This window comes from Somniosus microcephalus, chromosome 6 (assembly GCF_052327205.1).
Source record: "Somniosus microcephalus isolate GS21.2 chromosome 6, FLI_Smic_1.0, whole genome shotgun sequence".
NCBI lineage: Eukaryota > Metazoa > Chordata > Chondrichthyes > Squaliformes > Somniosidae > Somniosus > Somniosus microcephalus.
The window spans coordinates 38183376-38255464 of record NC_140992.1 but is presented as its reverse complement, the minus strand read 5'-3'; the positions used below and the strand labels follow the sequence as shown (position 1 = coordinate 38255464).

The 72089-nt window shown below is 45.6% G+C and overlaps 1 protein-coding gene across 1 annotated transcript; it reads right to left on the bottom strand.

Annotated features, from left to right (window-relative positions):
* Positions 1-26260: 26260 nt before the first annotated feature.
* On the bottom strand, positions 26261-57653 carry LOC147115623 (uncharacterized). Its single transcript, XM_085990049.1, has 5 exons — positions 57427-57653; positions 48657-49007; positions 40408-40593; positions 35519-35559; positions 26261-28840 (listed from the first exon to the last, which is right to left on the bottom strand). Exons 1-5 carry the CDS (start codon positions 57488-57490, stop codon positions 28658-28660), a joined length of 825 nt encoding a protein of 274 aa, XP_085846175.1. The 5' UTR covers positions 57491-57653; the 3' UTR covers positions 26261-28657.
* Between the last annotated feature and the right edge of the window lie 14436 nt (positions 57654-72089).

Genomic DNA, 72089 nt, shown 5'->3' with positions numbered 1-72089 from the left:
ACGGGCCGCCCCGCCTGGTTGAGGGTGGCCGCCAAGGCGAAGTCAGACGCATCACTTTCCACTTGAAATGGAGTGTTCTCGTCCACTGCCTGTAGCGTGGCCCGCTCAATATCCTGCTTAATGCTTTTGAAGGCGGCGTGGGCCTCAGCAGAGAGCGGGAAAGAGGATGCTTTCAAGAGGGGCGGGCTTTGTCGGAGTAGTTGGGGACCCATTGGGAATAATAAGAAAATAACCCCAGGCACCTTTTCAGGGCTTTGGGAGTGTTGGGCAGGGGCAGCTCCCGTAGGGGGCGCAATCGGTCGGGGTCTGGCCCGATTTCCCCATTCTCCACCACGCTGCCTAGTATGCAGAGGCGCGTGGTGTTGTAAACGCACTTGTCCTCGTTGTAGGTGAGGTTGAGTTTTTGTGCGGTTTTCAGGAACCTCTCGAGGTTCGAGTCGTGATCCTGCTGGTTGTGACCGCAGATGGTGACGTTGTCGAGGTAGGGGAAGGTTGCCTGCAAGTGGTGGTCATCGACCATGCGGTCCATCTCCCTCTGGAAGACCGAGACCCCATTCGTCACCCCAAAGGGGACTCTGAGGGATTGGTAGAGGTGTCCGTTCGCCTCGAAGGCGGTGTACGGGCGGTCCTCTGGTCTGATAGGGAGCTGGTGGTACGCTGACTTGAGGTCGATGGTGGAGAACACCCGGTATTGGGCGATTTGGTTCACCAGTTCTGATATGCGGGGTAGCGGGTAGGCGTCTAGTAGGGTGTACCTGTTGATCGTTTGACTACAGTCGATCACCATCCGTTTCTTCTCGCTACCCCTTACCACTACCACTTGGGCGCGCCACGGGCTGTTGCTGCGTTCAATAATGCGCTCTTTCAGGAGCCTGTCTACCTCGGTCGCGATAAACCGCCTGTCCTCCCAGCTGTACCTCCTGCTTTTGGTCGCTATTGGCCGGCAGTTAGGGGTAAGGTTCGCGAATAGCGAAGGCGGCTTTACCTTCAGGGTAGCCAGACCGCACACTGTGAGGGGCGGCTGGGACCCACCGTACTTGAGCGTGATGCTTTGGTGGTTGCACTGGAAATCCAGGCCCAAGATCACGCTCGCACATAGGTTCTTCATGATTAATACTTTAAAATTATCATATACAGTTCCGTTAATGCACAATTGTACCGTGCAGTAACCCAGAATGGTCGATGTCTGGGTTTTATCAGCCATAGAGATGGTACCCTGAGTAGGGACCACCTTTAGGGAGAGTTGTTGTGCCAGTTCTGGGTGGATAAAGCTCTCCGTGCTTCCACTGTCAATTAAGCATTTAACCCGGCACCCGTTTACCTCGATGTCCACCATTGATCTGGATAGCGGGTGCGGCCTGGTCTGGTCCACTGTGACCGATGCCACTGTAGGGCCCTGATCGATACAAGATGGCGTCCACGCTGTCTGCTCACAAGATGGCGGACCCCACGAGGTCCGGCAAGATGGCGTCCAAGATGGCCGCTCCCACGGCGCACACGCGGCGGTGGCGGGTTTTCCGGCGGTTGGTTTTCCGGCGGGGTTCCCTCTGCACACCTTCCCGAAGTGCCCCTTCTTACCGCACTTAAAGCAGGTGGTGCCTTTTGCCGGGCACAGGTTTCTGGTGTGCTTTGGCTGCCCGCAGAAGTAGCAGTTGGGTCCCTGACGCGTCGCGGCTGTCGTACGGCTTCTGGGGGGAGAGCGAGGCCCAGCCGGTGTCGGGCTGTCGGGCGGGGAAGATGCCTTCCAAGATGGCGGCGCCCTCGGTGCACACATGGCGGCGTGGACGGCGCGGGCTGAAGAGTAGGCGTCCGAGTTTCTCTGGGCCACATCCAGGGATCGCGCGGTGTCCGCAGCCTGTTTCAGGTCCAACCCCGTTTTTTCCAGCAGTCTTTGCCGGATGTAAGTGGAGCTGAGGCCTGTGATGAAGGCATCACGAACAAGCTCGTCAGTGTACACTGCGGCTTTTACATCTCGGCACTTGCAGTCTTTGCCAAGCATTTTCAGGGTGCTTAGGAACTCCTCCACCGATTCCCCAGGTCGCTGTGCGCGGGTAGCGAGCAGGTGCCTAGCATACACCTCATTCGTAGGCTGCTGGTAATGCGCCTTTAAGATGTCGCAGGCGGCCAGGTACGTCTCGGCGTCTTGGATGAGGGGGTAAACCCGGTGGCTTACCCAATTCCGCAGAATTCCGAGTCTCATCCTCGCAGCGTCCGTAGCGTCTTTGACGGCTGCGGAATTGTCCAGGAAGAATTCCATGCACTCAAACCAGTGTCCGAAGCGTGCTGATGCGTCCGGAGCATGTTGATCCAAATCCAAACGTTCGGGTTTCAGGAGTTGATCCATAGTGTTGAAAAATAAGTTAATAAAATTGATGTGCCTCAATAATTCCGAGACTCGAAGTTAGCAGAACAAAAACAAGGCTTTTATTAACTTAGAAAGTAACATGTAAGAGAGAGAGATGTCTTCCTTCTGGAGACTGAGGCCAGACTGAAGCTAGCTTACAAACGGGGCCAGGTATGGGCGGAGCCCTACACACAGCACATTCCAGCACATTCCAGTATACAATACAGCACATTCCAGTACACAATACAATGAGGTCCGGGGGAAGGGAAATGACACTGAAACCGATCTCAGTCACAGGCAGTGGTGAATGGAATATTTCATCACAGGCTGCAGATCTGGCTGCAGCAGGTGGCAGAGCTCAGTGACCACCTCCTTGCTGAAGCGCAGCCTGTGCAAACACTGCTCCTCAGACAAATGAATGTAGGAGAATTGTTCCTGGAATACCCTGGGAGGGTAAGGTCTCCTGTGCAGAGGCCTGTTGGCCCTCCTCCCTCTGGCCATGTTTGCCACTCTCTCTCTGCATCTCTGATGCCTCCGGTTCTGCAGACGCAGGACAACGCCCCAAATCAGTGCAGCCCCCCATAGTCTATTGACAATCGAAGCAATGAAAGTCAAATCCAAAAGAACCTGAAAAGTGCTGCTCAGTAGCCAAAACTACTTCACACAGCGTTGAATCTCTCCAGAAGTCTCTCACTCTCTCTCAGAATCTCTCTCTCTCTCTCTCAGAATGCGTGGTGCAAAAATGTCTCCCACAAAAAAAGGCAGGAAGAGGGCGCCTTTAAATAGCGCTCCCCCACCCCCTTACCGACTGGAAAATGTTCCAGTCTCCCTGTCGTTGCTAGCGGCAGGCGGAAAGGAAGGGGGTGCCACTCAATATCCAGTTCGGGGCGCCACCGGGGCTTTGCACGCTTGACTGATGTCACGATCTGCGGGCACAGGAGATCGTGGCGGTAGAGTTTAGCGCCACTGCAAAAACTCTGGTCAATTTCGCGAGTGTCGCAAACATCGCCGCGCCCGGGTACTAGTTGCTTGGCGCCCCATTAGCGCCCTATTAGGGCGTTAACAGGAGGCGCAAAGCAACCAATTTTTTTCCCCAAATTGTCTTAACAAAATTAGGTAATTATATGGCTCTGAACTTCCCTGGAATATCAGCCACCATGCCGTCTGATGGAAGTGTGGAATAAACCCCGTTTACGGACACAAAAAGGGTATTCGACGCAATTTGGGCGAAGTTACGGCAGTGGGGCAGCAGAAAGTCCGAGGAAATTCCTGTTTGGGGCCCCCATTATAAAATTAGGCTGCCCTGAATGCTGGGCCCACTGCATTCAGGAGAACCTGGTCTACATGCAGCCTCTCCTGGTGTCCTTAAAGGGGCAGCTGGAGGTACGTTTAAAAAAATACTTACCTGACTGTGGAGCCGGGCGGTTCAGGAGTGCTCCTCACAGGTTCACTGCTGTGCTGAAGGCCATTGCCGGACCCTGCTTGTAATCCTCCTGATTGCTCCCCTCCTCTTCCAATCGTCCCCTCCCTCCTGATCACTCCTCATTGCCCCCTCTCCTCATTGCCCCCTCTCCCGATCGCCCCCTCCCTCCTGATCACTCCCCCCTCTCCTCATTGCCCCCTCCCTCCCGCTCGCTTCCTGCCTTCACCCAATCTCCCCCTCTCCTGATTATTTCTTCCCCTCTTCATTGCCCCCTTCCTCCCGATTGCCTTCCTTCTCACCCGATCGCCCTCCTTTCCTGATTGCCCCCTCCCTCCTGATTTCTTCTTCCCTCACCCAATTGTCCCCCTCTCCTCCCAATCACTTCCCTCAGTAAAACAGTTAATCACTCCTATTCCAGTTGTTCTCCCTGGTATGGCCCCAACTTTTCTCCCTCAAGTCCAAGGGTGTAAGCTGGTATACCTGGTTCACAACTGATGTAGCCGTCGATCAACAAATCTGGTTGGGCCACATCAAGTGCTATTGGGCCTCCCAAATCCATGCTCCTCCTTCCCGCAGTCCCCGTTTGATTGTCTCCATTCAAATTGTCCTTACCAATGTCATGAATGACATCCGCAGAAGACTCTGATTGTGGTGCATTACCCTCCTCATCATCCTTGGCCTCTCTGCAGCCTTTGACAAAGTTGAACACACTGTCCTCCTCCAATGCCTCTCCTCCATTGTCCAGCTCAGTGGGACTGCCTTTGATTGGTTCCATTCTTAACTATCAGATCGTATCCAGTGTATCTCCAGCAAAGGCTACTCTTCCCACCACTGCACCATTACCTCCAGAGTCCCCAAAGAGTCTATCCCTGGCACCCTCTTCTTCCTCATCTACATCTGCTCCTTGATGATATCATCTTCTGACATGGGGTCAGCTTCCACATGTATGTTGACAGCATCCAGCTCTATGTTCCCACCATCTTTCTTAACCTCTCCACTGCCTGTGCTATTACACTGCTAGTGACATTCAATCTTGGATGAGCCACAATTTCATCTAGCTAAACACCAGAAATTCTAAAGCCATCGTCTTCATGTCTGTCACAAACTCTGTACCCTCGCCATCACAAGAACACAAGAAATAGGAGCAGGAGTAGGCCATACGGCCCCTCAAGCCTGCTCCGCCATTCAATAAGATCTTGACTGATCTTCGACCTCTACTCCACTTTCCCGCCCGATTCCCATATTCCTTGATTCCCTTAGAGTCCAAAAATCTATCTGGCTCAGCCTTGAATATGCTCAATGACTGGGGTAGAGAATTCCAAAGATTCACAACCCGCCGAGTGAAGAAATTCCTCCTCATCTCAGTCCTAAATGGCCGACCCCTTATTCTGAGACTATGACCCCCTAGTCTAGACTCTCCAGCCAGGAGAAATAACCTCTCAGCATCTACCCTGTCAACCCCTCTCTGAATTTTACACGTGCAAATGGAGGACAATAAAAATATTCCAAATCACATTGGCAGCAGAATGCTCCATAGTATTAAATAGAATGAGAGCGAGACCTTTTCTAACAGGATCTTTTAATTTCCTAAAAGTAGGTCTTTCTCCATTGTTAGATTTTTGGACTGCCTATCCAAGTTAGTGATGACATCAATGGCCTGTCTTTTAGTTGATTCCTTCTCCATCTCCCGCCTCGGCCTCTGTCGTAGGCTGGATTAGATTGTTCGCAACCTTGGCATCCTATGTGACCCTAAGCTGAGCTTCTAATACCATATCTTCTCCATCACAAAAACTGCAACTTCTGCTTCTGTAGCATCGCCCACGTGGCTCCGACCATAGTTCTGCTAAAACCCTCTCCCATGCCCTTGTCACCTCAGGACTCAACTATCTTAATGCTTTCCTGCCTTGTCCCCTGTTAAATCCGTGAATCTTGATGTATGGTGTCCTTCAATAAATAGACAGAGACTGCAGAGGAACAATCAACGGTGTTTACTGGATGAGGGTTACTCTAAAACTAACAGTACAGATCCCTACTCAGGGTTTATATACAGGTGTGGTCACTGCCGGTACTACAGTATACAGGAGCTGTAAAAAGTAGTTCTCCCCTTAAAGGTACATACACTACATTCCCCCATCCTCCACCCTCCATAAACATCAGTTGATCCACAGCTCTTGCCTGCACCAAGTCCCGTTCACCCCTGTCCTCACTGACCTACATTGGCTTCCTCAAATGTTAAAATCCCATCCCTGTGTTTAATCGCTTTATGCCTTGCCCTCCCTTATCTCTGTAACCTCCTCCAGTCCTACAACCCCCTCCCTCAAACTCTCCCTTCCTCTGATTTTAGCTTCTTGTACATCACTCCTTCCTTTGCCCCACCATTGGCGGCCGTGCCTTCAGCTGCCTGGGCCCACGCTCTGAAATTCCCTCCCTAAACCTCTCCGCCTCGCCAGCTCCCTCTTCTCCTTTAAGACCCTCCTTAAAACCCATCTCTTTGACCAAGCTTTTGGTCAGCCCTGCTAATATCTCCGTCTTTGGCTCAGTGTTCATTTCTTTTGATTGCATCTCTGTGAACCGCCCTGGGATGTTTTTCTACGTGAAAGCTAGCTATATAAATGCAAGATGTTGTTGTGTTGGCAAGGTTGTACATTTGCTTTTTATATGAGGCTATTTTACATATTGGTCTATATTCGTACATATGTTTGGTGAAGCTATTATACATGTGGGGGCAAATCCATCCTTATATTTTTTAAGCTATCGTACATATAGATGTGTGTTCACATATTTTATGAGGCCGATGCAGAATTAATGGCACATTCATAGGGAAATTTAATGAAGTCATTATATATTTAGGTATGAAATCACACACATTTTATGAGCGTGTACATTCCCATACATATTTTAGGAAGTCACTGTGCATCCTGACTGCACTGTGCCTGTGGGAGGAATAGGAATGTAGGAATTGCTAGATGACAAAAGACTGAGGTCAATCTAGATCACTTTCTGCCCTCCTGGTAGTTGCATGATACAACGATAATGGAGTTGTTAACTAATCATGGCAATTAATCTCTATTAATTAACAGAACTAGACATCAGGCGAGGAAAACTCCCCAGTGGTGGAAAGCTTTGGGAACCATAGGTCCAAAGTCGCCTGTTCCTCTCAAGCATACCAGGAATGTATCAGCACATGAGGCTGCTTGCACTGGGAGCAGTACCGGTTGGGGGCTGAGACAACTTCCTCATCCCTAGATTCTGAGCTTAGTTAGGGACAGGGACAGTGAGTGGGAAGGGGGTGGGGTGGGGTGGTTGGGAGGCGAGGTGGTGGTGACTTATCATGCTGTTAAAAAGTCACTTACACCTGCCATGGTTAGTGGGTAAGTAATGGGTAAGTACAGCAAATTCACGCCCTTACATTGATTTCATTGCTGAGTCTCTCAGCGAGGTACTGTTATAGTGCAGCCTGTGGAGGAGCAAGGTAACTCAGATAGCAACTTCCAGATTTCCTTGTTAACTGTGAATGTGCGGACTCTGGAAGTTGCTGTCCGATTTACTCCATAATAACAGTAAGCGCTGTTAGCCTCACCATTATTCTCAACACCAGCTCCGAGCCTTTGTTAATTTTTAATGTATGAAATAGCAACTGTCCATGGGCACAAACCCTTGGCCTCAGATCTTCAGAGCATTAGTGCTGCTCCTCACTCACGGTGCAAATAGACAAATCCATGTTTCTCACCTCCAAGTGCCCCTTCAAGTCACTCACCACCCTGACTTGGACATATATCACCATTCCTTCATTGTCGCTGGGTCAAAATCCTGGAACTCCCTAACTTTCAGCGCTGTGGGAGTACCTTCACCACACGACTGCAGCAGTTCAAGACGAAGGCCCACCACCACCTTCTCAAGGGCACCTGGGGATGGGCAATAAATGCTGGCCTTGCCAAAGACGCCCACATCCCAAGAATGAATTTAAAAAAAAATCCTACATTTTTATTTCATAATAAACATTTGCTTCTGTTTCCTTTTTTTCTGCTGCATGTTTTTATTGATTTGGATACGAACTTTGTTGGGGGAAAAAAACAATGAACAATTAGAAGTTTAGTGGAACAGAAAATCACAGAAACCCCACAGTGCAGATAGAGGCCATTTCGGCCCATCGAGCCTGCACCGACACATATCCCACCCGATCCCCGTAACCCCTACACCAACACATATCCCACCCTACCCCCGTAACCCCACGTATTTAATCCCCCTAACACTAAGGGTCAATTTATCATAGCCAATCAACCTAACCCGCACATCTTTGGACTGTGGGAGGAAACCGGAGCACCCGGAGGAAACCCACGCAAACTCGGGGAAAATGTGCAAACTCCACACAGACAGTCAGTCACCCGAGGCCGGATTCGAACCCGGGTCCCTGGCGCTGTGAGGCAACAGTACTAACCACTATGCCACCGTGCTTTAATGAATTAGGGAATTATGTACACTTGCTGCTACTTGACTTGGAACCTCTTTACACATCTTCTTTAGTTTTAGCAGTAACTTGTTTGGTGTGGTTTAGATTTCTCGTTGCTGGTAATTTTTTGCTGACAAGTAAAGCTGCTCACATCGCCACTGGTATCGTATGATGTCACAAAACGAACACACAGGAAGGAAGACAAAACAAGCGAAAGACATTTGCTCTGTTGGTTAAGATGACAAACAGAGGAAACTGAAGAAGCAGCTTCGGCGTGTCCTAGATTAAAGTCTAGCTTGTTAACCACAGAAGAGTGATAAATAATCACATTCAAGTTGATGGTGTTGTTTGTTGGTAATTATGTGGGTACATGGAAAAACAGCACTGAGTCAGCATGCTCCTATTTACAGGAATGTGAAATTGAAAGTACCCGCTGCTGAGATGATTATTCCATCAGTTCATTAGTTTCTGCATTATATAATGAATGATGACTTTCATTTATCAGATCCTGTGGTTTATGACTTCAATACACATGAAATTCGGGTTTCTAGACTATCGCATGATGTGCTTATTCTTATGGCTTACTCTCCTGTCGCATAAAGAAACCACAATGTGTCCCGCCAATGTGAGTCTACACACGGGCTTCAGCACATCCCCACAGTTACAAACAACAGAAGCTCGGATTTGTAATCTCTGTCCAAGTCTGTTTACTCAAGGCCACTGCCACATCCTTGATGGAGCCGCCACTACTTTGGCTTTTGGTCAGGCAGGTTGTGTCTCAGCATGTGTGGTCTAGCCTGTAAGTAGAAACCAGTAAGTCTATCCCAAGAGCATCCGTTAACTGGCCATCTGTAGCCATGGAAAACCTGGAAAGGTACCAAATCCTAGATGAAAATTATGGCGAGGACGGCCTTTAAATCAGAGCCCTGCAACCTCTGTGTCAGGCCCCCAAAACAGAGCTATTGTAACGAGGTTAGGAAGATACGTCCGTGATCCAACCTCAGCCCCCAGGAGCCTTGTTTGAAGTAGACCCATTCCCTTCTGAAAATGAGGGAGCCTGTTTATGAGACTTAAATGAGCTGTGCTGTAGAGGGCTTTTCTCTTATACCTGGTCATTAGGAATGAAGCATCTGAAGTCAATCAGCTGTCCCTAAGAAACAAAAGTGCAGTTATACAGACTAGAACCTGGGGGAGGGTGGGACAGGCCAGGCAATGATGTAAACCACAACAAAAGGAAGGCTTCAGTCTCAGATGAAGTAAAGGAAAGAAAGCTGTTAGGGGTCACTCCCTACTTTGGCTCTGTTCCTCGCTCACCTACCATCCCCTCTCCACCGGACTATGTTGGAATATAAAGCACTGCATAACACTGAAGCTGACACGTGGACTTACGGATATAATTGTTGAATAGTTTTCTGTGAGGTATGGGGAATATTACAGGATTAACGGGAGACAGTGGTTTTGGAAATTGCAGGCAGTGGAATTTCTGTGTGGGTTTTCCTGATTTCCTGCCATAACCTCAGCGAAAGATTGTTGGAAACCCTGTGGAAACCACATACACAGCTGTTCACGCCCTTTCTCCGGGGTTTTTGCCGGTCCTCGGACAGTGAGAGATCCCCCATGGAAATTCTACCCCCAGATTTGTAGTGTAAAAAGACAAAGGCCTAGAAATTGAGTTGGCGCCGCGCCAGGGCTTTAGCGCCGGAAATTTAGCGCCGGCGCTAAGTCCCCCTGCGCGCGCCAAAAATTAAGTAGCGCCGCGCCCAGACGGCTGCCGGCGCTACTGGCGGGCGTGAGCGCCTCCCAATGGGTGCTGACTGCCACATTGCGGCGCTAATCCGGCGCTGCGGGACCCGATGCGGTGCGGCAGGCTGGGGAAGTGCAGGCCTCCTCCTTCAGTTAAGGAGGAGCTGCCTGCACCCGCCCGCTGTCCGTTCAAATATTGAAAAAAATGAGCCCAGCACCTCGGACAAGTGCCGGGCTTGCAGGCCAGACGCATCTGTTCCGCGGGGGGGGGGGGGTGGAGGAGTCCGGGGAGGGAGGTGCGGGCAGGCGGCCGGCGGGAAAGCGGCCGGCCGCCGCGCGACCTTAATGCGCCAGCGCTAACTCGGGGAAGACTCGGTTGAAAAAATCTTAGTTGCGGCTGCCACGGGCGAGGCGGCCGCAACTCAATTTCGGCGCTGGGGCCCGTCACCACGGCAACCGGGACGTTGCGCACACCGATGACATCATCGGTGCCGGCGCAGCGCAACCGGTCTACCGCCGATTCTAGGGCCCCAGGGAATTTCTAAACTGGCCATAACTCCAGCGCTAGGCCCTCTAGCGCCTCAAATGCGGCGCTAAGGCTACTCAATTTCTAGGCCAAAGGTCCTGAAATTTGGTCAATTGCACTGGATTTGCACCAATGAGTTGAGACTTGTGCCTGTCGCTGCCCTGCAGAGCTGAAACCACTATCATTTGCAGGATCAGCTCCTTCCATTCAGGGTTCCATAGCGCAAATCCTGTGTAAAAATGTAGTACTGTGCTAGGAATACTTGGAAATTAGAGAGCAGACTTTAAAAAGCCAAGTCTGGCTGAAGATTGCAGCAACAGACTGGGGAAGCAGTAGGCAAGAATGAAAGTGCTTGACTAACTGGGTGGGTCATGTGTGATTTGATCCATTTTTCAAGAATGCCTTTGACTGGCATGGGCAGCCAGAAAGGGACAAAGGGATTACACAGAGGAACAAAAGAAGAGTGTACAATTTCAGTGAGATGGACCTTCAAATTCTCTTGAGGAGATTCAGCAAAGGGGGGTGGGGGGGGGGGGGCGGGGAGAGAGAGAGAAAGAGGGTGTGTGAGAGAGAGAGACTCCATGAGAGGAAGCTGCATGGAAATGTATCTTGTGCCATATGGACAGAGGTGGCACTGGCATTGTGTGCCAAAGTCTCACCCCCAAAACTGCAGTGCCGCAGGAAGTTTAATGACCTGACCAGAGCAGGCAAGGTAACACACAGGCCACTATCCCATTTCTTCCTTGGATGCCCTGAGCATCAGCACACTCGTCAACCTCTAAAATTAAGAGTTGCACAACTTCACTCTGGTTAATGTGGGTCATTAATTCAGGATCTTACATTATGTGTCACCATCTCCCCTAAAAGTAATTACTTCCATGCGGAACCTTAAACTTTCTTGATACTGTTAGAGCTCTTAGTGGGTATTGCTTTTCATTGGCGGCCTCTGGCGGTCCCTTTAAGCTTGCTGGCGCGGACACTCAGAGTCTGTGTCTCCTTAATTCAATTTGTTCGAGGAGGGCTTGGAAGTCTGAATCAGAAACATTCAGTGTTCTTCTGTGCCTGGGAGCCACGCCCCGCGATCTTGTTTGGCTGCTTGCTGTGGAGGTTTCTGCTGCAGACAGTCTTGTGGAGTATCATAAACAGATTGATGAGACATGCAGTGAAGTTATCTGGGAGCCAAGTGAGTGAGCCAAGCACTGTACCTTCCTTATCTGATTACCCCACCCACTCAGTCTGCTGCTGAAGTATGAAGATTGAACTGTCATTTTAAAGGCAGCACCCCAGTTTCAATGCACTCCAGCAGCTTAATCCCATTTTACACAGGATGTATGACAATCACGATCATAATTGGCAGTAAGTTTTAAAGTATTTAAATAAAGGCCTTTTTGCCTCACTGGAAAATAAATATAGACTTGCACTTATACAGCACCTTATCATATCTCTCAAAAATCTCAAAGTATTTTACATACATAATGAAATACTTCGAAAAGCAGTGGCTGTTGTTGTTAGGTAAATATAGCAGGCACATTGTGCAGGGTAAGGTCTCACAATATCTAGGGCAGAGAAGACTTATTTCGGTGGTCCTTATGTCCACCCATCTGAAATCAGCTCCCCAAAGAGAACAATATCTGCCAATTTGCTACTGAGCCACAATATTGGCACATCAAATGGAAAAATATGACAAGCTCAATGTTGTAGTTTGCATTCACTGTCCATTTCTGTAATTCTGCTTTGAAATATTAAGTGTTAGAAATGTCTGTTTGCAGATTTTAACAAAAGAATTAAAAGGGCCAGACAAACTCATGCCAATTCCATTGTCCGAAGCGCTGAAAAGAATGCAGGTTCATTATACTCCTTAGATGAAATAAGAATGGGAAACTGGCAGAGCAGAACTCTTGTAACATTGTAATTTAGGTACCAAGAAATGGATTGTTTTCTTTCATATTTTCCATTGCTAAAACAAATAATTCAGTGTCAATGAAGTGTGGCCGCCATTCTCCCTTCTCTTAAGGCCACAATACTGTAAACCAGGTGCATATGAATAGGTTAAATGCCTCAATTCCATTTGTTAGAATGATAGATTTGAATTACTTCAACTAATTTCTCACAGGATGCTTTGACTTACCACTGGCACTAAGCTATTTATGTACTTACGGCCACTCTGTAGTGCCATGAAATGTTGATAAAATGGCGGCTGCCGCTCTTTCGCCAGCTGGTGGCGGGTCTCGTGGTGGTTGCCATATTCCTCTCCCCCTTTGTGCTGCTGGCAACTGGCAGCGCCCTGGAATAAAAATGGTGGCGTGGTGACATCAATCGGCGAGCAATGCCGACTTAATGTCACCAACACGACCTTCGCTGGGTCCTAAGCATGCCAGGTTAACCTGGCCTGCAAGCAGGCTGACAGTGGTGATGTTTGCAGCTCTTAAAGGGACACACACATCATTCAGGTAAGTTTGAACTTAAGTGTTGGGACTGGTTTTTTTTCATTTTATTGAAATGGTGGCTTGCTGCAATAGATGTGAAATTTTTTTCAAGTGTGTAGGGAGTGCTGCTGGATGCTTGCAAGGGCTCGGATGGTAAATGAAGGCCTTTGAGAAGACAGAACATGCTGCAAATACTCAGCAGGTCACACAACATCCGTGGAGAGAAAAACAGAGTTCACATCTCAGGTCGACATGCTGCCTGACCAACTGAGTATTTCCAGCATTTTATGCTGTCATTTCACATTTACAGCATCCACTTGCAAGGGGAAGAGGAAGACACAGAAGAGGAGGAAGCCGAAGAGGAGGAATCAGATGGAAGGATGCATCCCAGACAACCCCTTTGTGGCCAGGATATCCAGGATCGAATCATCCGCCTGCGGTCCCACTAGCTGGGCAGGCTGCCTCTTCTTGTTGACCCATTGGCTGGGCAGGCTGCATTTCTTGGGTGTGTGAAATGAGGAAGGCACAAGGGTGGAGTTGTGCTGACGGGAGGGTGGGAAAACAAGAGGTGCATACTAGAAGGAGGATAACGTACGAGGATACCCGCATCCGCATCTTGTATCCTTTCAGTTCCGCCGCTGGCCAAGGGCTCAACCATGCCCCTGCCAAGAATGGCCTGCACCATCTTCTCCAAGGGGGTGAGATGAGGCTAGGAATGGGAAATGTGCCTCATCAATGGTGCAAATTGTTGGTAGGTTGGGGGTTGTGCATTGAGCTGTGTGTGAGGCTAGTGGTTCAGTTGGTAGGTGACGTCTTTTGAAGATGCATTCACTGACCTTGACCAGTGGTCTGAGGTCATGAAGCTTCTTTGGGCACTGGAGCCCGGTGGTGGGGGCAACACTGCTGGCAGTGATGGCCTAAGTGATGTACTCTCACATTGTTTTCTCTGGAGGGCCTCCTGGCCCCTGTGGGTAGAGGGCCGCTCTTGCAGTGTTGACCCCCCTGTACAAAGCTGGAGTGCTGCGTGTGAGACCCTGGGTGCCCCTTCCCTGGCTTGCTATTGTGTTAGTGCTGAGGCAGATTTCCCATTTGTTGAGGTTGGGAAGGTAATTCAGCTTTAACAGCTGAATATTCACATTTGGAACTTCTTTTAAATATTTAAATATTTCTTAAAAGGCAGAAAGGGCTGAAAAATCTATTGATTCACTGCATTTTATTTTGTATTGCTTCAGTATGCATGGCCCCTTTAAATCTCAGACCTTTTTATTGCCCACAATTCCCTGCGAGCTCTACAGCTTCACTCACAGAGGCTCCAACGCTGGACCTGGACAGAAACTTCATCCCGGATCCCTCCAGCAACGTCACCAGGGTGGCGTTGCACGGAAGGTGAGCGCTGCGCCACCGATCTCCATGCCCCCAAGACCAATTTCACTCGGTTAGTGTTGTGGCCATTTCCAGTGGCACTTTGCTGGTGAACACGAATTTTTTCCCCCATAGGTGTTGGTGGTTTTGCAGTAACAAAATGTCAAAGGGGGAGAAATTTGGCTGCTTTGCGCCTCCAGTTGGCACCTGGGAGGTGGTGGGGGGGGGGTAACGGGGCGCTAAGGGGTTAGTGACCGGGCGTGGTGAATTCAGCGATGCCCGCAAACTTCCTTGCCGGTTTAGCGCTGGCGCTAACACTTACCGTCTCGTCCTCTAGCGCCTCACAGATCGTGATGTCATAAAGTGCACAGCGCCCCGTTACCGCCCCGGATGTGAAATTGCCCTGCTGTGTTGCCGGGCGCCAGCAACGGCAGGAAGAGGAGGAGGTGTTGTCACCTGGGGTGGTGGCTTGGGGAGTACTAATTAAAGGCAGTGGTTTACAGGTCGGTCAAACTTTATTCTTTGCACCAGTCTGGTGCCTGCTGAAAGTTTTCAATGCTTTATTGCTGCGAGATGTCCGAGCCCTCCACTCTCTGAGTGTTTGAGGCTGTAATGGCAGTCGCGCTGGTCGCCTGGCAACACAGAACTGAGCAGGAGTATGTTGTGCACCATCATTGACCCTTCCCTTTAGGCGAGGAAAGCAGCCTCCGATGCCGGTATCTTTGAACGCCACATTGTTCGGCGCTCTGCCGCTTCCGCCCCGCTCTCGCACTTTAGCGCCCTAAGAGAAGTGGTTAGCACTAACTTCGTGCCCCACTTTCCTCTTGGAGCACTAAAGCTCAATTTCCCGGGACCGGAAAATGGTTATCGATACTTTTCCGAGATTTCAAAAGTTATCGCCCCAAATGGGGCGCTATGGAATTTCTAGCCCAAAATGTCTTAAGTGCAAGTTTGAATGTAGGAACCATTAAGTGAATTCATTTCAATTGTATCTCAGTCAACCGTGCTTCAATGTAGGAGGAAAATTACTTTATTCATGAACAAATTGATCAAAAATGAGCACAGGCTATTGGAATAACTGTGATACCTAGGAGAAATTGTCTTTGTTAGAACAGTTCATTTTTACTTTGAGGACTTTCTATAAATGGGCATTTATAAGTTCTCTCCCAATCCCGAAAGACAGTAATTATTTGTTGAAATGAGATGATGAGCAGTTGGGGGAAGTGAGTCATTATAGGTTCCCTATGCTACAATAGGTGGCCAAAAGTAACACATATAGTCATCCAGTTTTGGGTAATTTTTTATTTGTCTAATGATCAAGGGGAAAAAAAAGCAGTTTATTGAAATATTGCTATCACCTTGCAAGAACACGAAAGGCATGAGACCAAGACTCAAACACTCATGGACAGAACGGAGAGATTTTGGTCAACAAGAATCTCTTGGTGTGGAGATGCCGGAGTTGGACTGGGGTGGACAAATGTAGGAAGTTACACAACACCAGGTTATAGTCCAACAGCTTTATTTGAAATCACAAGCTTTCGGAGCGCTGCTCCTTCTTCAGGTGAAGTGGAGAAATGCATAAAGACACAGCTTATATAGTCAGAGAATCATGTCAGATGTTTACAGGTAACCTTTCCAACTGCTGTTTACAGGTAACCTTTTTTGTTTTTCATACAGACCCCAGCATCTGTAATATTTGACCCCTTGTGACCCCACCTCATTGTTCTTTGATGTAATGTTTCCCTGACTGACCTGTTTGGACACCATTCACACCTTTGACTGCTGTGATTATCTCTCTGCCGAGGTGTGATAAATGGCAGTTGGAAAGGTTACCTGTAAACATCTGACATGATTCTCTGACTATATAAGCTGTGTCTTTATGCATTTCTCCACTTCACCTGAAGAAGGAGCAGCGCTCCGAAAGCTTGTGATTTCAAATAAAGCTGTTGGACTATAACCTGGTGTTGTGTAACTTCCTACAAGAATCTCTTGGCCATCTTTTGTGCTGAGATCATTATGCCTTATCAATGATGATCAATGCCACATAATAATCTTTGGTGCACTACATTTTGGTTCACGTTAGCTGCTGTGGTAAAAACCAATGGTTAAATAGTATTTTGTCAGCCAGAATGTTGCATGCTATTTATCAGATTTACAGTTCCTCCAATGAGTCAGCTGTGGTCACTTCTGCAAAATGTAATAGTCAGCAAATTTTATATGCACACTTTTAAACACAACGACACTAATAAAGAACTCATTCTTTTTTTTCAAATGTCTTTAACGTTTAGCCCAATTTCTGCATTATTCCTGATTGCTGCTTGGCTTTTTTTTCAACGAGAGGGGATGGACATTTGGAAAATAAATTTCAACGGTCTCAGCCGTGATAGAATTCGGGGATTTTTAACTGTCCTTACTGCCCCTCATCCAGTATTGGATGAGCAGTAATTTCCTGCAGCTAAATATTGGGAAGACCAAAGCCATTGGGGGGAATTTTAACCTAAAAGAAACGTGGGTTTGGAGTGTGGGGGTAGTTAAATTGTTAAAATTAGGAATCCTGACCTGAACCCGCCTCCAACTAGCCCACTTCCGGTTTTAATGGAGGCGGGACGGGGGGTAGGACAGGGGTGGGCAGCCAACCTGCTGCCGGGAGGTGGGATGTCAATTTAAATATTACAATGAGGCTGGAAGCCTCTTCTTTAAACTACATCTTGTTTTTAACTCTAGTTGGTCAGGTTTTACACACCTCATAAAACCCAACAGTTACAGCAAGGCGAGGACTGCTGCATCCAGGAGGTAAGTGCCTTTACACCTACCTGCTGGATCCAGGGTCCCTGCCTAGCCCACCCACACGAATGGAGAGCCCCCCACGAGGCCTTCCCGGACTCCCCCACTCCCGCACCGATGATCCTGAGGTCGGCCATGATCCCCCGGTGGCCGGCCCCGATATTCTCTTCCCTCCACCCCCCTCCGATTCCTCGACAGCCCCGGTCTTCCTTCTCCCTCCCCCGCCCCCGATCCTCCGGAGGCCTGCACTGGCCCCCACCCGACCCCTCCCTCTCTCCTCTGTGCGGCCTAGTGCCGTAGGCCTATCCACCGTCAACCAGACAGCCTCTCCACCTGGCTGGTTGACGGTGGGAAACAGGGGCTTCAGATGCAAATCAGGCCCTGCCATTAAAGTTGGCAGTGCCTTTGGGAAACCCGTTTCCTGGATTTCCCACCCGCATTGGAGGCCCCCCGTCCCCAACCCGCCTTCCCCATGAAAATCCAGCCCATTGTCTTCGGTCCCTGCAACAAACTCCGTTCTTTAGCCATTGGCTCCATCCCTCTGGCAACTATCTGATGCTGAACCGGACCGTTTGCAAACTTGTGAGTTTCTGACCACACCATTACCAAGACCGCCTACTTCCACCTCTGTAATATCACCCGACTCAGCCCCTGCCTCAGCTCATCTGTTGCTGAAACACTCATCCATTGCCTCACCCCTCCCTATCTCTTTAACCTCCTCCAGCCCTTCAATCCTCCAAGAACTCTGCGCTCCTCCAATTCTGGCCTCTTGTGCATCCCCAATTTTAATTGCTCCACCATTGGCAGCTGCCTATGCCCTAAGCTCTGAAATTCTCCCCCCAAACCTCACTACACCTCTCTCCTCCTTTAAGGTGCTCATTAAAACCTACCTCTTTCTGACCAAGCTTTTGGTCATCTGTCCTAATATCTCCTTATGTGGCTTGGAGTCAAATTTTGTTTGAGAACACTCCTGTGAAGTGCCTTGGGACGTTTTATTACAATAAAGGCGCTATATAAATGCAAGTTGTTGTTGAATAGGAAGAGGAAAAATCATCCCCGGATCCCACTTTTGATTATTCTCTGGTGACTGCTGCTGGAACGTGCCTTGTTGGTATTAGGTGAGAACATGTCGAGCTTTTTGTGATTCTGCTCCCAATGGTCGACTAGGTAGCTGTCATTCATCTTCTACACTTATACGTGAAGAATGATCAGCTGTGTGAAAAAGAACCGCTGCAAGTGCCTGTGAAACTGTCTTCTCTTAGGCAGCCCCTCGGAACCGAGGATGGCTTGCTTCCACACTAGGAATGAGTTCTCAGGTGACTGATGAGTCCAATGCGGGACCTACAGTCTCTGTCACAGGTGGGGCAGACGGTGGTTGAAGGGGTGGGTGGGTGGGGTGCTTGGGTTGGCGTGTGCTCCTTGCGCTGCCTGCGCTTGGCTTCCGCTTGCTCCTGGCGAAGAGACTCGAGGTGTTCGGTGCCTTCCCGAACGCTTCTCCTCCACTTTGTGCGGTCTTGGGCCAGGGGTTCCCAGGTGTCGGTGGGGATGTTACACTTTTTCAAGGAGGCTTTGAGGGTGTCTTTGAAGTGTTTCCTCTGCCCATCTGGGGCTCTCTTCCCGTGTCGGAGCTCCGAGTAGAGTGCTTGTTTTGGGAGTCTCGTATCGGGCATGCGGACGATGTGACCCGTCCATCGGAGCTGATCGAGCGTGGTCAAAGCTTCGATGCTGGGGATGTTGGCCTGAGCGAGAACACTGCCGTTGGTGCGCCTATCCTGCCAATGGATTTGCAGGATCTTGCGGAGGCAGCGTTGGTGGAACCTCTCCAGTGCTTTGAGATGCCTGCTGTACATGGTCCATGTCTCTGAGGCATACAGAAGGGCGGGTATCACTGCTGCTCTGTAGACCATAAGCTTAGTGCCGGGTTTGAGGTCCTGGTCTTCAAACACTCTCTTCCTCAAGCGACCGAAGGCTGCACTGGCACACTGAAGGCGGTGTTGGACTTCGTCATCGACATTTGCCTTTGTTGACAGTAGGCTCCCTAGGTATGGAAAGTGGTCCACGTTGTCCAAGGCCTTGTCATGGATTTTGATAATCGAGGTCAGTACTGTGTGGTGGGGGCAGGTTGGTAGAGGACCTTTGTCTTACGGATGTTTAGTGTAAGGCCCATGCTCTCATATGCTTCGGTGAAAGTGTTGATGATATTTTGGAGTTCGACCTCTGATTGTGCACAGACGCAAGCGTCGTCTGCAGACTGTAATTCGACGACAGAGGATGGAATGACCTTGGGTCTGGACTGGAGGCGATGGAGGTTGAACAGTTTCCCGTTTGTTCTGTAAATCATCTCCACTCCAGCGGGGAGCTTACTGAGGGTGAGATGGAGCATTGCAGCAAGGAAGATCAAGAAGAGCATTGGTGTGATGACACAGCCTTGCTTGACTCCTGTCCGTACTGTGAAACTGTACCCTGCAAGAGTCAATGGGGCAGAGCTTGATTTTGTGCGATAGTGTGAAACAGGTGATCGTGAATCCGCAGTCTGTTTTCCAACTCTCCTGATTTTTATTTCCATTGAAGTCAAAATCTACCCCAGTGCCTGTATGATAAGAGGGGAGGAAATTGGGAGAATAATGTTCTAAACCTGATTATTTTGAAGATTAAGTTTTATACAGTCTTCGAGGCTGGAATCTTTACCTGAGCATTGGGCGGGCGCGTGCAGGCCACCTAGCGGGTCACCATCCCAAATTTTTTAACAGCGCGTTTAACTCAATGACATCAATTGCAACAGTCATGCGGGTTTCCCGGCCCAATTAAATCAAGCAGGTCTGCTGACATCACCGCTGACTTGTTTTCAGCACAGATATTTAAAGCAGCCTTGCACACATCCCAGTTGAAGAGCGTTGGACGAGAGATAAAGGTGTTTATAGAGGTGGGAACTGCTGGAGATCACTGAGATTTGTGTGGGTCGTGGCGTCACACCGACAGAAGGCTGTGCCCAGGTTCCCTGATGCCTTCCAGGAAGTGCTGGTCCAAGGAGTCAGAGCACGCAGGGAGGTCCTGTTTCCTGCGGATGGGTGCAAAAGACCAGCCAGAGACACCAAAAGGGCATGGCTGGAGATAGCAGAGGAGGTCAGCAGCAGCAGTCGTAAGGTGGTCCTGGATCTAGTGCTGGAAAAGATTTAATGATCTCATGAGGTCAGGAAAGGTGAGTGCAATGCCACACTCACCTACATCCAGATGTGTCACCCCGACCCCATCACTCTACCTTCCCAATCCTACTCCTGCACATCAATCCTCACACCAACCTACCTTGCAAGGTGCACCCATCCCTCACTCTCTATGCACCTACTCATATCTCCATCTGACTAACCACCACCGACACTCACCCTCATCCAAATGCAATCATAGGAAGTAACACTACAGAAGGAAGTCATTTGGCAATGTCACGCCACTCCCTCATAGTCACCCTCTACAGATGCAGCCCATCCATTCCTTACACTCATTCCATCACTCTCACTCAAAGTTCTCTTTCCCTCCTTGCAGGAGAGTCCAGAACAACAGGGAGAGGCAGCGAACTGGAGGTGGCCCGCCAATATTCACCAACTTGACTCCAGCAGAGGAGGAGACGCTTGAAATCTCTGGAGTTGCAGAGCTGCTGGTGGTGGGAGATGGAGAGAGGGAGACCTCCCAGCAACCTGGTGACAGAATTACATCTCATACAGCCACATGGCATACAACAGTCACTCATGGTGATTTGCTGTCAGCAGCCAGCGAAATGTCATCATGTGCATAATGGTAACGTTACACATTCTTATCATAAGACTCCTAATTCATTTTTTTACTCTCCCACAGATCCATCAAGTGCCCCCACCACTGTCCAGATTTGTGCGACTGTACAGAGAATGGAGGAGTCCATCTCCAACATGAGCACCACATGTCGCAGGCAATGGCGGTGATGTGCTGTTCCATGGAAGACATGGCCACCTGCATGGAGCAGCAAATGCGCCAGTCACATGAGAACATGCTTGCTGTGGACAACAGATTGCAGACACTCATTGACCTCATCTCGAGGAGGGATACTAACGTGGACTTGGGCGCTCATCGTGCTCTCCAGCTCCTTGCCAGCAGGGAAGTGTGGGTGGTCCATGAGCGGGATGATGGTGAGAGGGGACATGGAAGTGGGGGCTCTTCTCAAAGCGCTCCCACTTCTCTCCCATTGCCTCCCCCAGTCAGAGCCCCACATGCCGCCGAGGATCCCGATGGCTGAGGCTGCCCCTGCACAGTTGCAGGAGGAGCAGTTTTTGGCGGGGCCATCACAGGCTCCAAAGCCCAGAGGACAGTCGCCAAAAGCAGCCGCAGCAGGGAAGTGAGCAGCCTGCCTTTACCTTAGTGGAAGCCAAAGGGATTGCACCTCGCAGAAGCGTGCAGAAACGACAAAAGATACAATCCTAGATGCACAAGGGTATGCACATGGGTGTATGAACAAATGTTAGTGATAAGTTTCAGTTATATTTCTGACGCACATAAATTTATTTCTTTGAACTATTTTCCCGTCTTGTCCACTTTTGCCTGCTACCTGGGAAGTGGCTTTGTCACTTGGAGTGAATGGTGAGACATTACTTAGCCTCAAGCAATGGGTGTTTAGGTGACAGGAATGGCTTGGTCTTTGTAGGGCTGCTTTGTGTGGTTGTTGTGGGTGGGGTGGAATTTGCTACATCATCTGGAAGCCATATGGGTGCACTGGTGCAAGTTAGGTAAATAGGGCCATTATGAGGCCATCCTGGACCTCCCAGGCAGCAATGTGTCCTGCTTATGGTGCCATCTCCACCTTTGGTTCCTCCTCCTCCTCCTCCTCCGAAGAGGCTGTGCGCTCTGTGCCTTGCTCTGTCTGCAGCTCCAATCCTTGCTGCTGCGCTATGTTGTGCAGCACGCAGCAAATGACAATGCTTCTGGAGATCCTGGCTGGTGCGTACTGAAGAGCTCCTCCAGATCTGTCAAATCATCTGAAGAGCATCTTCATCATGCCGATTGCTTGCTCTATGGCACATCTGGTGGACATGTGCCTCTCATTATAGCGCTCCTCGGCCTCAATGCTTGGCCTCCTCAAAGGTGTCACCAACCATGTCTTCAGTGGATAGCTCTTGTCTCCAAGCAGCCAGTCAGTAAGTTTGTTTGGAAGTGCGAAGAGCTGAGGGAGGGTGGACTGGTGCAGCACAAAAGAGCCGTGACAGCTGCCAGGGAATCAGGCGCACACATGCATGATGATCTTTTTATGTTTGCAGACGAGCTGCATATTGAGGGAGTGGAAGCCCTTGTGGTTCACAAACACTCCTGGGTGATGTGGGAGTGCCTTGATCATCACATGTGTGCAGTCGATGGTTATAGTCTGAAGAAATGGTGGAAGTTGAATGACCTGACCATGGTAGGTAAGATAACACACTAGTCAAGCACCTTATTATTCATTGGGCCCTGAGGCACCGAGCATACACTTCACAGTATTGGTATTTACAGCTGACACACTGTACAAGCAATGTTTCATTAGAGACTGTGTTTAAAAGTTATTGGAATAGGCTTTTAAAGACTCAACACTCATTATTTCAAAACAGTTAAGTATTGTACCATAGTTTCTGGCTGTATGTTTTATACTTCTGTGTAATTATTCCTGTATAAATAAATATAGCTATTAGTCTTAGCCTAGTCAAAACAGCCTGGCAGTGTGAACAATGTGATCTGGCAGTGTAATAGAAGAAGAATAAAGAGAAAATAAATATTCAAATTCAGATACATCTAGCAAAACAGGATAATTTACTACACTGAGTAATTTCTCTATTTATTATCAGTGTCAATGCTATAAATTACTGAAAGGAAAATATTAGTCCCGCTTTTCACTGACATGTCCATCACATGCATCCAATAATGAATTAGTTGGGCTGCATCGTGATAACTCTAGCTTGCAGTAATAACAACTGTGAACACAATCAGTATAAATGTGCTCTTTATTTTGAAAGTGTTCGTCTGCATATGTGGTAAAAGCTAGTGATTGCACAAGCGTCTTGCTAAGTCAGCAACATGCCTCTCTGCTGTTTCGCAGTGCTGGGACGTGTACTTATTAGTCAGCCAAGGTCACTGGCTGAGTGGTTCCAGCTCAGTGGCTAACCAGAAGAGATGTGTAACATTTGGGGAGCTACTTGTAATGCTGTGGGAGCTGCAAGAAGTATTTTTGCCACAACATTTAAAAAATAAATCCCATTTGTTTTCTTTCTCAGGGACTACTTTAAATGAATGAACATTCAGTTTTTCTCTTGTGTTAATCATGCTTTAAAATATTAGGCACTACAGAATTTGCAGATCTTTATTGTTCACGCAGCATCAGGGAATTTGTCGAATATTACTGTTTATACAATAGATAATGTGACTGTTTTTAAACTAGAAATGAAGTTCCATACTTGCAACAGGGCATGAGTTTATACAGGCTGTTCAGTATGCTGAGAGTTAACCACAAGTGCGAAGGGCTGTGTCAGCTCCCTAAGATATTTATCGAAAGCACTAAGTGAAATATGTGTTCAAAAGCTTAGCTACTCTCAGGCTGAAACTAAGAGCGTAATCTGAAAGTAGACTCTTCAAATACAACAGGGGTAAAATTCAACTTCGGCAGTGGTGGAAAATAGTTGGTAGCAGATCGGCAGCCTATATTATACAGCCTGCCCGATTTTCCTATCCACAATCCCTCCTCCCCCTATCTCAAATGACAATAGATGTGCCAGAAAGTGTGCAAGACTTAGCAGCCACTGCAGCCCTGAGGTGTAAATACCAGTAGTAAGACTATCTTATGCCCTAGGGCATACAATGTTGCCTGCGTCCTAAGAGGTGTCCATGGAAACCCAGCAGCTAGTTATTCTTTCCACTAGGGAAGTACCTAGAAGGAACAGTCAATTAGGTTCACTTTCTGACTATGAGCTTCAGAAGCATTCGCCATGGTTCCACATAAGAGACTGTTAACAAAAATGAGACCGTGTGGAATTGGAGGTGACCTATTGGCTTTGATAGAGAATTGGTTAGGTGGTAGGGGACAGAGAGTAAGGATAATGCATATCTACTCACATCGGCAGGATGTGACTAGAGGTGTCCCCAGGAATCTGTACTGGGGCCACAGCTTTCACCATATTTATAAATGACTTGAATGAAGAAATGGAGAACCGTATGTCTAAGTTTGCTGATGACGCTAAGTTAGGTGGCGCAGTAAATAGTGGGGGAAAAATTCAGTTGTTTGCGCCTCCCGTTACCGCCTTAAGAGGGCGCTAATGGAGCACAAAGCAACTAGCGCCCGGGCGCAGTGATGTTTGCGCTGCTCGTGAAATTAACTAGACATTTTGCAGTGGCACTAAACACTACCACCACGATCTCCTGCGCCGGCAGATCGTGACGTCAGTCGAGTGCGCAATGTCCTGGTAGTGCCCCGGACTGGATATTGAGTGGCGCCCCCTGCCTTACCGCCTGCTGCTAGCAATGACAGGTTGAGGGGAACGTTTTGCAGTCAGAAAGGGATTGGGGGAGCATTATTTAAAGGCGACTGCTTCCTGCCTTTTTTTGTTGGTAACATTTTTGCACCACGCATTCTGAGAGAGAGAGAGACTTCTGGAGAGATTCAACGCTGTGTGAAGGAGTTTTGGGTACTGAGCAGCACTTTGCAGGTTCAGTTTGATTTCCCTTCCTTGCTTCGCCAGCGCTCTGAGGTAGCGCCTCGCTCCTCAGTCTTTGCGCCTTAAGACAGGTGTGAAGCGCCTGATTTAGTACCTCCAGGGGTGATAAAAGCCAAGTTTGCCGTCGGAGGTGATAATTAGCGCCAGGCACTAAACTTTGCGCACGGCCGATAATGGCGCCCCAAACGGGGCGATACTGAATTTTTCCCCCAGTGTGTTTGGGAGCAGAAAATTGCAAAGGGACTTTGATAGATTAAGTGAGTAGGCAAAACTGTGGCAGATGAATTTCAATGTGGGAAAGTGTGAGGCCATCCACTTTGGGCCTAAGAAAGATAAATCAGAGTATTTTCTTATTGGCGAGAAGCTAGGAAATGTGGATGAGCAGAGAGATTTAGGGGTCCATATATAGAAATCACTAAAAGCTAGTGGACAGGTACAAAAAATAATTAAAAAGGCTAATGGAATGTTGGCCTTTACCTCAAGAGGGCTGGAAAACAAATTGGTGGAAGTTATGCCACAGCTGTACAGAGCTCTGGTACAACCCCATCGGGAGGACTGCATTCAGTTCTGGGCACGGCTCCTCAGGAAGGATATTGGCGTTGGAGGTGCAGATTCCCCAGAATTATACCGGGGCTAGAGGGTTAAATTATGAGCACAGGTTCCATAGACTAGGCTTGTATTCCCTTGAATATAGAAGATTAAGGGGTGATTTAATTGAAGTGTTTAAGATGATTAAAGGATTTGACAGGGTAGATAGAGAGAAATGATTTCCTCTGGTGAGAGAGTGCAGAACAAGGGGACAGAACCTTAAAGTTAGAGCCAGGCCATTCAGGGGTGATGCCAGAAAGCACCTCTTCACACAAAGGATAGTGGAAATATTGAACCCTCTTCCCCAAAAAGCTGTTGAGGCTAGGTAAATTGAAAATGTCAAAACTGGGTTTAATACATTTTTGTTAGGCAAGGGTATTAAGGGTTACAGAACCAAAGAAGATAGATGGAGTTAAGATACAGATCAGCCATTATCTAATTGAATAGTGGAACAGGCTTGAGGGGCTAAATGGCCCACTCCTGTTCCTATGTTCCTATATGTCAATAGTCAGTGCTGCAGAGTGTACAAGATGGGAGCCATTTTTCAAGTCTGCTTTCAAAATTTCCAGGATTACCTAATGCTACCTAGGAAGTGTGCATTCACAAGCCAGGAAACTTGGAGCTGCAATACCACTGGCTCTCACTTTGACATATTCAAGTTAAGCCAGTGGGGACTTGGCAGGGTGATCATGGGAAGGCACAAAAAGCGCAAGGAAATTTGGGCAACTTATTTTAAAGGTGCACAAGCAGCGGATATCAGAAATTCCTTGCTAAGAAAATTATACACCAAAAACAGCAAGGAAATTAATTGCTAAGCACTTAGTTGTTCTAGTATTTGCTGTGAAATTTATTCAGCAAACAGAATCTATTTGTATTGAATGAGATAAATGAAAACACCATGGAGACCAGTGATTCTCATTTCAGATAACTTTAATGATGAAAAAAAAGTTACATTATCACAACAGTATTTTTCCAATAGAATGTTTAATAAATAGGTTACTTTTTATTTACATATTGGTACAATCTTCCGAAGTCTGATGAAACTCAGCATCGGTGGGTTGTGAAAAATCATTCAGATCTAATGACTTAAAGTGTTGCAGAATGCTACAAGTAAGACTCAGGGACTGAAAATGGTGGGCCATTAGACATTAAAGTGATATTTTCTTTAAATCTGGACCCCAAAATTAAAGCTCCTAGAACTTGGACCACTGACATTTTCAAGCCCTTGCAAACCAACTTTAATTCGTACCATACTTTTATTAAAGTGAACATGTGGAATCATAATTAACTGGTCATAAGGTATCTCTCTGTGGACCACACATGCTGAGTCCATCACTGATAGCCATGGACAGATAGTTCTATTGCAGGAAATATCAAAAGGTTTGACTCACATTGTGTCTCATGTTTTATGGAGTGTGATTAATGTATTGCCCAATTAACCTGTGTTTCTTTAAATCAGTGGATTGTAAGAACTGCCGTCTTTTCAGATAGCAAGTGTACTCTGGTATTTTCATCTCAGTTATATTTGTTTAAATATTGATATTATTAGATATATGGGAAGTATGAGACCACCTCAGCTGTCCTATCAGATCTCAAATTACATTAGAACAGTATGTGCAGAGAAGTCCTGTGAGTTAATGTCACAGTTCATAACAGTTACAATGACTACAATGCTAATACAGGGGTATTTTCTGACTTTGTGCTCTCGGAAGGTAGCTTCAGCACCAGGGAGGCATATTTGAAATTTGGCTGCATGCTGTGCACAACTTTCTGACCATTATTTAAATGATTCAGATCAGGCACTGTGCGCGCTTGAATTTCCAATGCATGCTTGTGGCGGGTGAAGCTCCCTACTGAGAGCATCAAGTTGTAAAATGACTCCTGTAATGTGGGCGAACAAGCTCAGGTCTGTGCTGTGTGTGACGCCCCCATCCACTGCTAAATGCCTGTCCCGTGAACATTTACACACACCACCAGAAATGCCAAGACCATTGGCTGGGAAATTGCTCAGAGCTGCTCCCACTCCGCTTGCGTTACTTTGCGTAAACAGAGTTTCCACCGCACTTCTGGCAAAGGAATAGAAGGAGCAATGACGAAGTTCCCGGCCATTGTTTCTGAATTTATGCAGTCTTTTCCCATTGGTCAGTACTTTGTCATTATTTTCTTCTTAATACATCCTACATTAATATGTATCTTTGTTATTTTAATATTTCAAATTTAATTTAATCCCAGTGTAACATTCAGTTTCTCATTGCTGCTGGAGGTAAAATGTAAAGATGGTTCTGACAGTCATGACAATGAGGATAATTTCAGAAAAGCTGTAGATCACCAGGTGTTTAAGGGTCAATCTCAGAACCCTAGTTTTGGGTTCTACATAACGCTCACTGTAAGACAGGCATTGTAATTTATAGCCTGACAACCGACTGCATTAAACCCTTTAGTCATATGTGTGATTAAAATGATTGACTTGGTTGAGTTACAAGGTCTTGTAGTCACTGATACACTCCATAAAGGTCTGGGGCAGCTCTGAGACTGACGAGCCATTGCAAATGTAGAATTTTGACATTCAAAATCAAAACTTGTACATATGATATCTTCTTTTAAAATACAGATACAATGTCAATAACACAGTCTTACAGCTTGGAAAATGTATATACATTTATAACATTATTATCTGAATCATTTGATCGTGCTATGGCCTTGTAAAATAACTGGCATCCATTACTATCTAATGTGGACTCCCCATCTCAGGGAAAGTGAAGAATACTTTGAATATTTGATATTGTTATATGAAAATGTTATGCACTTTTATTCATACAACAAATATATACAGTGTAAGTGATAAGGATTTAATCCATGGAATTAAAATCCAGCACTGATTCCACAAGATCACGCCTAACATGAGCAATGTTGAGAGACCAATCAGAGCCAAAGATGGGAAAGGTAAGTGGCAGCAAACCAACCAGCTTGGGTAGTTGCCCGTTCTTTCTAGTTGCCTGTGAATGAACTCCTTTCAATGGTATCAACTTGAAACTGTTGTTGAAGAATCTAATGGTGTCCTTCCTGCACTTTCTAAACTCCCTCCCCTCCCTCCAGAGTTAGTCAATTCTTCTCACCAAAGGTAAGATTGATTTTGCTAGGATTTTACTTCCTCAGTGTTGGAAGGTGATTCAAAATGTCATTCATGGTTGTTAAATTGTGATTTGTGTTTTTAGTAGAAGAGATGGTAAGAGAAGGCCATGTGATAATTCAACGTAATGTCTGAGAGTTCACAAAGAAAAGTAGTCAGGTGCCACTAAACCAAACATATAATTCCCTCAGTTATCAATGGTGATTTTCTGCATGCTTGTAGCTTGCTGTTGAGGTGCAAATACAATTGTAGCATAGTATGAATCATCAGAGATGATTGAAGTTGCTAGATTCTGTCGATCATTTTGCCCGTGGACCTTTAGGACAGCGTAGTCGATGGAGAACACTGTTGGAATGGGATCATCTGCTTTCTGAAATGAATTGAAAGGAAATATATGTGAATAAGATTTATCTTTAATTCATGTGTTGCACTGCTTTTCCAGAAATAGAATCCTCCAGTTCCATTTTGATATCTTGCAAATACTGTTAAACTGAAACAGTTTGCTGTTTTTTGCATCTGCACATCCTTCTCAGTGAGCATTTTTGAGTTACAATTATACTACCACTTCTGTGTTATTTCAGAGTGATTTTAGGTATGCACCGATCCAAATTGGCATCATATCTGCACCCTGACTCCAGACTGCACTAATGTTAAGCCATGCAAGATCCCCTCACATCAGTTGGACCTGGCATCAGCCGGAGTATAACTCTAGTATGAATACAGATTAAAAAACACTAAGGTAGTCTGTTGCACCTCCTGGGCACTTTCACAACTTACTTGCCTGGATTTTATGCTTGGATGAAACCCCAAGTAGAAATTGGGCAGTGCATAATTCGCGCCTGCCTGATGAGACATGGGCTGACCCTGGCGTCAGTGTAATTGAGACAGTTGCGGTGAGCTCCAGGCATCAGGAACACTACTGATTGGAAGCTTGCCCATTGGAGGGGGGTTTGCAGGAACTAGCATGTTGCTGCACGGTTTAAAGTTTTGCAGCAGCTTAAAGAGGAAGTCAATTGGAAAAAAAATCAGAAAGGGATTGTTACAATAATGTCTGTCAGGTCTGTAGGAAGGCAGAGAGCCTCCCGGTTCACCAGTACTGCTGGATGAAGTCAGGCAGAGGAGGGAACACATTGATGCAGGCCCCCAAGGAGAGTTGCTCAAGGACAGTGGAAGGAGATGGCTATAGCAATCAGTGCCAACACCCCATGTATGACAACACAGTCCTGGCAAATATATAACTATCATATCAGATCAGGCAAGGTAAGAAGACCTGGCCACACATTCCAAGAATGTAAAAGTTTAAAAAATTTTTTTTTTATTCGTTTATGGGATCTGGGCGTCGATGGCAAGGCCAGCATTTATTGCCCATCCCTAGTTGCCCTTGAGAAGATGGTGGTGAGCCGCCTTCTTGAACAGCTGCAGTCCGTGTGGTGATGGTACTCCCACAGTGCTGTTAGGTAGGGAGTTCCAGGATTTTGACCCAGCGACGATGAAGGATCGGCGATATACTTCTAAGTCAGGATGTTGTGTGGCTTGGAAAGGAACTTGGAGGTGGTGGTGTTCCCATGCGCCTGCTGCCCTTGTCCTTCTAGGTGGAAGAGGTCGCAGGTTTGGGAGGTGCTGCCGAAGGAGCCTTGGCGAGTTGCTGCAGTGCATCTTGTAGATGGTACACACTGCAGCCACGGTACGCTGGTGGTGGAGGGAGTGAATGTTTAAGGTGGTGGATGGGGTGCCAATCATGCAGGCTGCTTTGTCCTGGATGGTGTCGAGCTTCTTGAGTTTTGTTGGAGCTGCACTCATCCAGGCAAGTGGAGAGTATTCCATCACACTCCTTACTTGTGCCTTGTAGATGGTGGAAAGGCTTTGGGGAGTCAGGAGGTGAGACAAATGGGATTTGGGGGGGGGGGAAATGCTCCACTGGCTGGAGCCATACCTAGCACAAAGAAAGATGGTTGTAGTGGTTGAAGGTCAATCATCACAGCCCCAGGACATCGCTGCAGGAGTTCCTCAGGGCAGTGTCCTAGGCCCAACCATCTTCAGTTGCTTCATCAATGACCTTCCCACCAACATAAGGTCAGAAATGGGGATGTTCACTGATGACTGCACAGTGTTCAGTGCCATTCGCAACTCCTCAGAAAATGAAGCAGTCCATGCCCGCATGCAACAAGACCTGGACACCGTTCAGGCTTGGGCTGATAAGTGGCAGGTAACATTCGTGCCACACAAGTGCCAGGCAATGACCATCTCCAACAAGCGAGAGTCTAATCACCGCCCCATGACATTCAATGGCATTACCATCGCCAAATCCCCCACCATTAACATCCTGGGGGTCACCATTGACCAGAAACTTAACTGGACCAGTCACATAAATACTGTGGCAACACCTCCCAAACCCGCGACATCTACCACCTAGAAGGACAAGGGCAGCAAGTGCATGGGAACACCACCACCTGCAAGTTCCCCTCCAAGTCACACACCATCCTGACTTGGAAATATATCGCCGATCCTTCATCGTCGCTGGGTCAAAATCCTGGAACTCCCTCCCTAACAGCACTGTGGGAGTACCTTCACCACAGGGACTGCAGCGGTTGAACAACGTGGCTCACCACCACCTTCTTGAGAGCAATTAGGGATGGGCAATAAATGCTGGCCTTGCCAGCAATGCCCAGATCCCATGAACGAATAAATAATAAGGCCTAGAAATTCGGTGGCGCCTCGAGAATATCGCAGCGCAAAGTGCCGCAGCGCCACACGCTGCGGCACGGCGCACTGCGGTACTGCAGGCCTTCCTCCCCTTCTTAAGGGGGAGGGGCCTGCACCAGCGCGATGACCGATCGCGAGTGCCGGCAAAAGAGCCCGGCACCGAGGAGAAGTGCCGGGCTCTCGGGACACAGCCGGCACTGCCCGGGGGGGGGGGGGATCAGGAGGCCGGGGACGGCGGCGCGAGCAGGTGCTGGCAGGTGGCCACCGAAAAAAATGGCCGCCCCGCACCTCCACCTTAATTTGCGCCACTACCGCCACAGGTAGGCCCCGTGAACCGGTCGCGATTTGCGACCGGTGTTACAGCAGGGGGCGCGATCAAATATCGCGATCGGGGCAGTAGCGGGGCGCTGCACACACCGATGATGTCATCGGTGGCGGCGCAGTGCTACAGGCTAACGCCGCCATTAGCGTTCCGCTAAATATTGCGGGAGGCGTGGCCAGTGGTGCTAAAGCCACTGAGTGCCCTCTTTAGGCACTAACTGGTGGCGCAGCCCATCGAATTTCTAGGCCTAAAGGCTTGAGGGGCCGTGTGGCCTACTCCTGCTTCTAATTCTTATGTTCTTATCGTCTTAAATGACCAATATTTCTATTTCAGATACTCTGAGAGTGAGGTATATGTGTTAAATGTGTCATAGCTGACCACAGCTGACCACAAACATTTGTACAGCGATCTAATCAGTATTGTACCATTGACAGGCTAAGTAAGTGGGCAGAGATTTGGCAGATGGAATACAATACTGGAAAGTGTGAGGTTATGCACTTTGGCAGGAAAAATCATAGAGCAAGTTATTATCTTAATGGCAAGAAACTGGAAAGTACTGTAGTACAAAGGGATCTGGGGGTCCTGGTGCACAAAACTCAAAAAGTTAGTATGCAGGTGCAGCAAGTGATCAAGACGGCCAATGGAATGTTGGCTTTTATTGCTAGGGGGATAGAATATAAAAACAGGGAGGTATTGCTGCAGTTGTACAAGGTATTGGTGAGACCGCACCTGGAATACTGCATACAGTTTTGGTGTCCATACTTAAGAAAAGACATACTTGCTCTCGAGTCAGTACAAAGAAGGTTCACTCGGTTAATCCCGGGGATGAGGGGGTGGTCATATGAGGAGAGGTTGAGTAGATTGGGACTCTACTCATTGGAGTTCAGAAGAATGAGAGGCGATCTTATTGAAACATATAAGATTGTGAAGGGGCTTGATCGGGTGGACGCGGTGAGGATGTTCCCAATGATGGGTGAAACTAGAACTAGGGGGCATAATCTTAGAATAAGGGGCTGCTCTTTCAAAACTGAGATGAGGAGAAACTTCTTCACTCAGAGGGTGGTAGGTTTGTGGAATTTGCTGCCCCAGAAAGCTGTGGAAGCTACATCATTAAATATATTTAAAACAGAAATAGATAGTTTCCTAGAAGTAAAGGGAATTAAGGGTTACGGGGAGCGGGCAGGAAATTGGACATGAGTCTAGGTTCGGAATGTTCATGGCCCTGTGGGTAGTGGAGCGGGCCCAGGGGCCGTGTAGCCTGGTTCTGCTCCTACTGTGTTCTAATTCTGTTAGATTTCAGGAGATGGTTTTATTCCTGTTCCTGGCTGGGGTGGAGATCGCCTTTACAGAAGGTAAGTACTGTAGAAAATATAGGGACAGAGTGATCTCCTGGACGAGTTTCGATCGCCTAGATGGGTCGGAGAGGAATTTCCCAGAATTTTTTCCCCCAAATTGGCCATTGGGTCTTTTATCTGGTTTTTCGCCTCTCCTGGGAGATCACATGGGCTCGGGTGGATGGAGAGTGATAGAAGATTTGAGGTTAGGATCAGATCAGCCATGATCTTATTGAATGGTGGAGCAGGCTCGAGGGGCCGATTGGCCTACTCCTGCTCCTATTTCTTATGTTCTTATGTTCTTATAATGCTTTATCCTGTCAGTATTTTTTTAAGAGTCTCCATATAATTATTTAGAAGAAAATAGCTCTTTGATTCTCTTGATTACCTGTAATGATGGATAGAAATCACTTAAACTGGGACTAATGGAGCCATCTTCAGTTTTTCAAACAATCTCCAATTTAATCAATGTTGCTTCAAGACTATTTAGACATGGTGCCATTATTTTTAGGAGGCAATAGAAAGAAATACCAGAAATGCGGCAGCCAGTTTGCACACAGGCAGGTCCCACAAACAGCAATGTGATAATGACCAGATAATCTATTTGTGATGTTGGATGAGGAATGAATATTGGCCAGTACACTGGGGATAACTCCCCTGATCTTCATCAAAATAGTGCCATAGGATTTTTAACGTCCCCCTGAGAGAGTAGACGGGGCCTCGGTTTAAGGTCTCATCCGAAAGTCGGCACCTCCGACAGTGCAGCACTCCCTCAGTACTGCCCCTCCGAAGTGCAGCACTCCCTCAGTGATGCCCCTCCGACAGTGCGGCGCTCCCTCAGTACTGCCCCTCCGACAGTGCAGCACTCCGACAGTGCAGCACTCCCTCAGTAATGCCCCTCCGACAGTGCAGCACTCCCTCAGTACTGCCCCTCCGACAGTGCAGCACTCCCTCAGTACTGCCCCTCCGACAGTGCAGCACTCCCTCAGTACTGCCCCTCCGACAGTGCAGCGCTCCCTCAGTACTGCCCCTCTGACAGTGCAGCACTCCCTCAGTACTGCCCCTCCGACAGTGCAGCACTCCCTCAGTACTGCCCCTCCGACAGTGCAGCGCTCCCTCAGTACTGCCCCTCCGACAGTGCAGCGCTCCCCCAGTACTGCCCCTCCGACAGTGCAGCGCTCCCTCAGTACTGCCCCTCCGACAGTGCAGCACTCCCTCAGTACTGCCCCTCCGACAGTGCAGTGCTCCCTCAGTACTGCCCCTCCGACAGTGCAGCACTCCCTCAGTACTGCCCCTCCGACAGTGCAGCACTCCCTCAGTAGAGGACAGGAGTGTCAACCTAAATTTTGCGCTCAAGTCTCTGTAGTGGAACTTGAAACCACAAACTTCTGACTCAGAAGTGAGAGTGCTACCACTGAACCATGGCTGACAATGGTGGAAGACTTCTACATACATACACAGGTCTTAAATTTGGTTATTTGTTCTATCCTGAACCACGCATGCACATGACATCTCACACAATGCCTAATTTGCTGATAGGAAGGAACACATGTACATGTACTATTTCTTTGAATATTTAAATCCTGACATTGCAGGTGTGCACACAATGGAGTAGATTCTAGCTTGAGCAGCCCACTGTAAACGGGGGAGGTAGCTGCCTGAAAATGGCTTCCTGCTCCGTTTACGCTGGTACTCCGGCAGCTGGCATCCTCAAAGGGACCTTCCGATGGCGGCCGGAGCGCTGGTCTGTTCCAGGCTGCAAGCCCTTTTAATTTAAAAATTGAGTTCCACAACGTACATAGGACCCCGCTTGCAATTTTGACGGACAACTGGGCGGAGCGTGTGTCGTGCACACTCTGCACAGTACCTGTATTAGCAAGTGTTACAGCGGAAGAGGCACCAAAAAGACAAGTTTAAAATTATCTTTGTAGGGCCTGGAGGGGCTCCTCCTCTCAGGTAGATATAGAAGATCGCACAGCACTATCCGAACAAGAGCAAGGCAGTTCTCCCAATGTCCTGGCCAATATTTATCTCTCAACCATCACCTAAAAGCAGATTATCTAGCCATTTATTTCATTGCTGTTTGTGGGACCTTGATGCGCTCAAATTGGCAGTCGAGTTTCCTTCATTAGAACAATGACTACACTTCAAAAGTAATTCATGAGCTGTAAACTTTTTTTCTTTCTTTGTTTGTTTGTTTCTTTCTTTCTTTCTTTCTTTCTGCTAACTACTTCTTTCAGATATGAGCTTGATACAGATTGTGTAGTTTCAGGGCAATCTTGACCATGTCTTCTCTGAATGGCAACTAGCAACATTGGGTCTCTTTCACCCTTTGGCTAGGATCAAACGTGAACAAAGGTCTGCATTATTACATATTTCTATTTCTTATAATCTACACATCTTTCTATAGACTTTAATCCACTTCACTGTCAGGATAATACAACATGCCAGGTTCAACTCTGTTCCTCACATTTTCTTTTTGTGGCAGATGGGGATCATGTGAGTTGCTGGTAGAATACCACCTGAAAACCTATACTGTGACATCTTAGTAAATGTTCATTGCACAGATTATTATCACTTTAACTGAATAAATTGACAAAAGCAACAGTAGGATCAGAGCTAATAGAAATGAAATCAGTGAATGATTTAAATCCTGATATTATACAGCGATAACCTGGAGCGCAATTACCTGACAACTGACAGCTGCGGCAGGAGGCCTGGCATCAGGATCTATAAGAAGAAAGAGACGTGTAAAATACAAATTCACAAGCTGGGTATAATAGATCCGCAAGTGGATTGGAATGAGAAAACCACCATCTGCTCCAACTCAAACCTTTGTACAGTGTGATATCGTTTATAGAAATCACCTCTTACAAATGTGAAAAATGAAGCCCCCGAGCACATGTAAAACTGTGACTTCCTTCCGATCCAATTTCTGTAAATTCAGTAAGTGGTCACCTGTACCACAAATACCTTTTTACCACATTTGTCACAGGTTGGTTTGGTTATAAGATTGCTGAACAACAGGAGTTGGACCCAATCATTTTTGAACATGTTATTTACAGTGCCTACTACAGCTTTCAGGAAAAACTGAGCAATGAGATGGCGGGGCAGTGCTGAGGTCAGCTTTCTTGGCCTGATGGAATGAACACTGTGGAGCTTTAAATCAGGGCAGTGATAGAATGAAGAGGAACGAAAGCACAAGTAAATATTGAACGTTATGAGTTGCTAAATTACTCTGTTGCCTTCTGTGTAGACCTAATGCAAGCTAAAATCTCATTTCAGAAGTGATGGACAACTTGCTAAGTATTATTCCCTCTGAATTTTCAAGTTAGTTTTCAGAATGTCATAATTCTAATAGATCATTAGGAAAGAACACAAATTTATGCCAGATGGTTGATTGCAGAATTATTTCACAATAAAGGGCTATGTAACTTCACAGGTTTTTATATATATATTGTTAGTTTACACTGTATATGAATACCCGAGGAAGATCAGCAGTGGTGGTCATTTCAATCTCTGCAAACAGATGGAAGGCATTAATCTCTGTGTCTACCATTCCGCTTGTATATTTTTATCTTCATTGAGAAATTTTAATCAACTGAAATCTGATCATTTGCCACAATGGCACGTCAGGGCAGGAGACTATTACAGAAGTCAGTTTAATGAAGGCACAATTTTTCTTATTTAAAAAAAAGTGCCAATGTGCATGCAGTCGTAAAGCTGCAGGAAAGGGTCAAAGTAGTCCGGCAAGGCAGAGTGGAACATCCCATTTGAATTCAAAATGATCTTTGCCCTCTAGGATTTAGTCCATGTGTGTGTGTTTATGCTGAGGTAATTGTTGGGTAGGAGGACAGTAGAGGATTCATCCCTACATGTTTATGCATATGTTATTAATGCTTTTCATGGAAGACGAGTATTATGCTTCACCTTCACTGATTTTATGGTCAAGCGGCTTCTAATAGAATCTAAAGTGTAGTTTCGAAGTTCAGTGCTGCTCCTGATTTTAAATGGATGCCATATTTATGAAACAGCAATCTAGGAGCTAGGAAAGTCACCAATTAAAGACACAAATAAAAAGGTACAGAAAAACATACGGGATCAAGAATTACTGTAGCTCAGTCTCTAAAGTATTGGCCAAACCGTAATTAATTGAAGTAATTATCTAACATTCTATGCTTCTTGTTAGTGTGGAGCATGCCACTACTTTTGTTTTTATTAGCTCATTTATATTAGGAACTGGACTAGTAATCCAGAAGTCTGGATTAATAATACAAAGAATTCAGTTAACAAAATCTGGAAATAAAAAAGCTGGTATCAGTAAAAAAAAGTGACCATAAAGCTATTGGATTGTCATAAAAACCCAACTGATTCATTAATGTCCTCTAGGGAAGGAAACCTTCTGTACTTACCTGGCCTGGTCTATATGTGACTCCAGTCCTAAACCAGTGTGGTTGACCTCCCTCTGAAGTGGCCTAGCAAGGCATTCAGTTGTATCGCCACCTACTCAGGGCAACTGGGGATGGGCAATAAATGCTGGTTTTGCCAGCGACACCCACATCCCGAGAATGAATAATGATAAAAAGAACCGTGCCTGAGCTTCAAAATAGGCTGTTCATTTCTTCAGATTGAAAGCATTATTTGTCATACATTTGTTTGCGTTGGGTGCAAATAGTTTGATCTTGAGGAGATTCTAACTTCAGATTCACCTGAGTTTTATTCCAAAGCCAAAACTATGCTTGTTTTAGTCAACTTAATAATATTATTGTTGATTTAAAGAATGTTTCCTTTTGTTTACTCTTTCCCTTTCTAGCATTCCATCGCCTGGATGGGAAGCATGGCTTTGTCCAAGGCCTCTGCCAATCTCGCTCCGTAACCGTCTGCTGGAAGAGCAGCCCAAGCCGACTTGACTCCTAATTTTCATCCTCCTCACAGGGAAGAATCTGACTTCGAGGATTTGCATTTTCTTTCCCCCCTAAGGTTATGACATAGGATCAGAAAATTTCCAAATGGGGAGTTGTTGATGCAAACCCACAACATATTGCCCATGGTACAACACACTGGCACACCAATTTTTATATCTCATCTCGATCAAACTAAAACTGGTCTGGTATGCCCACCTGCAGTGGAAAAATACGTTGGGCTAGATTATCATATTTACCATTTGCATCTATTGGGGTTTCCACCAAATGTGTTTAATTTGGGTTTTTTGCCTCAATAACGCACAACATTCAAGGGAAATTTTTACAATCAAACCCAAGAAAATCCATTACTTGGTATGAATTATAACTAAATGTTAGGTGATGAAGTTAAAACCTGACCAGGAGATCATTTGGATACTGCAGTATTTAAAGGGCAGAGGCATCATATTAGTGCTTTTATTTGGACTGTGTGAACTCCTTAAAGAAGCTACTCTTAAAAACTACAGCCACAATATCACTGTCTGTTTTAAATTTTTAATAAAACAATGCTAAAAGACCTATGCTAACAGGTGCCATAGGTGATGCAATTATGTGATTGCATTGTGACGGTGACTTTGCTCCCTTATAAGAACATAAGAAATAGGAGCAGGAGTAGGCCAATTGGCCCCTCGAGCCTGCTCCGCCATTCAATAAGATCATGGCTGATCTGATCCTAACCGCCAATCCACTATCACAGGACTATCTCCTGAATCTAACAGAATTAGACACACGAAACAGGAGCAGGATCAGGCTACACAGCCCCTGGGCCCGCTCCGCTACCCACAGGGCCATGACCGATCCGAACCTAGACTCATGTCCAAATTCCTGCCCGCTCCCCGTAACCCTTAATTCCCTTTTCTTCTAGGAAACTGTCTATTTCTGTTTTAAATTTATGTAATGATGTGGCTTCTACAGCTTTTTGGGGCAGCATATTCCATGGACCTACCACCCTCTGAGTGAAGTAGTTCCTCCTCATCTCAGTTTTGAAAGAGCAGCCCCTTATTCTAAGACTATGCCCCCTAGTTCTAGTTTCACCCATCATCGGGAACATCCTCCCCGCATCCACCCGATCCAACCCCTTCACAATCTTATATGTTTCAATAAGATCGCCTCTCATTCTTCTGAACTCCAATGAGTAGAGTCCCAATCTACTCAACCTCTCCTCATATGTCCATCCCCTCATCCCCGGGATTAACCGAGTGAACCTTCTTTGTACTGACTCGAGAGCAAGTATGTCTTTTCTTAAGTATGGACACCAAAACTGTATGCAGTATTCCAGGTGCGGTCTCACCAATACCTTGTACAACTGAAGCAATACCTCCCTGTTTTTATATTCTATCCCCCTAGCAATGAAAGCCAACATTCCATTGGCCTTCTTCATCACTTGCTGCACCTGCATACTAACCTTTTGAGTTTTGTGCACCAGGACCCCCAGATCCCTTTGTACTTCAGTACTTTCCAGTTTCTTGCCATTAAGATAATAACTTGCTCTATGATTTTTCCTGCCAAAGTGCATAACCTCACACTTTCCAGTATTGTATTCCATCTGCCAAATTTCTGCCCACTTACTTAGCCTGTCTATGTCCCTTCTTTGTACATCTCTATAACGGCCCAGAAATTAGGTTCGGGGGCTTGCCGCGCGTGCAAGCCCCCGATGTGCACTTACCCGGCGCGCCGACAGCTGAAGCCTGGGCCTGCTTGGAATTCCTGTCACTGGCCCGGTTCAGCTGTTGGCGCGCTGTGCTTGCCTGATCCAGCGGCGTAGTTAGTTCGATGTGCTGGCTGGGATCAGGTGAGCACTGGGCAGCCAATCAGGGGAGGGAAAACTTCATTCATGAGTTTGATAGTAAGAACTGTCAAACTCATGAAAACTTTAAATAAAATTAAAAAAACATCCCACTAATTAAATGAACTATAAATAACTTTAAAAAACTATTTTAAACAATTATTCAAATTAAAAATTTTTTTTTTATTTTTTAAATCGGGTCTAAAAATACACTTACTTTACTGTAAAGTCCTTAAAAACAATAAAGCTGTGGAAAAAATGTTATAATTTTAAATAATAGACCACTTACCTTAAAGAATCAAGTCCTTACGTCTCCTTTTTACATTCGTAAAAAGTTGAGGCCCTTACACACGGGCAAACCTGTAAAAAAGAAGGAAGTTCAACGCGTGCGTGTAGAGTCCTGCGCGCACGCGTTGGACCTCTGAACCCCTTGGAGGAAATGCCGGTTTCCCGTGCATGCACTGTGGATGCAAGAAACCGGCACTTCCATCGGGCCCACGCGTGAGTACCCCGTCCTTACTCACGCGTTGGGACCCGAAGTACTGGGCCATAGTGTCAGGACTACAGGAACACTGGAAAATGATAAATAACCAAGGTTTCATCTTCTGTGAGAATAGTGGGAAAAAGTAATCTGTGGTTTGGCACAATGTCCAATTCTACTTCACCCTCAGTGCTATATAGTCTCTGAAAATGATCTGTGCAGATACAAGATAGGTAAGACCTGTAGGTTTGGATGTATAATATCTGACCAGTTTTTTTAGAGCAATGTGTGGATTATCTACTTGAACTGTAGAATTGGTTAAATGGAAAAAAATACCTCGTGCAACTTACCTTGTTTTTTTTGTCTGAATAAAATGAAAATGAGCAGACAGGTGATGACGAAGGCAGCTATTACTGCAGCAATGATTATCTCAATTCTAGCTCCCTTGTTCTGGACATCTTCTGTCACGTTGTCTGTCACGTTGTCTGTCACGTTGTCTGTGCAGTTTCTATTTTCTGGGGCAGTCCACTGCTCTCCTTCAAAAAATGAACAATATTTCATTTAGTGCACAATAAGAAATCACAATTCTCATGTCCTGCTACCATAACATTATACATAACTAGCCAGTGCCAACACTTCAAAACGCATTTATTTGCCTGTAATTGAAACCGAACTCGATTAAACTGTATTATTTGTAATGCCTAGATTGAATATTTAATCAATGTTAAGACTGCATATTTTACCACAGCCTCCAACAGTGGCCTACATCTGATTGATAATTGTAATTTTATAACAGGAAGGAAAGAATTGGTGGTGGAAATACTCCAAGCCATTCGTGTGCATTATCTAGTGGCCAGATTTGGAGCAACATATATAGAGGGCTGGAAACAGATCAGATGTCCACCTTTTTAGTTGGTGCGAGGCATTGAAGATAACTAGCGGGGTGGGGGCGGGGGGGGGAGGGGATAAAAAAATAAAAGAAGGGGTCTTATAAATGTAAAGAAAATTACAGATTTCAATTTGCCTCTGATGAGTTTTCTTCGCAACACTTTGACACATAAATGTTTAAAGAATGATATATCTAGTGGTCAATATATCTAAGTTTAATTCCTGCTAAGTGCTATTTTAGTGCACCTGTTAACATATTCATATAAATTCCATCCGCACTATTTAACCTGTTCATTTTAAATGGGTTACTTCTGGCAATAAAATAGTCCTAATAGGAATTCATGCAAATGAATTAACAGGTGCACTGAAAATAGCACTCAGAGGGAGTTAAATGTATCATTATCTGTCTACTTTTACTGGTGCTATGATGATGTGCAAATTAGCATTGGTGACACAGTGACCCTGTTGATGTCATTAAGAATAAAATGGATTACTGTAAAAGTTGTGAAGCTTGATAGCTACCCAAACAATCTGTTACTTCTGAAAATATGGCAAGATTTTATATATCATTGTCTACTGCAGGTATACGATCAGCAACAAAATTAATAATTTAATTGAGGAAATGACTCAAAAATGATTGTTTCCAGATATTAAAGAAATGTAACAACGGTGCAACAAAAAAATGTTGCGGCCAGTGTCGGTGGTGGGTCGGACTGGACCCGCTGCTGGCTCCATCTCGCTGCCTAAAATGAGCTTACCTCAATGGGGCTTGGTAAGCCCGCCCTGCGCATTACCTGGGCCAATGATATGGAGCGGGTCTGGTAAAGTAATTCATGACATGTCTTGAGCCGGTTTCCTTAAAGGGACCATGGCCACCTTACTTTTGACATTTGTGCTGTCAGTGTTCTACAGCATTGAGGTGCTTCAAACACTTACAATCACTGCACAGAGGTTCAGGGCTGCATCCAGGTTCTCCCATGACTCCCTCCATATGCTTATGGGGGGAGTCAGAGCACGCAGGAAGGTCCTCATCCCTTCCGATTGGCGGAATAGACCTCCCCAGGAGACCAAGACAGCCTGGTTGCACATTGCAGAGCAGGTCACAAGCAGGGATGTCGTCAGGAGGCCCTGGGTGCAGTGGCGCAAGAATTATCTCAGTAGATCAGGAAACGTAAGTACAAAGCCACCCTCACCTTCATCCTGCTGTGCCTCTCATCACTCTGCTTTCCCTACCCTACTCCTGCACATCCTTACTCACACCAACTTGCCTTGCACCTCCACCCATCCCTCCCTATCTACATTATCACTTCCCCATCTCACTAGCCATCCCTCACACTCACCCTCATCCTAGTGCAATCATACAAACTAACAACACACAAGGGTAGCCACTTGGATGTTTTATCCAATGTTCATGTAAAGTTTCTGTAATGTGCTGTCAAACACTGAAACCTTTATTTTCAACACTTTGCATTCTTGGACAGATTTTTGTGATCTTTGGAAGTGGCTTAGTGAGTTGCAGTGAATGGTGAGACATAATGGTACCCCCCACAATGGTGATGCGTGTGAAAGGAATGGCTTGGACATTGTAGGGATGCTTTATGGTGTTGGTGTGGGGTGGTGCCCACCTGGTGCATCATGTGGCAGCCAGGGTGTACAGCGTCAAGTGAAGTAAATCTGGCCATGGTGAGGCCATCCCTGGCCTCCCGGGCAGCAATGTGCTTGGGTGCTGATGCCCTCTGTCCTATGCAGCATCAGGTGATTGCAGAGAAGGTCGGTGTTGTTGTTGGTGCTGCTGGTGTGCTTGGTGCTGCTGGTGTTGGGGCTGATTATGGTCAGATTCTGAGGACCAAGGTGAAACAGTTTAAACGGTACCCATGCTGATGGAATAGAAGGCAGATGAAGTTGAGATGACAAAAGCAATCTGTCAATGGTGAGAGAGGTTGTTCCAACGAGGTGACACTGGATACAGAGTTTGCTCCAAACACTTGCAGTCTGCATAAAGCTCAATCTGTGTTCCAAATGGAGTAAGCAACAGCTTCTGCACTTGGAAAGTGAACAGCTGTGTGGTGGGAGCTTTTATACTACATTTCAAGCTGTCAACTAATCAGCTGATTCAATGACCATTCAACTCCCGCCTCAGGTTAACAGATGTGGTCCACGAGCAGCGTGGACCCCATGGGCGAGCAGTTAAAGTTAAAAGGTAAGGTTAAAACTATTATTAAGGGTCTGTCACCAAGGCAATAATTGCTTTAATTGGGTCGCCCGCTGTCAAAAAAATCAAATTTCCCACCCAACCTGCCACCGATCCTGCACGTTGACCCCCTGGAAAATTCCGGCCTATATAGTATTTAGTAAAAAGTATTTATTTATTTTTAAACTTATTTATAGCTAAACTTCATATAACCCAATTAAACTAATCAACCAATCTTTTGCAGATTATGTTTTAAAGGATTTCATTGTCAATTGCAAAGTCCATATATCTGCCTTTGTCACACAGCACTCAGGTTGGGCCAGATTTTGCTGTCAAAATGACAGTGATGCTTGCCGTTATTTATGCGTAAATGGTACCGCAACTTCAGGCGAAGAGCAGATGTGCTATTAAATGCCAATATCTAAAAGTTTCTGTCCGAGTTGCGCTCTTCCACCGTTAGCTTTGCGAAAACAACATTTTGTTGTCTGCCTCACCACTGAAATGTATTGAATGGCTTGAAGTTGCTGTATATGAATTAAACTCGCCACACAAAGGTAAGTCTTGTAATTTCAAATACCCTTTTATAATTGTTAATTATTGCCGATCAACCTCTCTGGCACTGAAAATCAACTATTAAAAGTGTGGAGTCTCATTCCTTCAGGTATTAATTGTTCTTGGAGATCTTAAAAAAGTCAAATTAAAAAAAAACTTTTCCTTTCTGTCTCTTTTCTCTCTCTCTATTAATCTATTCTTTCTTTCCCTTTCTTTATTTCTCTTTCGTATCTAATTTGACATCGGGCCAGATTTTGCTGTAGCAGGGTATCTAATGGCATCTGCTGTTAGTTAGACTTGCCCTGCACTCTTCCGCTCAAAATGTTTTTGCCCACTAAGTTGCTGAAAGTGCAAGCTGATAACAGCGCAGCGAGGGAAACAGGGCACCTGGGACCTGAGTGAACAGGGCCACCAACAGGGTAAATCCCTTAACTTATAAGATTTAAGGATTGGGAAATAACCAGCAGAAGGACTGAGATGAAAGTGTAAATTAGACTGTTACAGAACCTGCCCAATTTTCATTTCCATTAATTCCTGAAAATGTGATTTTGCGAGTGGATTTTTAATTACTGTGAAAGCCAGGCATTTCCCCGATTTCATTTAAAGAGGAATTTCACCCTCTTTAGGTTGTTTGCCACAAAAGTCTCACTTTAATGGCCAGTATGAAAACTTTTTTATTTACAGTGTATAAACTTCAAACTGCTGTAGAGCTGATTATAAATTTTTTTTAAAACTCCAAGCTCTGTGCTGCAAGTTGATTCGCAGGAGCTTTGGTGAGATATAATGTGGACTGCTTTTCCCTGTTCTGCATAAGCACACATTAAGACACACAGAAATTAATGCCCATTTTTTTGATAAGTAGTATATATTGTGCTGGTTAAAAAGCAAAGCGTATAGCATTTTCAAGTAATATTGGCAAAGAAAAATGCAATTATATTTTCAGCCTGTGCTGCCGCTTAGTTCAAAGATATTGGGGGTGAAATTGGTCTTCAGCGATAGCGCAATACAGGCAAAAGCACAAAACTTCGACGGAAAAGAAAATTGGGTGGGGTGTAAAACTGGCTGCCGATTCGTGATTGCCCGTTTTGCACTATAGCCGTAGACCAGTTTCACCCCCTCTGACCTTATTCTGTGAACAATTGCGGACTGTAACAACCTTCCTGTAAAGTAATGACTGCAGGCTTCAAAGGAAATGCACAATGCACGGCACTTTGCATTTAGGTGAAGGATATAACCTACAGACATGTATGCACTCTTATTGTTGCAATCCTCCTGGGCTATACTGCTTCCTGTTACAGCTTAGAGATACTCATCAAAGAAGAAAATGTCCACAAAATATTAACAGTCAAAAAGTGAGATCTGAAGGCTTAGAAAGACTGAATTTCCCTACCGTGAAGCTGATGGTGGAAACTACTTCCCTTCTAAGAACATTCTAGTGTCTAATAACTAAAATAAAATGTGGGTTCCATTATCAGCTCAAGGTGAATGTCTTACTAAGCCTTTGTTGTCTAATTCTTTGATTATCTGGGGATTTTCTTTTTAACTAATAGCTTTTACACTGACAAGTACTAAGTCCACATATTTATATTATGTATAAACGTTTTTTTTTAATTGAACTTTGTGTCTAGTTAAATAAACTCATGAAATATGCAGGGAAACACCTTTACAAGCTTTTCTATATAATGGTGTGTGGTTTGAAAAACCACAGAAACAGCTCTTTCCTCAAAAGGTTTAAGGCAGCATTAGCTCATTGACCATTTATGGATGTAAACCCACATACGTGAACTATGTGAATGGAATATTCAACGGGTACGCCTGATTCTAGGGATTGTTTGCTAGTCTATGAAAGACACAGCACACTGACTTACTTGTGACTCAGACTAGGTTTTCATATTCATAAAATCACCTAATTACTAATAATCACTTGTGTCATATCTTCTGTGACTTACTTGGGTTATTTTTGCCGACTAAGCTGCAGGTCTAGTAGGCCAGATTGTTTTCCCACCTGCGGCCCTTTTGTCAATACAACCATTTGCCTGACTTGCATCAGTGCATAAAAACATTATTTTCCAGTTGACCAAGCATTTTGAAACTATTACTCAAATGATTCTTAAATGAGGGAGACTCACACTAATTGAATTTTGGGAGGCATTTTTTCTACTGTGTATGGAAGTGCTAGCTCCACGGAGTGTCATAAAGGCAAGAAGGCAATCCTTCAGTGTCATTTAGCATCCAGAAACTTAATAAATAAATTGCTGATTGTTTGGTAAAATATGCTCTGTTTGGTGTTTGTAATAAGAGTGTAAATGTGTGCTTTGCATTTATGATTTCACTACCAATAGCAAACAGAGGAAACTGCCCCTGAACCTACAGCTAGGAGGTCCTGGAGAGCTGCCTGGTGACTGTCTTCTCTCCTGTCCTGTGAGGATCAGTTTAGCCTCTGATTAGCAGTTCTTGCTGATATGGTGAAGACTCCCTGCGCCAACTATTTCCTGCACATCATGACCCCCAAAAATTCTCAGTGATACGATCCTGCAGTTATGCTAGGATTGCATCTGTTGGTGACTTCTGGCCAGCATATGCAGGGTTGAAGGCCACCTTATTTACATGGGGCCGGTTGACATGTGCCTGCCCAAGGAGGCCACAGGATATAGAATTTCTGGCTAGACTCTGGAGGGGGGGGGGGATTTAAACCCCTCCCCTCTACTAAAAATGCACAACTATGCTCTCATTTGCCCCTTACCAAGGTTTACCTCCTCTTTGGGGGTATTGGCCAGATCTAGGCCTGGACCCCAATGTGGACACCACTACTGTTTCAGTTGCAGTGGGAGCATGCCAGAAGGAATTTCAGTCTCTGAATGTTTTTATTAAATTATTTAAAAATTCAACTTAAGGTATGGAAGATTTTATATAATATAAAATAAAAACAGAAAATTCTGGAAATATTCAGCCAGTCAGGCAGCATCTGTGGGGAGAGAAACAGAGTTAACGTTTCAGGTCGATGACCTTTCATCAGAATGGGAAGGTTTTATGTTCTTCTTCAGGAAGTAATATCTCAGCAAGCTCCTTTAATTGCTGCCCATTCTTGACCCAACTGACACATCTTTCCTCTTGTACTAGAGTTAGATCTACCTAGCACCAATGCCGGAAAGCAAAAAAAAGCCCTCTTTATGCTAATAGAAATTACATTAGTGTTCCTCTGAACAGAAAATAAACAATCTGCAATAATTCCTATTACACAGCAGTTAACACATGTAAAATGGCAAACCCACGTAAACCAAGCACGTGTCATGGGTAAAAAAAATAGGATCGAAGCTAGAGGTGGGGTAGGGTGGGCGAATTTGGGGTATTTTATAAATATATTTTTTAAAGTGAGTCATTTGTTCTCATAAATGAGTAAAACTTAGAACATGCACTTTTTAATTCTTTTAGTGGAAATATTAAATAGCTATTGTAAAATCTATCATGTTAACATGTACAAGCATTTCAACTAGGTTAAAGTAACCTTCCACGCCAATGCAAGGTGGGGTTGTCATTCCGTGATCTCATTCTATATATATTTTACTCAAGAATTATAAAAAATACTCTAACAAGCATAAGCGGGTGGAAAACTCACATCAGATTCCACAGCAAATAACAAAGGGGCACCTGCCACTATTAAGCTAAGAAGGTATCTTGCTCTGAACCCAGAACAGACTACAGCATATCAATTGCAATGTTTAATGCTTTTGATAGGGTCAGACAATCTCAAAGAATATTGACCTATCTCTGGGACATACGGGAAAAGGATGAAAATGAAAACTAAAATGGTGCAATGTAGCAAACTATGAAACAAAAAGGAAAGAAATAATGAGAAGCAAAGTTCAACAAAGAGGTCGGGAGGAAAAAGCAGACACATCAAAACTGCTTGAACTTAATTTGGCCTTCCTTAACCTTGTGTATTGGCATACTGTGTGTCTGCAGCAACCTTAACTGATCCTGCTTCTGGTTTACCTATAGCCTTGTTAATACAAGTATGTGTGTACATTGTCCTGTTTGTCCAGCTGCACAATATAGGATGGCTGTTACACCAACAATTTTTATTATGTTCCAGAAATCAGGAAAGAACACTCATGAACCTAATCAGTTAAGAGCCCTTGGAATTACGTGTGCAATGATACTGAGGAGGAAGGACTCCAGATTGACCTTGTTTTGAAACAGTTCACTCTCATTGATGATTGCCACCATGTGAAATGAGAGTTGCTGTTAACGGAAACATTTTGTCATCGTACAATGCTGAATAGAATTGCATCTTCATGCTTGAGCTTAATATAAATTCTAATAATGTATTATTTTCTTCACAAATCATTACATCAAGTCCTTAATTTGCACTTTTAAACTTCTGAATGATCAATTTCAGCTGGCTTCTCTTCACATTGATTTACAATAGGCTCACGTAAACAGTTTTTACTGCACAATGAAAATTTAAAGTAAGTACATTCTGGACATATAAAAATACCATTTAGTACATGGAGGATACCTGAAATGTAACTATTGTCTTTCTCATATTAAACACTGATGGATTATTTTAAGTACTCTAAATCTATAACATAACAAATTTATAATTTTAGATAATTGTGATTTAAATAGCCAACAAAATGCATGCAATTAATAGTGTTGTAAGGTCATTATTGTACAAAATACAATAACTTATCAATGAGTGTTGAATTAAGAAAGCAGCCAGTCTATTGGGATTTGCCTATAGATTTTGTCATACGAGCTGCAATATAACCGGTGGAGCACGGACATGTTAATCTCTGCATTGAAGAATTTAACCCTTAAAATAAATCATCCTGGTGATTTTTAAATCTTCCCTTTGTCATCATACTGAATATATATAAAAATGTATGCATGCTAAAATTCAACAATTTAGTTCTCGAGAATTTATTATAGCATTTACTTAGATGCTGGAAAAAGTATGAGACGTACCAGTAACAGTGATATTTGTTGCACTGGCTTTCTTTATAGTGACAATGCCAGCGAATGAGAACAGTTGACACCCGTATGCTCCAGAGTCGTTTTTCACCAGATGCACAATTGACATTGACGCTGTGTGGTTGCCAAGGTCCCATTGTAAATGGATATGGTCAGCAGCTGTGATGTTACTCGTCTTCAGATTGATTTCTCCAATCTTTAATTGGACACTATGCATGTATCTGTACCATACTATTCTCATGTCTTCAGTGACATTTCCATTAGAAAGTTTACAGTAGATGGTAGCTGAATCCCCACATTTCTTCTCAATAGTCAGAGGATACTGTGACAGAATTCGGGATTCACCTGTGAATAGAAGCAACAGAGTCATTCACATGTTGGGATGGGGCACCTCACAGATGTTTTCATGATTCATAAATGTGGTCAGTTAGTATGGTCTGATATATAGTACAATCCGATTCAACTCAGTCCATGTCACTCTGGCTTGTGGGGGCTGGGAGTGAGACTAGACCAGCAGTCAAAATGACCCAAATGTAGCTTGGATGATTACTGGAGACAATTCTCCAAAATCTGACTCATAACAGCTGGATAATCCATGACATCTGATAGGGATCCATATTCATAGTTTCCATTTTGCCATATTTTCCATTGATCTCTACAATATTGCCCAATTTCTGTAAATCAAACCAGTCCTTTGAATAGAATATATGTTCCCTACAGGTCATACACACTTCTACCCTTGCTTTACAACTATGTGGTTTGGCTCAGACCACAATTCGATTGTCCCAACTTTCCATTTGTTTGCAAAATAGAGCTGTATTGCAAAATTGGCACTGGATGTATCATACACCTTTAAATATATGTATTGCAAAAATATTCAGACCAGCTTCCATAGAGTCCTGAGATATTTGAAGCTGATTTGAATAAGTTTTCTTTGAAAGCGAGCTGTAACGTTGAGCAACATACAGTCCAGTACCTTTCTGTTGAATAAGGATCAAACTTTGCCAATTTATTGGTGAATTATGCAAGCGTTTGAGCTGTTGTGCTCTTTTGATATTTGTTGCATGAAAATATCGTCAAGCTACAAATAGTATCACATGACAAAGAAATGAACGAGATTTCCACAAAGTGGAGAGATTGATGTTGTCTCTTACTGGAGAGGTCAATGCATTGTGGTGGGGTATGTTTACAGTCCAGTTGTTGGGTAGCTGCCATTGTGTTACAAATAATAAACAGGCAAAAATAAAGAGCAAGCGATTGTCTCTATTTTCAAAAAGTTGCTGATATAATTGATGTAATTGCATTGATACAATGGAGACGTTCAGTCTTATGAAATTCATACATCTACTACTCAGTTAATGAATTACAGTGTATTTAGAAATGTCCAGGAAATCATGCAGTATAGATATGTATAAACTGTAAAGTAATATTAAAGGTACTAAGAGCAAGGCTTGGAATGCTGTATGGTCACCGGGGTTTTATTGATCTGTCATTGACCACCATGTCTAGCTTTTCTTTGCACTGTAATTAATGCACACTGGACTGTTGCCGCAGCCCATAATAAAGTCACATCTTTATCACTGTAGCCATCAGGATTACTATTCACTTGGATCTATGATTTACTTAATGGTTACTACTTCACTAGTTAATTTCTGATGTGACATTCCCATTTTGGAATGAGAGTTCAATATTGAAACAAAGAGTATGAGAAAGATGGAAGCAGAAGACAGGCGAAAGGAAATCACTGTGAAAGCACATGTTTTACCAGTGTCATTAATTCTATCAATCTTCCAGAATGTGACAGAGAAGAGTACAACATACACCTAATGTGTACTCAGGATTCTTTCTTGTGGTTAATGAATATCAGTGGAAATGCAGCATTAAATTGCTGCCTTAAAATGACTGCCAACAATTTGCTATCCTTTATATTAAGTAGTTTTTTTCCAACATTTTTTTTATACTGTTCTCTGGGAAGCACACAGAGTGTGCTACAAATAGTGTGTTGTAGGTTAAGGGCTAACAAAGAAGGTAGAGATATAGATCTTGCTGTTATATGACATTGCATGATGCTATACACCCTGTAGTTAGATTTAAAGTTTGCTGTTGTACACTATGCAATGAATAAGATAATTTAATGGTGTTTTTGTGATAAATTTCGAAGGTTGTCAGTGCTGGCAATGGAACACTTTTTCTTCTTATTGTCAGGGTTGAGCCCTCCCAGATCAGATATCGCATTGTTAGATGTGGAATGTAGTTCCTCTAACGCAGCCCCAATGACGAACTTTAAACTCAACCTCAGTAAAGTATCCTGTGCTGAATCAGTACAAATTTCCATTTCATTAGCCCTCCTGATGGCTTTTGAAGCTGTCAATTTATTGCCAAATTGTTGAACGTTTTGTATTGTCGAACACTGTACTGAGATTGCCAATACTTGGGAACCAAGGCTCATACTGTGGGGTGGGAGGGTAGTTGGATGAACCCCTTAAATTTATGCAGCAGAGTTCTGATTTGCCTTTTAATACTGTCAATAGTAGTTTGCTAAATTCCAACTGCACAGTTACTGATCTAGGCTCACACACACCCTCACTCTTGTTGCCCCGGAAGTAGAACAAGCCCTCGCTCGGGTCAGTCTGCTGCCTCTGGAACTGTGCCACATTTTGGTCAAAAGGCCAATTTTTCATTTGCAGGTTTGTTTGGTGAATGAAGCAATAAAAGACCAGCTAGCTGCATAGACTTCAGATGTTGCAGTGTCAGCATCAAAATGTATTTGCTAAATCAATTTGGAAACTTCTGAGCAGTTTACCCACCCACGTCTAAGTGTTAGGGGATGAGTCTTTTCTACTTATTTACAAAATACTCCAGCAAAGGAAGGAAATAATCAGAATCAGACACGACTAACATTGGAGTTCACAGTTTTAGAAATTTATATTTTACATATTATGCATTAAATATATTGTATACTTATTCTAGACATGCGTAGACTTCATTGTGGACCAGGCTCAGGCCTAGTGACAGGCTACCATGAGGGGGAAGTGTCTGAGATTGGTGAAAATAAATCGGTGCTGTTGTGCTCTGGTGAAAAATGTCACTCTCCATGTCTTACACTCATGGACCTTGAGCTGTGCTCATTATTGGCCCAGATCTTTCTGTCAAAATAACGGTGAGGCTGTTGGTGCTCATCGTTATTTAAGCATAAATGGTACAGCAACTTCAGGTGAGGGGCTGATGCGTGGTTAAATGCCAATACCCAAAAGCTGCCATCCTAGTTGCACCAATCCGCCATTAGAATCATAGAATTTTACAGCACAGAAGGAGGCCATTCGGCCCATCGTGTCTGTGCCAGCTAAAAAGAGCTACCCAGCCTAATCCCACTTTCCAGCTCTTGGTCTGTAACTTTGTAGGTTATGGCACTTCTAGTGCATATCCAAGAACTTTTTAAATGCTATCAGGGTTTCTGCCTCTACCACCCTTTCAGGCAGTGAGTTCCAGATCCACACTACCATCTGGGTGAAAAACCTTCTCCTCAACTCCTCTCTAATCCTTCTACCAATTACTTTAAATCTATGCCCCCTGGTTATTGACCTCTCTGCTAAGGGAAATAGGTCCTTCCTATCCAGGCCCCTCATAATTTTATGCATCTCAATAAAATCTCCGCTCAGCCTCCTCTGTTCCAAAGAAAACAACCCCAGCCTATCCAATCTTTCCTCATAGCTAAAATTCTACAGTTCCGGCAATATCCTCATAAATCTCCTCTCTACCCTCGTCTAGTGCAATCACATCTTTCCTGTATTGTGGTGACCAGAACAGTACACAGTACTCTAGCTGTGGCCAAACTAGTGTTTTATACAGTTCTAGCATAACCCCCCTGCTTTTATATTCTATGCCTCGGCTAATAAAGGAAAGTATCCGGCATAAAAACAGAAAATGCTGGTAATACTCAGCAGGCCATTGGCCTGAAACGTTAACTCTGTTTCTCTCTCTACAGTTGCTGCCTGACCTGCTGAGTATTTCCAGCATTTTCTGTTTTTATTTCAGATTTCCAGCATCCGCAGTATTTTGCTTTTGTAAAAGTATCCAGCATGTCTTCTTTACCTGTTCTGCTACCTTCAGGGATCTGTGGACATGCACTCCAAGGTCCCTCTGTTTCTCTACACTTCTCAGTATCCTACCTTTTATTGTGTATTTCCTTGCCTTGTTAGCCCTCCCCTAATGCATTACCTCACACATTTCCGGATTGAATTCCATTTGTCACTTTTCTGCCAGTCCATTGATATCATCTTGCAGTCTACAGCTTTCTCCCTGACTATCACCCACACGGCCAATTTTTGTATCATCTGCAAACTTCTTAATCATGCCCCCTAGTTTTGCAAAAGCGACATTTTGCTGTCTGCCTCACCATTGAAATGCACTGAATGTGTGAAGTTGCTGTATTTGCGCGGTAGATACAAATTAAATTCGCCACAGAAAGTTAAGTCTTGTCATTACAAGTGCAAGATCCTGCAAATCCATTGGTAGGATAGGCACACCAACGTCAGTGTTCTCGCTCAAGCCAACATCCCCAGCATCGAAGCTTTGACCACGCTCGATCAGCTCCGATGGACGGGTCACATTGTCCACATGCCCGATACGAGACTCCCCAAACAAGCGCTCTACTCGGAGCTCCGGCATGGCAAGAGAGCCCCAGGTGGGCAGAGGAAACACTTCAAGGACACCCTCAAAGCCTCCTTGAAAAAGTATAACATCCCCACCGACACCTGGGAAGCCCTGGCCCAAGACCGCACAAAGTGGAGGAGAAGCATCCGGGAAGGCGCCGAACACCTTGAGTCTCTTCGCCGGGAGCAAGCAGAAGCCAAGCGCAGGCAGCGCAAGGAGTGCATGTCAACCCAAGCACCCCACCCACCCGCCCCTTCAACCACCGTCTGCCCCACCTGTGACAGAGACTATAGGTCCCGCATTGGACTCATCAGCCACCTGCGAACTCATTTTTAATGTGGAAGCAAGTCATCCTCGGTTCTGAGGGACTGCCTAAGAAGAAGAAGAAGAAGATGTACCTGTTCATTACTGTTAATCGACCTCTCTGGCACTGAAAATTAACTATTAAAAGCGTGGAGTCCCATTCCTTCAGGAATTAATTGTTGTTGCAGATTTTAAAAATGTCATTTAAATTTTTTTTTTTACTTTTTCTTTCTGTCTCTTTTTATATTCTCTCTCTTAATCCAACCTTTCTTTCCCTCTCTTTATTTCTCTTTCTGTACCTGACTTGACATTGAATTCACCCACTCTAATTTATATCTCCTCCGTCGTTCCTCTGTTTATTTCTCAATCCTTCAATCTGATTGGTTAAGGGATATGCAGTTGCTTGCCCTGTTCACTCAGGTCCCAGATTGCCTGTTTTCCTCATTTTCAGACCCCGGAGTAGAGCTCGAATCTGCACAACATACCACAGGGAAGTTGCAGAAACACAATTTGCTGCAAATGCGGGTCAGCGATTACTGTATATTTGAGTAGAATCACACAAATGGGCAATTCACAATATTCTCAAAGTCTCGTTATTTTTAGGGAATGAAAGTCTCCTCCTGCGAAGGTTATCATTGTCCTGGAGTGAGTGGTTTAAAAACACCTACCCGAAATAACATTTATTGCAGTTATTGCACTTTTTTTGCTACAAGCAAATTAGAAATATTATTACCAAAGTAGTTCAAAATTTTTCTTTTATTGCCTTTTTGCCATTCATTAGTATTGAGCAAGCCACCTCAACATGTGCCTCATTCAGAGAAGCAAAGAACAATTTTCAGAAGATTGCAGCCAAAATAGTTGTTTAGAAAAGATAGCAATAAGCAATTACAGTGAAATAAGGGACACAGATTTGTTTCTTAGATTCCCAGAGACATTCTGTTATACCAATCGTCTACGTCTTCGCATCTTTATTTTGCATCTAATGTTGGTAAAGGATAGGACATGTATGCTTCTTTGCTGAATCGGGCATCATTTTTGAAAATAATGTGGCCTAGAAATTGAGTTGGCGCCGCGCCAGGGCTTTAGCGCCGGAAATTTAGCGCCGGCGCTAAGTCCCCCTGCGCGCGCCAAAAATTCAGTAGCGCCGCGCCCAGACGGCTGCCGGCGCTACTGGCGGGCGTGAGCGCCTCCCAATGGGCGCTGACTGCCGCATTGCGGCGCTAATCCGGCGCTGCGGGACCCGATGCGGTGCGGCAGGCTGGGGAAGTGCAGGCCTCCTCCTTCAGTTAAGGACGAGCTGCCTGCACCCCCCCGCTGTCCGTTCAAATATTGAAAAAAATGAGCCCGGCACCTCGGACAAGTGCCGGGCTTGCAGACCAGACGCATCTGTTCCGCGGGGGGGGGGGGGGCGGTGGAGGAGTCTGGGGAGGGAGGTGCGGGCAGGCGGCCGGCGGGAAAGCGGCCGGCCGCCGCGCGACCTTAATGCGCCGGCGCTAACTCGGGGAAGACTCGGTTGAAAAAATCTTAGTTGCGGCTGCCACGGGCGAGGCGGCCGCAACTCAATTTCGGCGCTGGGGCCCGTCACCACGGCAACCGGGACGCTGCGCACACCGATGACGTCATCGGTGCTGGCGCAGCGCAACCGGTGTAACGCCGACGGAAGGGCCCCACTGAATTTTCAAACTGGCCATAACTGCGGCGCTAGGCCCTCCAGCGCCCCAAATGGGGCGCTAAGCCTACTGAATTTTCAGCCCTGTGTGTTTATGCTGGAACTTTAATATTACTGTAAAACAGTTTAGTGAGTCTAAAACGACTGTGTAAGTCTGGAGTAAGGTTCTGACCGGGCTCTCCCCCCCCCCCCCCCCCCCCCCGAGGAGTTAGTCGAAAATCATTTGGATTTGACATCGCACAGAAAGAAAGAACTTGAAATTATATGGCATCTTATCATATCCTCAGGATGTGAAAGCACAATGGATTACTTCTGAATTGCTGTTGTTATGTAGGCAATGTATGCAGTGTCAAATTTAGTTTAAAAAGTGTGATTGGGTGCTTTTTAAACTTATCTAGAGCCGATTCAAATGTACTAAGTGTGTGGATGCACTCAGTTATTAAAACATTTAACACTTACATTGGTAGTTAAAGTATGAATGTATCCTAAGTTGCGTTATGCACCCTGATCTCAGAGTTCAAAGCATACAAGCTGGTAAATGTAATGAATTCCCTCCAAAATGCAGCAAGCCACAAAACATAGGAGTTGAAATTCCTCTTTAAAAGAAAACAACAGATATTGCCAGATTTTTTTGATAGAATGAATGGCTTTCCAGTGAAATGACATTCTTTAGAAACAACACGATTCAAAGCTGCAATTGTGTTGGTGCCGTTCTCCCTACTTTTCATTACAAGAGGAATTTCGGGCCCAAGGTTGTCGTCCTCCCCCCCACGCCCATTCTTTCCTTCCTGTCACTGGTTCAAACGCCCACACAAGGGTTTTTCCTTGCCTCCCATGATCACTGCATGAGAACCAATCGAAGAAACCTTAAACATAAATTTCAATAGCTTTTAACTAAAATGAAAGATTTCAGTCGCATTCTGTGTTCTCGCAGATGAACATAGGCCAAGGAATTCGTTTAGGGCGGTGGCACAAAATGGCCGGTATCGGATCGGCCGTCTGTTATACGCACCACCTAATATTCCATTGACTGCAATGGGACTGAATATCAGGCGCTGCGTATGGCGAACGGCTGATCCGATACCGCCTGTTTTGCGCCTCCGCCCGAGATGAATTTCTAGGCCATAAAGTGCTACTATGATTTAATCTTTTTCAAATTTTAAGCTGTATTTTTTGTTTATCAGTTGCCGCACAACAGCCAAAGTAAGTCAAGGAAAAACTGTTACACAGGGGTGTTACCCAACCGCACCATGGAAAGAAGCAGCAAGGCAGCTATGATTTTTTGCCAACCTGCTTGTTTCAGAAGTGTCAGCAGTATAAATGCTTTTCTGATCTGCCAAACACAAATATATATTTAAACTGAATTGAATGCCTGATTTAATACTAAACATAATAGTGTTAAAAGCCTGAGTTCTTGCTCATCCTCATTCACACCTAACGCAGTCTGTACTGTTGACTGTATCAGTATTACTTATCAACTGATCTGTAAGTGAGTCACTTTTGTGGCTTGTAAACGCAGTGTACCTTCAGCAGTAGATCCAGATTTTCATCTTTACTATTCTATTAATGTCCAACTAAACAGCCCTAATTGACAGCTTAATATTCACTGGAACCCCCATTATCCATCATATTGGTGGATAACAGTAAGCGGCAGATAATTGAGAGCCACCAAACCTTTGGGCTTACATCAAAGGAATGCAGATGTGCCCAACATAAATAACAAAAGAAACTTTGTCCTGGAAATTACGGTGAGTGATATTATTGTACAAGCACTTAATGCTCCACTATTGAATTCCTCTCTCTGCTATTTTAAGAGAACCTATTTATTTTAAATGAATTAATACTACTAAAATATCAAAGAAAGAAATCTAATAAAAATGCATCATGCATTCCTCCAATGACATTACTAACAGTAATTTCCAGGCTATTGTGGAGATGAAATGCAAATTACAAAAGATATATCAGTGGATTGTACTCATAAGGGGAATGTACTATACCTTTAACTATATTTCACTGTACTGAAAGTTCGATATTGTGAGTGAGTAAAAGTGCTAGAAACAAATCTGCTTCCTTCTAATTGTAAACTCCTCCTTCAACATTCAACAAGTCTAAAAGTCCACAAAATTAAAAAAAACTTACCCAGAGTATTTTGCCACAAAGACGCAGAAAACACCAGGAAGATTTGTTGAGCAAACAATATCATGGTCGTCTCTTTCAGAGCTCCGAGGAGACAACAGCCATTAATGAGTCAAGGTGACTGAACACGACACATGCTCTTAATACTCGTCTAATCTAATTTCCTCCAGAAGTGAGTAACAATCACGTCTTGGTTGCGAGTGTGTACCACCGCCCCCACAACAAGCCAAAGTCAATGCTTTAGCTGTACCTTGCTGACTGGGAGCTCCCCCTACTTGGTTTGCAGATCTCGCATTTCCTTTTAATGTGGCACAATTAACTGAGGGCGGCCTCTGATATGACGTGGTCCTCCCATTCGGAGGGGTACCCATTACGATATTTGCTTACAGCGTCCCCCTTGATATTGATTCCCGAAACAGGTGGCACAATTACCGCACCCTCTACCCGCGCACTTTCCCCACACTTTCCTACATAATAAACAGCGTAGCTCAAACAAAACAGATGATAAATACTAATTGGGACATCCCTTTTAGGGCCATTTTCTTCATTACTGATTGATAAGCAATGTATTTAAATAAATAGTGTTGAGCTTAAACGAATCAAATTCACTTCCATCCTTGTCCCTATTGACCAGCTATGACAATACAGAAAGATCTGCATTCAGCTTCTGCTCACCTTTAGTCTGAACTGAAGTAGTTGGTTGAAGAAGATTGTCTCTCCAGTGGGGAATTTTTGGGCAGCCTCAGTTCCAGGAATAAACAGACTGCTCGGAAAGCTCACCTCAAGCGCTATCCACTACTGCGCCTTTTTCAGCATGTCCAATTTTTTATTTAGTGTTAATGTTTTATTGTGGTAGGAGCATTACTGAAACAATTCTATTCTGGCTGAATGCACTTCAGTTCACATTCCTAGTGTAGTGGTAATGTCACTGGGCTAGTAATCCAGAAGCTTAGACTAATGATCCAGAGACATGAGTTCAAATCCCACCACGGCAGCTGGGGAATTTTAATTCAGCTAATTGAATAAATCTGGAATAAAAAGCTAGTATCAGTAATGGTAACCATGAAACTATCGGATTGTCGTAAAAACCCATCTGGTTCATTAATGTCCATTAGGGAAGGAAATCTGCCGTCCTTACCTGGTCTGGCCTATATGTGATTCCAGACCCACAGCAATGTGGTTGACTCTTAACTGTCCTCTGAAATGGCCTAGCAAGTCACTCAGTTGTAACAAACCGCTACAAAACACAATAATAAGAATGAAACCAGACGAACCACTCGGCACCGGTTATGGACACGGCAACAGCACACCCAGCCCAGTTGGCCCTGCAAAGTCCTCCTCACCAACATCTGGGGGCACGTGCCAAAATTGGGAGAGCTGTCCCACAAACTAGTCAAGCAACAGCCTGACATAGTCATCCTCACAGAATCATACCTTTCATCCAATGTCCCAAACTCCTCCATCATCACCATCCCTGGGTATGTCCTGTCCCACCAGTCGGGAAGGAGTGGCCCTGGGAGTTCTCAACATTGACTCCATCCTCATGAAGTCTAATGGCTTCAGGTCAAGCATGGGCAAGGAAACCTCCTGCTGATCACCACCTACTGCCCTCCCTCAGCTGATGAATCAGTACTCCTCCATGTTGAACACCACTTGGAGGAAGCACTGAGAGTAGCAAGGGCACAGAAGGTACTCTGGGTGGTGGGGGACTTTGATGTCCATTACAAGAGTGGCTCGGTAGCACAACTGCTGGCCGAGTCCTGAAGGACATAACTGCAAGTCTGTGCCTGCGACAGTTGGTGAGAGAACCAACATGAGGGAAAAACCTACTTGACCTCATCCTCACCAATCTACCTGTCGCAGATGCATCTGTCCATGACAGTATTGGTAGCAGTGGCCACCGCACAGTCATTGTGGAGACGAAGTCCCGACTTCACTTTGAGGAGACCCTCCATCGTGTTGTGTGGCACTACCACCGTGCTAAATGGGATAGATTCAGAACTGATCTAGCAGCTCAAAACTGGGTATCCATGAGGCGCTGTATGCCATCAGCAGCAGCAGAATTGTATTCCACCACAATCTGTAACCTCATGGCCCGGCATATCCCTCACTCTACCATTACCATCAAGCTAGGGGACCAACCCAGGTTCAATTATGAGTGTAGAAAAGCATGCCAAGAGCAGCACCAGGTATACCTAAAAATGAGGTGCCAACCTGGGGAAGGTGCAACACAGGACTACATGCATGCTAAAAAGCAGAAGCAGCATGCTATAGACAGAGCTAAGCAATCCCACAATCAACGGATCAGATCAAAGCTCTGCAGTCCTGCCACATCCAGTCGTGAATGGTGGTGGACAATTAAACAACTAACAGGAGGAGGAGGCTCCATGAATATTCCCATCCTCATTGATGGTGGAACCCAGCATGTGAGTGCAAAAGATAAGGCTGAAGCGTTTGCAACCAACTTCAGCCAAAAGTGCCGAGTGGATGATCCATATCGACCTACTCCTGAGGTCCCCAGCATCACAGAAGCCAGTCTTCAGTCAATTTGATTCACTCCACATGATATCAAGAAACGGCTGAGTGCACTGGATACAGCAAAGACTATGGGCTAAAAATTCAGTTTGGGGCGCCAAGCTCGCCTGGGCGCCGGAATTACTGCTGCGCGCGGAGCCACTTGCGCCATCGGGATATTCAGTTTCTGCGCCCCAAATGGAAGCCGGTCGCTAAACGAGGCTTCCCGCGCCCCGCTTGGGGCGCTGAAACTGAATATCGGCGCGTAAAGTGCCGCAGCGCCACCCGCTGCGGCACGGCACGCTGCGGTACTGCAGGCCTTCCTCCCACTGTTAAGGGGGAGGTGGCTGCAACAGCGCGATCCCCGCTCGCGAGTGCCGGCAAATGAGCCCGGCACCAAGGAGAAGTGCCGGGCTCTCGGGAAACAGCCGGCAATGCCGCGGGGGGTGGGGGGGGGTAGGAGGCTGGGGACGGAGGTGCGGGCAGGCGGCCGCCGAAAAAGCGGCCGGCCGCACCTCCACCTTAACTCGTGCCACTACCGCCACAGGTTGGCCCCTGTGTACCGGTCGCTATTAGCGGCCGGCGCGGAAGAGGCGGGCGCGACCTAATATGGCGGTCGAGGCGGTAGCGGGGCCTTTATGATTGTTATCTACATCGTAACATTGAATCTGTTAATTTTGTCCTTCCATGTTGTTAAGTGTTTAAGTTTACAAGATGCACTGCAGCTACTCGCCAAGGCTTCTTCGGCAGCACATCTCAAACACGCAACCTCTTCCACCTAGAAGGACAAGGGCAGCAGGCGCATGGGAACACCACTACCTCCAAGTTCCCCTCCAAGTCACACACCATCCTGACTTAGAAGTATATCGCCGATCCTTCATCATCGCTGGGTCAAAATCCTGGAACTCCCTACCTAACAGCACTGTGGGAGTACCTTCACCACACAGATTGCAGCGGTTCAAGAAGGCGGCTCACCACCACCTTCTCAAAGGCATTTAGCGATGGGCAATAAATGCTGGCCTTGTCAGCGACACCCACATCCCATAAACGAATAAAAACAAAATACCTAAGCCACTTTACTAGCCATCAACATCCCAGTAAGAAAGGTCCTTATCCAGTCAAGGCTGGAGGTATTGCCCTTTCAGGCTCTCATTGCAATTACAATGGTTTTTGCTGTTCCCTGCCTAAACCTCTCTGCCTCACTACCTCTCTTTCCTCCTTTAAGATGCTCCTTAAAACCTGTCTTTTTGATGAAGCTTTTGGTCACTTGCCCTAAGTTCTCCTTAAGTGCCGCGGTGTCCAATTTTTTGTCTTATAACACTCCTGTGAAGCGACTTGGGACGTTTTGCTACGTTAAAAAGCGCTATATAAATACAAGTTGTTGGTGTAGACATCCACGTCACACATTAACACTCACTGAAAGGATGGACTGACAGACTTCAGTGCTGATTCCAGGCCTCTGCCAATGCTGTTCCTTTGATGTGTAAGAGTGGTGGTGGTGCCTTGCCATCTGATTTTCTCTTAAACCTGCAGAAGAACACTTAGGCCTAGAAAGTAGTCTTGGGCGGTGGCTCAAAGCGGGCGGTATCGGATCGGGCACCCATTATACGCAGTGCCTGATATTCAGCTCTATTGACTGCAGTGGAATTGAATATCAGGCGCTGCGTATAACGGGCGGCCAATCCGATACCGCCCGCTTTGAGCCACTGCCTGAGACGAATTTCTAGGCCACAATCTTTCAGTGCCTGTGAATGGGGTAATGGTAGACGTTGCAGCAGATACTGATCCGCACTGAGCTCTGCATTTAATCAGAGAGTAAGTCAGTTTTAGAAATAAACATGACCACGTTTTTTTTTCTTTAACAGCATAAGCCGTGTATTTTTGTACTTCAGTGGGGAGCTCCTGGCTTTGGAGAGATCAACATTTTTTATTCATTCATGGGATGTGGGTGTCACTGGCAAGGCCAGCATTTTATTGCCCATCCCTAATTGCCCTTGAGAAGGTGGTGGTGAGCCGCCTTCTTGAACCGCTGCAGTCCGGGTGGTGAGCCACCTTCTTGAACCGCTGCAGTCCGTGTGGTGAAGGTGCTCCCACAATGCTGTTAGGGAGGAAGCAATGTTCCCTTTAATTTCATGCATGCGTTGTTTTTCCTATTTAAAAGCCAATGAGCCGGCTGCAGAGTGCTCATGCAGATTAAAGGGAACATTGGTAGGGAGTCCCAAGATTTTGACCCAGCGACAATGAAGGAATGGCGATATATTTCCAAGTCAGGATGGTGTGTGACTTGTAGGGGAACTTGGAGGTGGTGGTGTTCCCATGTACCTGCTGCCCTTGTCCTTCTAGGTGGTAGATATCGCGGGTTTGGGAATTGCTGTCGAAGAAGCCTTGGCGAGTTTCTGCAATGCATCTTGTAGATGATGCACACTGCAGCCACGGTGCGCCAGTGGTGGAGGGAGTAAATGTTTAAGGTGGTGGATGGGGGTGCCAATCAAGTGGGCTGCTTTGTTTTGGATGGCATTGAGCTTCTTGAGTGTTGTTGGAGCTGCACTCATCGAGGCAAGTGGAGAGTATTCCAACACACTCCTGACTTGTGCATTGTAGATGGTGGAAAGTCTTTGGGGAGTCGGGAGGTGAGACACTCGCTGCAGAAAACCCAACCTCTGACCTGCTCTTGTAGCCAGAGTATTTATGTGGCTGGTCCAGTTAAGTTTCTGGTCAATGGTGACCCCCAAGATGTTGATGGTGGGGGATTCGGCGATGGTAATCCCATTGATTTTCAAGGGGAGGTGGCTAGACTCTCTCTTGTTGGAGATGATCATTGCCTCGTACTTCATAGAGTAGGGTGGTGAATGTGTGGTACAGATTTTCCAGGGAGACAGTACTGGGGTAGATTTTCAACTTGCCGCCCAGGCATCAAGCTGTCTTTGCAGATTGCCCACCTATTATAGGAACTGCCTGAGTTTCATTCCCACTGGTGGAAAACAAAATCGGATGGTTTCTATAACAAGCTGTCAATCCTCAACACCAGTTGTGCGCCTGGGCAGTAAGTTGAAAATCTACCCCAGTGTCAGCAAGTTCAAGTAGTAGCTGGAACATTTTAGCCAAATAAAATGGATGAGAGGTTTAGATGATGTAAAATAATATGGAACTTATTAAACATTGCAATGGTCTTCACTGATCCCATGTATCTTAGGTACTATTCCCTATACTTCATTAATTCACATTAGTCTTTCAATAACAGGACTAGGATTGAAAAATCTGACAAAAGGCCATCGACCTGAAACATTGGCCGTAATTTTGCTGACCTCGACGGGTCCATGGTGGGCGATGTCGGTGGCGGGTTCCAACCCCGCTGCTGGCTCCAGCCCACTTTCTGAAATTAATTTACCTTGATTGGGCTTGTTAGGCCTGTCTAGCGCGTTTCTTGGCCAATTAGAGGAAGTGGATCTGGTGAAGTCATTTGATGATGCGTCATGTAGAATTCGCAAAATTGAACATTGTCCTATAAGGGTTTATTGGCAGAAGGCCTTAATTTTTAAAAGACTGTTTTTAAAAGAAGCCCAGAAAAAGGGGCACACAAAATGGCCGCCAGACCCCATGACCAGCTTTTTGGGACATTTTAAAATGGTTCCTGCAGTCCCCAGACAGCTTTTGTGGATTCAGACCACAGTAAGTTCTGGAACACAGTTTTGGAGAAAATGAAACCAGACAGTACCCCATACATATAGATTGGATGCAGATCCGATCAGATCGACCTGTAGATAAAGGCCATCAAAATGTTTACCCAGACAAAGGGGAACAGCTTCATATTCAAAGGGGAAACATCAAGACCCATTAAGGACAATACAAGGTTATTCCAGACCAGAGATGGCAGTTACCGGCCATCCCGAAGATACTTTAAACATAAAGACTACCCTGCTGTGCTACAAGCCCGTCAAAAGTTAAACAAAGACTAACCTTGATTTGGCGGGAGATAAGGGCCTCCATGGAAAAGTATAACTGGAGTCCTGGGGTAGCGTTGAAAAAGAATTGGGATCGGAGACCATCGGGTTTTCGGTAGCCGTTGAGGAGCATCACCTTCATTGGTGCAGAGTTCGAGTGGAGACGACCGAGGAGAGGATCGGGTTCGGAGGATCGAGATTCGAGTTCGGAGAGAAGCTCGAGAGGGAGAGAGAGGTTCGAGAGGGGAGATCAAGTCAGCATCCAGCCCCGGGGTAACTGTTGGGAGATCATCGACCAACCCCGGGACGTTGACGAGACAAGAAGAAACCTATATGAAAATGGTAAAACAGTTGCTCTCTCTCCATGCCGACGTCCAGGCCTGCTAACATCCAGCCTGTCCGAGTCCATCACCTCGAGGGAGAGAAGAGTGTGTCGCAGCCCGCTTCGTTCCGCTGACCACGTGGAGACAGGACGCCTGAGAGGACCAAAACGCAGACTTCAAAACCTGTATGTTTCTAACTGGGATTGGTGAGCATGTTTCTGGCCCCTCATAATCTAATCTAGCTAGGCTTAGGGGGTGGGCATTTTAGGGGATAATTAACAATGAGTTGTTGTCCCTCGATGTTCCGTGTGCTTCCCTATTTCATGATGAACCTTGTAAAGCATAATATGCCTGTAGATATGTTGGTTAGTACTGTATTATGATTTGTTTTTCCCTCCCATGTACCTTATTGGCTTACATTCAATTTTTCCTTCATGCAATAAAATTTCTTTTTGTTTCATTAAACTTGGTCTATAGAGTATTCTCTGCATTGTAGTTCCTGCCTCAAAGTCCAGTGTATAGAACCTAAGGGGTGAGTGGGTCGAACCACTCGGCAAATTACTGTGCAAGAGAGAGAGGCCTCTAGAGAGAGAGAGAGACCTCGTCGATTGAAAGCCCCATACAGTCACCAGCTGGTTTCCTTAAAGGGGCCATGTCCAAATTTATTTTGACATTTGTGCTGTCAGTGTTCTACAGCATTGAGGTGCTGAAAACACTGACAATGACTGCACAAAGGCACCCAGGCTCTCCCATGACTCCCTCCATATGCTTATGGAGGGAATCACAGCATGCAGGGAGGTCCTCTTCCCTTCCCATGGGCAGAAGAGACCTCCCCAGGAGAGCAACACAGCCTGGTTGCACATTGCAGAGGAGGGCACAAGCAGGGATGTGGTCAGAAGGACCTGGGTGCAGTGGCACAAACATTTCAATGATCTCATTAGATCACGAGGGAATTGGATGTAATATCTCCAAATTTGCAGACGACACAAAGCTGGGTGGGAGGGTAAGCTGTGAGGAGGATGTCGAGAAACTCCAGTACGATTTGGACAGATTGGGTGATTGGGCAGAAACATGGCAAATGCACTATAATGTGGATAAATGTGAGGTGGCAAAAACAGGAAGGCAGGTTATTATTTGAATGGCAATAGATTGGGAGAAGGGGAAGTGCAAAGAGACCTGGGTGTTCTTGTGCACCAGTCGCTGAAGGTAAGCATGCAGGTGCAGCAGGCGGTTAAGAAGGCAAATGGTATGTTGGCCTTCGTAGCAAGAGGGTTCGAGTACAGGAACAAGGATGTCTTGCTACAGTTGTACAGGGCCTTGGTGAGACCGCACCTTGAGTATTGTGTGCAGTTTTGGTCGCCTTACCTGAGGAAGGATGTTCTTGCCATGGAAGGAGTGCAGCGAAGATTCACCAGGCTGATACCTGGGATGGCAGGAATGACGTATGAGGAAAGATTGTGTCGATTGGGCTTATACTCACTGGAGTTTAGAAGATTGAGAGGGGATCTCATCGAAAACTATAAAATTCTGTCAGGCCTGGACAGACTAGATGCAGGAAGGATGTTTCTGATGGCCGGGGAGTCCAGAACCAGGGGTCATAGTCTAAGGATAAGGGGTAAGCCATTTAGAACTGAAATGAGGAAGAATTTCTTCACCCAGAGAGTGGTGAACCTGTGGAATTCTCTGCCACAGAGGGCGGTGGAGGCCAGTTCATTAAATATATTCAAAAAGGAGTTGGATATATTTCTTAAGGCTAAAGGGATCAAGGGATATGGGGAGAAGGCAGGGACAGGGTACTGAATTTGGATGATCAGCCATGATCTCATTGAATGGCGGAGCAGGCTCGAAGGGCCGAATGGCCTACTGCTGCTCCTATCTTCTATGTTTCTATGTTTAGTACAAAGCCACACTGAACCTCATCCTGCTATGCCACTCATCACATCCCCATCACTTTGCCATCCCTACCCTACCCCTGTACATCCTTACTCACACCAACTTACCTTGGACCTCCACCCATCCCTCTCTATCTACATTATCACTTCCCCATCTCACTAGCCACCCCTCACACTCACCCTCATCCTAGTGCAATCATACCAACTAACAACACACAAGGGTAGGCAATGTTTTATGCAATGTTCATGTAAAGTTTCTGTTAATGTGGTGTCAAACATTGAAACCTTTATTTTCAACACTCTGCGTTCTTGGACAGGTTTGTGTGCACTTTTGGAAGTGGCTTAGTGAGTTGCAGTGAATGGTGAGACATAATGGTCGCCCTGCAATGGTGATGAGTATGAAAGGAATGGCTTGGGCATTGTAGGGATGCTTTATGATGCTGGTCTGGGGTGATGCCAACCTGGTGCATCATGTGGCAGCCAGAGTGTACAGCATTAAGTGAAGTAAATCTGGCCATGGTGAGGCCATCCTGGTGTCCCGGGCAGCAATGTGGTCGGGTGCTGATGCCCTGTGTCTTGTGCAGCATCAGTTGATTGCAGAGAAGGTTGGTGTTGTTGTTGGTGCTGCTGGTGTTGGGGCTGATTGTGGTGGGATTCTGAGGACCAAGGTGAGAGAGTATAAAGGGCACCCATGCTGATGGAATAGATGGCAGGTGAAGTAGAGATGACCGAAGTGATCTGTCAATGGTGTGAGAGGTAATGAGGTCAGACTGGATGGAGACTTGTGTAAAGACTTGCAGCATGGTGAATCTGTTGTGGAAATGCAGTGAGGAAGAGCTTGTGGCTGAGGGAAGATACCTCTTGATGTAATAAAACTCACTACGCACTTGGTTAGAGCATAAAGCAAGGCTTTAATCAACTTGTTTAAGAACATGGAGGTCTAGTTGTACTTCACTAGTTCCTTGTCTTACAAAATGTCCCTGGATAGCTGGGCCCACGCCCGAGTATTTATACTCCTTGGACGGCGCCACTAGCTGGCCGTCCAGCGTTATTTCATGAGTAGTTTTTTGATGATGATGAGATTTATAACACCTCTGTAAGGTGGGAGCTCTTACTTGACATTTGAAGCTGTCAACTCATCAGCTGATTCAATGGCCACTGACCTCCCGCCTCAGCTTCACAGATGTGGTCTAGCAACAGCGTGAAACCCATTGCAGTGAATGGTGAGACATAATGGTAACCCCCACAATGGTGATGAGTGTGAAAGGAATGGCTTGGGTATTGTAGGGATGCTGTCAAATTCAAAAGGTCAGTTTAAAACCATTGTTAAATGGCTGTAAACAAGCCACTAATCATTTAAATTGGCTCCGCCGCCGCTGCGTGTCGGGTCTGCTCAGTGCTCACAGACTCGACAGTTGGCAAAGGCGCGTGGCGGCGGGTTCACAGCGGAGTCCCAACACGCTGGGGAAAAAAACACTTTCTCTCCCGACCCGCCACCTATCGTGCCCGCTGACCCCCCGGAAAATCTCGGCCGTTAATTCTGTTTCTCTCTCCATGCTGCCTGATCTTCTGAGTATTTCCAGCACTTTCTGTTTTTATTTCAGATTTCCAACATCCACAGCTTTTGAAAAATAAAATGTCTGTTGAGTATAAATACAATCAGTAAAATAAAAAAATCAGCAATGCAAGTATTGATGTAGGTTTAAACAAAATGCCTACAGGACTGAAGTAACTTGTTTACTAAGTTGATGCATTTTTTTAGTGGACTGAATCAACATTGTTTCCCTAAACATGATGCAGAGGTTCGCCACTGAAGACATTTACGACATTTGATTTTGTTTTCTTTTAAAGGACGAAAGCTGACGTCATTTAGTGGGTTTTCAGTAACTGTAAGGGGGTCAAATCAGAAATGAAAGCTAAGGGCAGGAGTGGAGATGGAAATATTTACACCTTATATTTATTCATAGGAATACCTATTACCCACAGAAAGTATCATCTGAACAAGCTGATTCAAGTCCCTGTTAACAATCGCGCTGTTCATGTGAAATTAAGCCTAAACATTCTAGATGGGAATTATGTGTTGTTGAATATAATGTTATACTGAAATCAATGTAGCGCCAAAATTTTGTGGTAAGCTGTCACAATTATTTTAACAAAACAGTATGGGTCTATGGGAAAATAAATGCAAATTGAAAGAGCGGGTTCACAGTATAACGCCCACAGCAAAGTTTGTTCACAGCAGTTATAACAGTAACTGGTAGGTAGGAAAATTATTCACCATCTCGCATGTACAGTACTGTTGCGTAGGATCGTAAGCTGACTATCGTGGGAGGGAGTGGGGAAAACATTTAATATTATAATTCCTGTACAAATGATTTTGTATATAGTTTTATTATATAGTTATTAACAGGGGTTTTGTTAATATTATGCTGTCTAATGACTTCATCTTGGTGTGTTATTTTTTCTGAATTTTATACTGATTTTGTTACGATGCCAAACCTCTGCATGAAGCACTCCTAGGTCAGGTATGTAACAGTTAAATGCAGAATAAAGCTCTCTCTCCTCTGCTTCACCAATGCATAACTTGAGAAGAAGATCCCCTCCTGTACCATTGTGAGTTATTCTGTTTCTCACATCAGGCATTCTTGTGTCCTCTCTCGGTGACAGTACGAGCCTGTCAATTAGCACCAAATAACACACAGCTTTTTATCAAAGCCATTAAGAACCAACCTCAGACTGCTATGAATGTATTTTGCTCAGATTCTTTACAGCCAGAAGTGAGAGGAGACTTTCATCCTATCTGGGCAGGGTTCAAACTCAGACCCAAGATGTGAAAAGAAATTGTGCTGCAGTCGCTCTGTTCGCCAGCATAGTGCTCTTAAGTAGTAACTGTTGTGTATGTACCTTTAAGGGAAGAACTGGTTTTAGACTGCAGTACTGGCAGTGACCACCCCTGTATAAAAGGCCCTAGCAGGCTTCTGTATTTCAGTCTGACGTTGCCCTCCTGTTCAGTAAAGTACCTGTTAAACTGTTCTCCCGAAGTCCGTGTATTATTGAGGCGCGGACTTTACAGTGGCGACGAGTAAGTTCGAACTCACCTGCAGTGTGGCATCATCTCACGGGGATCTCGCCCTGAGAGGAGGTTTCTTGGAGGCCGTAGTCTGAGCAACGGGCGTCGACCGCGGGCAACCGCCCAAAGAATTCATCGGTGTTTGGAGAATTGCGGGAGAGACTGTGGAGAGCTGTGCTTGGCTCCCCAGTTAAGGTGTTCCAGCAAATCATGCTGGTAGCAGGTAGTGCGCTGACCCTTCTGGACTGCGGCGGGCTCAAGCTCGATCGAGCGGCTCTACAAAATGGGCCGCGCAGTGTCGCCGGGAAAAGAAAACAAGAGAGAGAGAGGGTGAAGCACACAGGGCACGGTCGGTGCTCAAGAACCGGGCAGCGGAGAGAAAATAAACGGGGGGAAGGAAAGCGAGATGCGCCAAAGCCGCGGGTCACCGCCATTACCCTGTAGAACGCTAGGAGCAGCGTGGCAGCAAGGGGAAGAAGGAAAAGCGCGGGAGGCGCCATTTTATCCCGTTGGGGAAGAAGGAAAAGCGCGGGAGGCGCCATTTTATTCCATTGGGGAAGAAGAAAAAGCGCGGGAGGCGCCATTTTAAATCACCCAAGATGCCGAAAAGTGGCAGTATCACTGCTTTCAACAACGAGGTAGAAGACTGGACCATGTATGTGGAAAGAATTGAAGTGTACTGCAAGGCAAATGAGGTGGCCGATGGAAAGAGGGCGTCGGTATTATTGAATTTGATGGGCGTGAGTACGTATGGCCTATTGCGGAATTTAATTACCCCAGCTAAACCAATGGAGAAAAGTCTTGAGGAGATTGTTAATATCTTACAGGAACACCTAAACCCTACACCGCTGCTGATAGCAGAAAGATTCAAGTTCCATAAAAGAAACCAGCACAAAGATGAGAGCAATGCTGACTATCTTACGGAACTACGCAAGTTATCGAAGCACTGCCAGTTCGGAGCAGGACTGGCAGACACCTTACGGGATAAGTTTGTCTGCGGGCTCCAGAGTGAAGGAACCCAGAAACAACTACTTTCAAAAAAGGACCTGACGCTAGAACAGGCTTTCAGCGTGGCAGTATCCTACGAAGCAGCAGCACGGGGAGCTGCGGAAATACAACAGAAACCACAAGAATACAGCGCTAACAAAATGGCGTATGGAGCAGAAAAGTGCTATCGCTGCGGCAGAACAACCCATGAGCAGAAGGACTGCTGGTTTAAGGACAAAGTATGCAGGCAATGCAGAAAAATGGGACATATAGCAAGAGTCTGCAGGTCGGGAAAGAAAACCAGCACGACAAGAACTACTAAGGAACAGTACAGGAAAGTAAAGAAACTGACAGACAGTAGTTCGGAAGATCAGGAGAGTGATAAGGACTCCGGGAGCAGGAGACTAAATTGTCTAAAGTTACACAACGTGATCGCAAAGGAGGATCACCGAACCATTTGGGTCACCCTCATGATAGCAGGGTCCCCAGTAAAGATGGAATTGGACACAGGATCAGCCCTAACTGTCATGAATCGACGAGACTATGAGCGGCTATTCTCACACATACCCTTAAAGGACACGTCCATTGTATTGAAGACATACACGGGGCAAAAGGTCTACCCCAGAGGAAAAATAAGGGTGCCAGTTAAATATAACGGCAAGGAAACACAGAAACTATATATGTATATACTACGAGATGGAGGACCACCATTATTGGGACGTGAATGGATCCGAAAAATACAATTGGATTGGCATTCCATTCAGGCGCTAACTGTGACTGACAAAAAGGATGATGATGTCGCACTTGGACGTCTGTCACAAATTCTATCTGACGCGGAAGAGGTGTTCCAACAAGGACTTGGGACTCTAAAAGGAGTAAAGGCAACCATAAAGATTGAAGATAACGCAAACCCAAAATTTTATAAGACCAGACCGGTGCCATACGCGATCCGCCCAGCCGTTGAAGCTGAGCTGGAGAGTCTGGAGCGTTCGGGTGTGCTGTCCAAGGTGGACTGGAGCGAGTGGGCCACACCCATCCTTCCTGTAATGAAGAAAGCATTGAGCAGCATGCCTGGGGAGCCAAAGAAGGATCGCATCTGTGGGGACTTCAAGGTGACTGCGAACACAGTCCTGCACACAGTACAGTATCCACTTCCGCGGATAGAAGATATTTTCGCCTCACTATCTGGAGGGAAACGTTTTACAAAGATTGATCTGGCCCAAGCGTATCTACAAATGGAGGTGGAAGAAGCATCTAGAAAATACCTCACGATAAACACTCACAAAGGCCTTTACCAGTACAATCGACTGGTATTCGGGGTAGCATCAGCCCCGGCTATTTGGCAGAGGGCGATGGAACAAGTCCTGCAAGGGATCCCGGGGACCCAGTGTTATTTGGACGACATCCTGGTTACGGGCGATAATGACAGTGAACACCTTGCCAACCTGGAGCAGGTGCTCACGAGATTACAGGAATATGGGCTATGAGCCAACCGCCCCAAATGCGAGTTCTTCAGGAGACAAATCTCGTATTGTGGCCACATGATTGATGAGGAAGGGTTGCATAAGTCGCCGGACAAGATTGAGGCTGTAGTCAAGGCTCCAGCACCGGAAAATATGTCGCAACTGAGGTAGTTCCTCGGGTTGGTGAACTACTACCATAAGTTCTTGCCGAATTTATCTACAATTCTGCACCCACTGAACACCCTGCTGCAAACTGGAGTGACATGGAAATGGAGTGATGAGTGTAAGCGTGCCTTTTAGGAATGTAAATGCCTAATCACTTCAAAAGAAGTATTGGCCCACTACAACCCAACACTACCGATTCAGTTGGCATGTGATGCGTCACCCTACGGCATTGGAGCGATACTGTCACACAAATTCCGTGACGGTTCAGAGACGCCAATAGCCTTTGCGTTGCGCTCGCTAACCTCAGCCGA

Bases quoted from the DNA above. Each gene is read 5' to 3' on its own strand.
- LOC147115623 (XM_085990049.1), bottom strand. From the start codon at position 57,490: ATGATATTGTTTGCTCAACAAATCTTCCTGGTGTTTTCTGCGTCTTTG. The intron at 40,594-48,656 runs GTACGTCTCATA...CATTTTTTGAAG, and splicing joins AACAAATATCACTGTTACTG to GAGAGCAGTGGACTGCCCCA. The intron at 35,560-40,407 runs GTAAGTTGCACG...TTCTTCTTATAG, and splicing joins ATTCAGACAAAAAAAACAAG to ATCCTGATGCCAGGCCTCCT.